The sequence below is a fragment of the Cupressus sempervirens genome, chromosome 6 (assembly GCF_028749045.1).
Source record: "Cupressus sempervirens isolate cs-2001-9-10 chromosome 6, ASM2874904v1, whole genome shotgun sequence".
Taxonomy (NCBI): domain Eukaryota; kingdom Viridiplantae; phylum Streptophyta; class Pinopsida; order Cupressales; family Cupressaceae; genus Cupressus; species Cupressus sempervirens.
In genome coordinates, this window is record NC_143123.1 from 452,559,978 (window position 1) to 452,627,957 (window position 67,980).

Here is a 67,980-nt window from a genome sequence, read left to right on the forward strand (position 1 = left end):
AATATAGTATTTGATGTTGATCTTTTATCAATTAAAAATTTGTGATCAATACAATATAAAATATGTACATGTACAAATATTTAAAATAATGAGAAGAAGAAGGAAAAAGTTTTGTTTAAAATATAAAATATTGGTCTTCACTCTCCACCTTAAGTAAAAAGAATATATGTGAAAATTTTGATTTATAAGATGTTGATTAACTTTTTAAAATTTATTAAATAATATTTAGATTTACTTCTTTAAAATGTAATGTGTTAGTTGTGTTTATTCCTAGTTTGATTTAAATGACATTTAAGAAGATCAAATTAGACATAAACAATAAAGTAGAAGTAAAAGTAAGTAGAAATTTTGATTCTATATAAAATAAAATACATTATTACCAAAACCAATTATGCCCAACTCAATCCAAAATAGGTAGCGGCATAAAAGTAGTGAATTTGGAAAGGAAACATTAGAAAGTATGAATGTGCTTATATACAATCAACTACAAATAAATTATCAACATCAATACATTTTTGTTTATTATGCTCTAATTTGTTTTAATCAACACTCTAGATTCCTCAATTTTGATGTTGTCACAACCCAACACCAATATTTGTTTCATAAAGTGAAATAAAAGATTTGTTAAGGTGCAAACAATTTCAACATTGAACTATACTTTTATGTCATGCACCATGACCAAAAGGGGATGTTCATTTTAGAACATATGGGAATACTTCACCTTGAGATATATTTTATCATACATTCATCATCAAGATTAGAAAAAATTGGGGCATGTAGTGTTTTCCCAAGAATGTACCCCTTAAGGGTTCCCTTTACTTAAAATTTTCTAGACCACCATCATGTTTGAAAATATATATATGTTGAATATTCAAGATCGAAAAAGCTACCATAGTTTAAATTATGAGAAGATCAAGGAAAAAGTTTTGTTTAAAATATAAAATATTGTTCTTCACTTTCCACCCTAAGTAAAAAGAAATATATGTGAAAATTTTAATTTATAAGATGTTGATTAACTTTTTTAAATTTATTAAATAATATTTAGATTTACTTCTTAAAAATGTAATGTGTTAGTTGTGTTTATTCCTAGTTTGATTTAGATGACATTTAAGAAGATCAAATTAGACATAAACAATAAAGTAGAAGTAAAAGTAAGTAGAAATTTTGATTCTATGAAATAAAATAAAAAACATTTTACCAAAACCAATTTGTTACTAATTATGCCCAACTCAATCCAAAATAGGTAGCAACATAAAAGTGTGAATTTGGAAAGGAAACATTAAAAAGTATGAATGTGCTTATATACAATCAACTACAAATAAATTATCAACATCAATACATATTTGTTTATTATGCTCTAATTTTTTTTAATCAAAACTCTAAATTCCTCAATTTTGATGTTGTTACAGCCCAACACCAACATTCATTTCATAAAGTGACACGAAAGATTTGTTAAGGTGCAAACAATTTCAATATTAAGCTATACTTTTATGTCATGCACCATGACCAAAATGGGATGTTCATTTTAGAACATATGGGAATACTTCACCTTGAGATATATTTTATTGTACATTCATCGTCAAGATTAGAAAAAATTGGGGTATGTAGTGTTTTCCCAAGATTGAAAAACCTATCGTATAGCTTGATTTATTAATGTGGGCTAAGAATTTCAAACTATTTGTACACATTGGAAAGATTTTGTCTTTGCAATTATGGACATGAAACTTTTCATCTATATGCCAAACAAGAAATTATAAATTTTCAAACTTGTAAATTTAAGATTTTTTTTCAAGATCTTCAATAGCATGTTTATTTCGTAGTGTGTAATGGATCCTACCTTGTGTTAAAAAAGGGTTAAACCAATTCTATTAGATGTTAAAGGGTAAAAGCATAAACCTGTGTCACCTTTTATAAAGGAGAAGTGATATCAAAATTTAAAGTCTTCAACTTTAACGAAATAAAAGTGGCATTTGTGCTTATAATTTGAAGATGATGTAAACTAATGAAATGTGTAAAATTGGATGAAGTTTGTCTATAATTTTTTTTAAAAAAATTGAGTGAAAATTTTATTTATTTTTGAATTTTTAAAGTGTATTTTTTAATTTTTTAAAAATACTAAAAATATAGAGTTTTTTTCCCGTCAAACAAATATATGCAAATGTTCATATTTTAGTTTGATTTTGGAATATGTTAGAGATAACATGTATACCTGTTGCACCGAAAAAGAAAAATTGAAATTCGACTAATATTTTTGAAGTTATAACTGGTCAAAGTCAAAGTTATCAGAAATAGACAGTTTTTTTCTCCCATCAAACTTTTTCCATCAAATCTACATATTTTTTTTTTTAAATTACATATTCTTGAAGAAGACTCTCTCCTCTAGTGCACCATAAAAAATAAAAATAAAAAAAACATGATTTACTATTTTTTTCTTATTTTTGAATAGACATCTTCCTGAATCTTAAGATACCTACTTGTAATATTTTTAAATTATAACATATTATTCATAATCAAAACTTTAAAAAAATTATACAATCATAATTGTGACTCTGAGAACTACAAAAGTATATTTTTAGTTTTAAAAAATACTTCAATTTAGTAGGTCAAATTGGCCTTCAAAGTGAGATGTTTACAAAAGTTTTGATTTTTTCTTGTTTGGCTGCCACATAGACAGTTACGGCCGAAACAGTTTCGGCCGTAATGGTTTCGGCCGGAACAGTTCCGACCGAAACCCCTAGTCGGCTTGAGAAACCGCTAGCGGTTAGTGTGACTTTTTGATATAAAAAAATATTGTTTTATCTTTTTTAAATAATTAAATATTCAGGGACAGCAAAAATTGGAAGAAGATTTGCAAAAAACAATTAATTTTGAAGCAATTTTCAACAACTATTTTGCGGATTTAATCAATATTGCAAAGGATCGAATATTTTGAAGGTGCTTTTTTTCTCTTCTAATTATTTTTATTTTTATGTATTATATATTGAACCATTAGCTGATATTTAGTGAAATCTAATTTTATTTTTTATTTTTCTATAGGTTGAATTATTCAATGGGTAGTAAAAGGAAAAGATCAAGGAAATATGATAGAAAAAGAGATGACAAAATGAAAGGCCATACAAAACATGCTCAAAACCAACCTACTGAAATTCCTGAACATGATGAGATTCATAAAGAAAATGAAAGTAATGAAGAGGAAGAAATTGGCAGTTCTATTGATAGAGACAAATTAGAAAGCATAAAAAATTTGATGGATTTGGATGAAGAACTACTTTTTAACCAAATTCCATCTAAAGATATGATAAATGATAACACTATCAAAAAGCATTGTCAGAACATGTGGGATGAATATTTCAAGGATAAAAGTATATTTGGACAGGCACAATTATTTGTCAAGTTATTTAGGAGAAGAGATATGAGACCTGTCTTAGAGTTGTTGGGTGTTGATAACAGGAAAAGCCATGCTCATAATATTAATAAAACAATAGTTGAAAATTTGCAAAATGCTTATAACAAAATTGACAACACAACTCGAGGAGGTGATTTGAGTAATGCACGTAGACAATTGATGACTACTATATCTAGTAGAAAATTGACACATAGAAAACAAGTACGTGCAATTTCTAATGTACTACATATATCTAGAAGAATTGTCCAGAGATACATCAAGAGGAGAAATATGCTAGATGATAACATTGAGAATAACTGGGTGAATATTTGTAGAGTTCCTCGAAAAGACAGGATTTCTGAAGAAGTAAAAAGACAAGTTATTGAATTTTGGACCACACATTCTCGTGTTTCTTCCAACAGGCGTGATACTATACAAATTAAAGATCAAGAAGCAGGGGCCAAAATTGAACATCCAAAACATTTCATAGATATAACTCAAAGTGAACTTTTTGAAGCATTCAAACAACAATTTTCAAATGTCAAAATATGTCAAAGAATGTTTGAGAGTTTACGTCCTTCCTTTGTACGCATAAATAAGATGCGAAAAACTTGTTGTTGTAGAAATCATGTTGAATTTGGTCTACACTTGCAATCATTTAAAAAAATTATGACAATACTTGATCCTAATTTGGTCATCCCTAGCAGTACAACACAATTTTTGAGGTCCATATTATGTGATAAATTAGAAGATTCAGATGAATTCAAAGTGCAATGCATCAAAAATCAGTGTGAAGTTTGTGTAGATTTACACAAATTTTCTCAAATTATGCAAGTTGAGAATATTAATGAATCCACACCAGTTTCATGGATGAGATATGAATATGAGACATACCAAAATAATAGAGGGGATGAATCTAGAAAAATTGTATTGAAGGAGAGTGAATTGCATTATGATGAGTTCATGGCCAAGTTCTGTCCATTGATATATCCACATATCCAACATTTTCATGGTGCACGATGGCAAGCTAAACAGTTTCGTGATTCCAAAAATTGTTTTCCACCTAGTTGTATACTTTCAATTGTAGATTTTTCTGAGAATTATACATTTGCACCTCATACAGAGCTCCAAAGCCAATATTATCATTCTGAACAAGTTGCAATATTTGTGCAAGTGACCTATAGACATGCACAATTTGAGGTGGATCAGATAGAAAGATTGGATGAAAATGAACGCATCATCATCAAAGATGTTCATTTCTATATTAGTGATGATAAAGTTCATGACAGGAGTTATGTGGCTCATTGTTTTGCAATGTTCTCTGAAGATCTCAGAAATCGTGGAATAAATGTTTCAGAGCACTGGATTTGGTCTGATGGATGTGTTGGTTAGTATACACGAAATAGTTATACATTTATTTAACTTTATTTTAACTTGTATTTATTTGGACGTGTCTATTTCTATTTAATATATGTACTTGGATAATTGTAGATACTTATCATGTTTCACGTTCACAGGACAATTCAAATCTACAAAAGCATTTAATTGGTTAGCAATGCAACATGCCCAATGTTAAGTTTTTATGGAATTTCTTTGAAAGTGGACACGGAAAAGGGGAGCATGATGGAGCAGGAGCATGTATAAAATGTGTGCTTCGACAACATGAACTTGCAGGTAAATATATGCATTTTTTAAATGTACATGTTTAATACTCTAATAGCATATATTTTAAATTTTATATACATGCATATTTTATGTACATACAGGGAATAGGATAGAGAGCGCAAATCAAATTGTTGAATGGTGCAAAGTTTATTTTGCTACTCGAGATACTGAATACAATAAGCGTTACTTTTGTTGAATGGTGCAAAGTTCATTTTGCTACTCGAGATACTGAATACAATAAGCGTTACTTTTGGGAGGTGAAAGGTGAACTAAGTTATAAATTTATTTTTAATGTCTTTTTCAAATCAAGTTGAGTTTTTAATTAAATATTTATTTTGAAATATGACAATTAGTTTTTGTATTTGTAACAGATATAGATTGATCTAATCCTTACAATTGTCAAACGATTCCTGGAATTAGAAGTTTACATCAAGTGATGACTACAGGAAACCATAAACCTCCAGTACTTAAAGTAAGAGAGAAAACATGTTTTTGTGATGACTGCATTAAGGACAATGTAGTGAGTGCATGTGAAAATATTGAGAATGGATATGTTTCACATTGGGATTTGAAGGAGATAGTTAGAAAGCCTCCTTTTGAAGATGTTGACATTGACATTGACATTCATGATCCTGTATATTCAGCTGATTATGAGCGCATTTCTGATTTAGTTGTGGCAGGTTTGTGTGCATATATACATATATAAAAATTAATATACATGTATATTTGTTTTAAAATTAATTTATATTTCTCTTTTTATATACATGCAGGAGATATTTTTGCAGTTCAAGCCTCACCAGATAATGCAGAAAATGTGGACTATTATCTTTTAAGATGCACAAAAGCAAAACACAAGTTGCTAGAAGGAACTATAGATGCTGATGAACAGTCATATCCAATTGGATTAGTTGTTATTGAAGGAACATATTATCAACAAACAAGGGTAATTGGTAGTGGTATTGAATTTATTGAATACAAGCCTGGAGAAAAGGTTTTACACTATAGTAACCATGTTATAGAAACCAAATTACAATTTGAAGCAGTACAAAGAAAAGGACGTCGTGGAAATCAAAAGTGGAAATTGCCTATTGAAGAACTGAAAAACTTCTAGAGATAATAAAAAGTAGAGAGGATCCTAACAATACATTGTTTGTGGAGCTCTAGTTTACCTATGTACTTATTGTGGAGCTCTAGTTGAGTTATGCCTGTATAGCTCTTATACTTTCATATTTAATATTGATAGGATATTTGTTTTATATAAATTTTTGTACATTGGATCATTTATCTTGCATATGCAAAATTAGACATGTATTGTTATTTTTATTTAAATTCGACATGGATATCTCATTTAAGACCAAGTCTCTTAGGACCTCCCCTTAAGACAACCTTTTTAGTATTTGTATGTATTTGTATGTACATATAATCTTTATATGTTCTTATATGATACATTCTTTATGTTTGTATATAATTGTTATGTTAAGATTACATGTATATGTTATATGAACTATGTTGCATATAATTACATGTACATTATATTTTATTAATTAAATGTTGTTAATTATAGTTAATTAAGAATGTATGTCATTAAATACAGTTAATTAGATTAAATATAGTTAGTTATAGTTAATTAGGTTAAATATAGTTAATTATAGTTAATTAAGGCATGTCATTAAATATAGTTAATACATGATCTACATTAAATATAATTAGACTAAATATAGTTAATTATACAGTTAATTAAGACATGTCATTAAATATATGTTATATTGTTATGTACATCGACCATTAAAATTATATAGTTAATTACACTTAGATTAAGGCATTAAGATGAATAACTATACATATACATGTAAACTTGAATATTGAAAATATGAATAACATATAGAAACATGTGCATAACACATACATAAGTTACATAAAAGATGAAGACATGAAAAGATCAATAAAATAGACGTCTACATTAAAAGATCAATAACATACATGTGCATATATCTGGAGAATATAATGTACCCATATTAAATGTATAAAAATAGATCATGTAGATCAAATGTCTGGAAATAACATATATAAAACATCAAAATCTCCATATAAGCATGTATCTCGAAATAACATATAAAACATCATTTAGTGTCCATGATATAAACACGTATCTAGAAATAACATATAAAACATCAAAGTGTCCATATAAACCATGTATCTGAAAATAACATATAAGACATCAAAGTGTCTGGATATAAAATGTATGCATATGGAAATAACATATAAAACATCAAACCGTCCATATAAATATGTATCTAGACATAACATGTGTGTAATAAAATAAAAGGCTACATATGATCTAATCAGCTACATCCCCCCTCCTGATCTTGGGCCTTGTCCCCAAAAGGGTCTATCAGCTGCATCTGAACCCTGTGTCAAATGATAACAAGTGAGCCATTTAATTATGTATACAAACAAATTATATCAAGATCTACATGTAGATAAATCATATATATATATATATATATATATAAATTGTAACATACCTGGGACTCACAACGTGTAGGATCTGTCGGTGTCTGCAGATCAGCAAAACGTAACATACTATCACTCAAAAGCTATAACACATATACATTAATTTAAACATATAGACATATTATTTACCATAATAAAAATAAATCTAAACATATAGAGATATTTACTGTAGCATTATGTAATGCTCTGTCAATCTGACTGATATCTGAATCATGTAATGAAAAAATAGTATCAGCATCCAAGTCAATAGTGCGGCCCTGATCTGAAAGTATGGAAGTAAATAGACCAGGCTGTATGGTGCCACTGAGATCCTGAGTAGGGGGGGGTGTTGTAGGGTCCTGAGTAGCTGGGGCTGGTGCTGTAGCCTGGGCCTATGTAGTAGCAGGAGTAGTAGAAGGTGCAGGAATGTCCTCCTGCCTCTGTGAATCCTCTGGGACTGCTGTACGTGACAAAATATGTCTAATCTGAGAGCTCATGTCACAAAGTGGAATCCCTGAGAGTGTAGATAATGCTCGATATGCATCTAAAAGATTAGATGCTAAATATGATGCCAAACAATGCAATGCATCCACCTCTAAGACTGCAGAAATGTCTACAGGAGAAGGTATGTCTACAACCCCATAATCATCATCAACAGGTGTGCTAGATGATGCAGCTGTGGGAGCGGTACCTCAAGATCATAGCATATATCGACTACATCGATCAGAAGAAATCTCGTGTAACTGTGTGGCGACGATGGCGATGCTCGAAAAAATATGTGTCCTAATTGTGTCATCAGGAACACTCTCACCTGCAGTAGCCATCTGTGGACCTCTCGGCATAACCAAAAGGTTTGGACCCACCATTGCCCATTTGTTAATGGGCGCAGGAGTGTCCGCAGGTCTAAATCTATCAGAAAGTCTCCCCTGACCCTGCCCAACATGCCCTGGATAATCTGTATAGTCAACATCATAGTGTAAATGAAATTTTACAAACAATTGTTTGCAGAAATATAGGGGGAACTCATCCTTCTGTGGCCATCTATGATGAGTAGCCAACCAACGAGGATACATCAATGGTGCGATGAGTGGATCAGTACACTTCATCGCAAAGTAGCCTCTAACTCTACGACGATCTGCATAAGATGGAAACATGGTTTTCACCATACCGGTGGAAACCTCAGTATCAATCTGTGTGTACTTCACAATGCTAGTGACACTGTGAGATAAAGAAGAATAAAATGTCTCAATGCTCATATCATCAAAAGGGTTGTATGATTCAACTATCTGAATCATACGCAATAACTCCTCTCGCATCGCTATGACCTTCTCCCTATTAGGGAGGGTGGTAGAAGAGGAAAGCGAGCTATCCAAAACCTGCATAGCACGAGATAATCTTGCCATTGTATCTCTAAATAACTGTTGTCTATCATGGGTGGAGGTCGATCTACATGTTGTACCAGACTCAGCACTCTGACCCCCACCACGAACACTGGCATCCCCTGAGGATGCAGGAGCACGATCCCCAGAACTGGATGCCATAATGTATATATGAAAATAAATATGAGAATATGAATGTGAAGCTACAATCTGAGTGATAAATATCTAGAGATCTACACATGCATATATATACAAATATAAACATACAAGTCTATTTAAATTAAAATAATTAAAAGTTAAATTTAATTTGACACACATGTACATATAAATACACAACATTAAATGTATGGTGCTAAATGAACAATCATGTAACATACATATGTATTTTAAAACAAATTATCTTAGAGACCATATCTAATGTACATTGTAACGTGCTCATGCAAATGTGAAAAATAAATATTCATACATGTACATGTATATGCAATAAAAATAAAATAAAATTTCTTGATTAAATGATAACTAAGTGCACACATGTACATACATGCAATAAAAAAATATAATTCTTGACTAAAATCTAAATTTTGATGTAAATGCTTTGATGATTATGGGGAGTGTAGATGAGAGTTAGGACATAGGGATAGAAAAATTTGTTACTAGATAAGTAAATGAGTTTAGTTAGCAAATGTTAATTTACAATTTAGAACTCATGACTTAATTTACTAGTTTGAATTAGAGTTAAGAATGTTAATAAAGTAAATGGTATATAGTTTTATTAAGGTTGATAGTAAGGTCAGTCTATTATGTGCTAGTTTAAACATATGAATACCTATTACAACCTATAACAGACGTAATGACCTAGTAGGAGTCCCTAGGTCCCCTTAACATATATATGGATAAAAATACCTAGAAATGTATCATGAGGTCATTATGTGTCATTTGATAATGTAAGAATCATCATTACCTAATAAGACCTATTATATCCAAATAATACATATTAAGAGTTATTAGAACCTAAAAAAAATAGTATGACCTATTACAACTCCTATGTCCCCTTAAGACACACATGTATGGATAACATATTGAAAAATGCAGTTGACATAAGTGATCCTAATGTGTTGTTTGGTAATGTAAGACTCATTATTACCTGACAATACCTATTATGTGCTAGTAAACATATGAATACCTATTACAACCTATAACAGACGTAATGACCTAGTAGGAGTCCCTAGGTCCCCTTAACATATATATGGATAAAAATACCTAGAAATGTATCATGAGGTCGTTATGTGTCATTTGATAATGTAAGAATCATAATTACCTAATAAGACCTATTATATCCTAATAATACATATTAAGAGTTATTAGAACCTAAAAAAATAGTATGACCTATTACGACTCCTATGTCCCCTTAAGACACACATGTATGGATAACGTATTGAAAAATGCAGTTGACATAAGTGATCTTAATGTGTTGTTTGGTAATGTAAGACTCATTATTACCTGACAATACCTATTATGTGCTAGTAAACATATGAATACCTATTACAACCTATAACAGACATAATGACCTAGTAGGAGTCCCTAGGTCCCCTTAACATATATATGGATAAAAATACCTAAAAATGTATCATGAGGTCGTTATGTGTCATTTGGTAATGTAAGAATCATCATTACCTAATAAGACCTATTATATCCTAATAATACATATTAAGATTTATTAGAACCTATAAAAAATAGTATGACCTATTACGACTCCTATGTCCCCTTAAGACACACATGTATGGATAACGTATTGAAAAACGCAGTTGACATAAGTGATCAAGTAATGTGTTGTTTGGTAATGTAAGACTCATTATTACCTGACAATACCTATTATGTGCTAGTAAACATATGAATACCTATTACAACCTATAACAAACATAATGACCTAGTAGGAGTCCCTAGGTCCCCTTAACATATATATGGATAAAAATACCTAAAAATGTATCATGAGGTCGTTATGTGTCATATGGTAATGTAAGAATCATCATTACCTAATAAGACCTATTATATCCTAATAATACATATTAAGATTTATTAGAACCTATAAAAAATAGTATGACCTATTACGACTCCTATGTCCCCTTAAGACACACATGTATGGATAACGTATTCAAAAATGCAGTTGACATAAGTGATCAAGTAATGTGTTGTTTGGTAATGTAAGACTCATTATTACCTGACAATACCTATTATGTGCTAGTAAACATATGAATACCTATTACAACCTATAACAGACGTAATGACCTAGTAGGAGTCCCTAGGTCCCCTTAACATATATATGGATAAAAATACCTAGAAATGTATCATGAGGTCATTATGTGTCATTTGGTAATGTAAGAATTATTATTACCTAACAATAACTAGTTGTTAAAATGAACATCATCAATATCTAAGTGTGGTTCATTCGGTTAGTAGAGGGCCTATGTTATGGTTAGAATGTGGTATGGGTTATGATTGTAGTTAATATAAGGTTATGTTAGAAGGTGTATTTAATGTCAAAATTAATTTCACCATAAGATATTATTGTTTCACCTCTAGATCCATCAGGTTATGTTAGAAACTGAATAATGTTCCCTAAAAGTTTGCTACATTTTTTACTAATATTTTTTTACATGTTTACCTCATAACCTAATATTTTTCTATATTTTAACCTAATGTTTTTCTAAATTTTAACCTAATTTTTTTCTATATTTTAACCTAATGTTTTTCTATATTTTAACCTAATGTTTTTCTATATTTTAACCTAATATTTTTCTACACTTTTAACTAATGTTTTTCTATATTTTACCCTAATGTTTTTCCTAATATTTTTCTACGTTTTTATCTCATGTTTAACTACATTTTTGCTAACAAATTAATTTAAATACCATTCTAAAATAATCTAAAATAATTAAAATAATTAAAATAATTTAAACATATTAAAAAATAAACAATTTAAAGCATTTCACTCACAAAATACGTAAAAAACAACTATTTTAAGTATGATTAACATCTATTAATCAAAAAATACGTTTAAAAACTATTAAAAAATAGGGAGGAAAAAACCACCAACCGGTTACGGCCGAAACCCTTAACCCGCTCTCCAAACATTCAGGAACCGCAACAGTAACAATGATAGCCACTAGAAGTTTGCGGCGAGTTTTATCTCGGCTTGGGGTTTCGGCCGGAACCCTTTCGGTCGAAATGGTACGCGCCACATAGGTGCACGAAACCGCCACGTGTGTACGGCCGGATCCGTTACGACCGAAACCGTTACGGCCGAAACAGTACAAGATATCACAAAAGGTGACACAGGTTTGTGCTTTTACCCTAAACTCACAATTTCTATGAAAAAATATAGAGAAAAAATGTTGAATTTTGAAAATTTTGTCAAAATAGTACAAGGTGAGATGTAGAAAAAATAATTGTACAATAGGAGTGAATCTAGATAAAGAGATCAAACTATAAATGGAAGCGATTAAGTATTCACTTGTTCTCAACATAAAACACTCTTCTTCTATATATATGTACCTCAAGACAAGAAGATCATCCAAGAAAGCAAAGAGAAGAGGCTCAAAAAATTTGAGGTTAACCAAAATATTTAATGATGCTTAGAGATTTAGATGAGATAACTTATTTCTCTTTTAATCACCATTATAGAGAGTAAAATAAAATTATTTTTCTTTTATTTTCAAACCAAGGGATAAACCAATTTTGAAGGGCTTATTAAGGGAGAAACCAATTTTGAAGAGCTTATTAAGGTGGCACCATTGATATGTGGTTGTTTCTTTATAGAATTTGTAGGAATGAACATGATAGAATCTTAGAACAAAGTAATAATTACAAGTGCATCAAAAGGAAATCAATAAGGAAATACATATATCACAAACTTTTATAGTTATTGTCTCCTAAATGAGTCACTCCCTTCATCATTGTTACCCCTTTGAAAGAGTTAGAATCTTTTAGATTTACTACCCTTTTGGAAATTCACGACCTTTTATTCTTTCCTATAGACTTTTATTTCTCCCCCTCCCCCCCCAACCGCCAAATGAAGTTCTATTCTCCCTTTTTTTATTTCATGTTTGAGTGAACATATGAAGAGAAAAGAGAGTGCAATTAAGAAAGTACTTTTATAGTGTCTCAAAGTCAGATGAGCTCATCAATTCTCCTATGACTCTTCCTAGCTCTCTACTCTAGGATAATGTACTAAAGGTCAAAAAAAAAGTTATTGTAGGAATGAAATGGAAATTAGATAATGGTAGGAGAATCTCCTTCTAGAAAGATAGGTGGCTCTTTGATGAACTTTTATGTAGCATTCCTTTCTCCCATTCATTAAGGTAAGTAAAGGAACTTTTGGAGTTCTCATGGAGGATTACTAACATGACTAAAAGTTGGGTCAACTTAGTTGAGTTGAATGATGCTTTATGGCCTATTCAAATTTCTCTTAATCCTTGGTTATCTCTTTTAAGATATGATGCCAAAAAAATCTTCTAAGCCCAAGAAACCTGCATGCAAAAACCTATCATAGAGAATAAGAAAGGAGAAAAGTACAAGGAATTTTCTCTGACAATATCCAAGATTACATTATCAGCCAAAATAATGAATGAAAATATATAATTAATTAATCCTTATAGAAGGAGATTCTAGAACCTAAAAGGTAAATGATATTTAATAATTAATATTTTATTATTAAATGGGAATGCATGTGCATAAAGGGAAATCTTAAGAAGGGAGTAAAGGTAATTAAATTAATTCATTACTCTAACACCCCCATTAAGATGAGGAATAATGTAGCTACAAAAAATGCATGAAAAAGAAAGGAAAATACCATGTTAAGAGCATAAATGGGTCTCGACAACATGGCCTAATGAGGTACCTAGCACAACCAAATCTTTGAAAAATGAAGAAATTGGGAAAACCATGCAGGAAAACCATGTAAGAAAAACCCTACTCCAAAAAGAGATAGAAAAATGCTATAAAAAAAAGGAGGAAGGACTCATCACTAATAACCCCCAAGGACAACTTCCTTCACCCTAAGCATAGAACACAACTGAAGATACCGCAAGGATGCAAAAGGTCTAGTGAAGATTTTTGCAACCTACTCAGCACTAGGGATATACTCCAAGCTCAGAGAGTCATCCTAAATCAAATGCCTAATGAAGTGCATATGAAGTTCAATGTGTTTGGCCTATTGATGCTCAACTAGGTTGTAGTAAATGTGTATAGCACTATGATTTTCACACCAAGGAAAGGTGGAACTATCAAGGGGAAATCTAAACTCTAGCATCAACTATCAAAGCCATAAAACCTCCTGACTTGCTAGCATAGATGCCATGTATTATGTTGTTGTAGATGATAATGCATGAGTATCTTGCTTCTTGCAAGACCACGTGGTAGGACTAGAACCAAGACAGAAAACAAAGCCAAAAGTAGACTTCTGATCATTAATATCACTAGCCCAATCTGAGTCTGTATAACCAACAATATGAGGATCCCCTATTGTATAGTGAATGTCATATCATGTAGTACCCTGAACATACCTCAAAAAATGTTTGGTATCTTGCTAATGACTCTCATTAGGATCATGTGAGAATCAAGAGACAAGGCCAATCATAACAGAAAGATTAGGACATGTGTACGTCAAGTACAACAAACTACCCACAAGTTATCTATATAAAGTGGAATCCATTGTAGGAGTAGAGAAAGTGGTAGATAAAACAATGCTCAATTGAAAAGGTGTGGGAGCGGGCTTCCAATCAAGCATGTTGAATCTTTGGAATATATCAAGAGCATACTTCTACTGGAGTATGGCTATCCCATTTGAAGACTAAAAAACCTATAGGCCCTAAAAATAATGAAGAAGTCCAAGGCTTTTCATCTCAAACTACTCTCTCAAAGCACGTTGAACACTCAGAATCATAGAGGATGAGCTACCTGTAATAATGAGATCATCAACATATAGCAAAAGTATCAATAGTTCAGCCCCATGACATTGAATGTACACTGTAGGATTAGAATGACAACATGTGAAGTGTGATGCAAGCAAGAAGGAATCCATCTTCTCATACCAAGCCCAAAGGGCTTGTTTGAGACCATACAAGGACCTCTAAAGTCTGCACATCATCTAAGAGTCCTACACAAAACAATAAGGTTGCTCCATATAGATCTCCTCATGTAGGTCTCCATGTAAAAAAGATAATCTTCACATCCATCTAATATATTGTCCATCCCTAAGAAGCCGCAAGAGAGAGTACAAGGTGAATAAAATTCATCTTGACAACAGGAACAAGGTTCTCGGGGTAATCAATACCCTCCACCTATGAAAAGCCCTTGGCAACAAGAAATGCCTTGTACCTATCAATAGAACCATCTACAGCATACTTCCTATGGTCCACCCACTTGCACCAAACCAACTTTCTTCCTTTCAAAAGAGGAAAAGGAACCCAACTGTGGTTCTTTATCAAAGAAGAGTCCTCCTTGTCCATAGCCTTGTCCCAATCTGAGTGTCCTATCACCTAGGAAAAACTCTATGGATCGTCTGAAATGACATGACTGAAAAGTCCTATACCAGATGTCTAAGCATGGTTATGATGGAAATCTCAAGGATCTCCTACCATAGGTCCAGCTCCATCAGCAATATCACAAACCCACTTGGGTACTTTTAGAACATCAGGGGGAGGAGGGAAAGGTGTATCATCATCAAAATATTCCTCAAAGGATAAAGAATCCTATAGAGAAGAAGAGGAAGTACTAGGTAGTAAGGGAGAAGTTAGTGATGGAGGCTCCATTAAAGGATACCACTCATCAAACTGGACATCTCACCAAAATAAGACCTCTCTGGAATCAGGATCAAACAACCTGTTCACCTTTACATCCTCACAATAGCCAAAAAATATGAGTGATCATCCCTTCCTCTCTATGGCTTTCCATTGTGCAACTGGAATAAATGCCCAAGCCTCATTACAAAATATACAGAATATAAAAACATCAGGCTTGAGATGAGTCCAAGCCTCCTTGAGAGAGAGGCATCTGATTCTGAATATAGTCAACACAATTGATAGCCTCATCCCAAAAGGAAGGACTCATATCTCAAGACTGCATCATACAATTGGCCATCTCCCCTAATGTTTATTTTCTTTCTCTCAGCAACCCCATTCTGCTAAGGGGTGTGGGGAACTATGAACTGATGATGTAAGCCATGCTCAATGACAAAATATGTGAAAGACTAATTCGCATACTCCCTTTCATTGTCAATGCATATACACCTGACATAAAGACCAGAATTTTTCTCTACGAATGTCTTAAAGATTCAAAATAAATCAAAGACATTAGACTTGTACTTCAAAAAATACACCCATGTGCATCTAGAGAAGTCATCTATGAAGGTAAGCACATATCAAGCACCTAAAAAAGATGGAGTGGAAAATGACATAAGATCCAATTCCAATGGTGCCTTAGCATGTGTGGATCTACCTATCAAAAAAGGATATGTGATGTTTTCCAAGTGCACAACCTCGACAAACATCATCAGTACAAGAGATATGAGGTAGCCTAGTCACTAGCTCATGTGTACTCATCTGTTGTAGTTGTTTGTAGTTAACATGGCGAAAATGCTCATGCCAAAGTTTTTTCACTATGTCTGCATGAGAAACGATAGAAAAACCTATAGAATCAGAGCTCTTGAAGCTATTAAACTGATATAAGTGAGTGTGTAAATCAACACTCCCAATAGCAACAACCAAATCAAGATTGTGGAGGTCGCAAATAACCACTTCATGTGGTGAGAACTCAACTGTCTTACCAAAGCCAGAATGACAAATCTAATAGATAGACAAGAGATTCATAGAAATGGTTAGAACCAATAGAACATCTTGTATGGAACTAACCTCCAAAGAGATAGTGCAAGAACCTGAAACTGAAAGTTGTGCAAAGTCACCAACTACAATCTGTGTAGTAACGCATTGAGCAAGTGAGGTAACCAAATCAGGTGAGTGTTTCATCTGGTGGGAAGCACCTAAATCAATGATCCAAGAAGTAGAAGAAGACAAAGCTTGTGCAAAAAGATCATGTCCTTTCCCTGAAGGAGGAGGTGGTGGCTTTGGAGGACAAAAATTGTATTGTTGCATGGCCTCCTCTAAAGCCTCAAGATGTTTCCAACTCTTGGAAATTGGATGTCCTTTTGTACCAAAAACTGCAAGTATCACCTATAAACTTCTTAGTCTTGGAGGAAAACTCACCAGACTTAGAAGGTTTACCTTTCAGAGTGGATTTTTAAGAATTTGATCTAGGAGATGGCTTGGAGGAACTGTCAATGCCAGCTGAATCTATTTTGGGCTTCAATTTCTACTTTGGCTTCCCTGTAGATGTTTGAGCAACCAATGCCTGGTTCTTTGATCATGTTAGAGAATCCAATTGTGTAAGCTTGTCTGATCTCTAGTTAACCAATCATAGAATACCTCAAATGTGGGCATGGTAAATCTGGGACACAAAGCATCCATAGTGGAATGGAAGGTAGAAGAGAAAATTTGAAAGTTTCCTTGAAGCTTTGACACAATCAAATAAATGCACTCCTTATCTGTCTTTACTTTCCCACCACCGTGTAGCAAAGATCTTTTTTGTTTAAACTTCATCTAGAAGTCCTCAATGGAGGGAAAAGCATCAAGTACAACTAATGTAAGCTCTACCTCAATCTGAAGTACCTTGAACTCATTGATTGTACCAAATAAGACCTCCAACTTAGTCTACATATCTCGAGGAGTAGTGCACCCATCAAGATGAAACTGCAAACTGTTAGATACCTAAAAAGAAATCAACTCCATGGCCTCATCCATCTTGTTCGTATATTGCATGACCTTAAAGGCCCTCTGTAAAACTAGTTTTACATCATCTAAACAAGACCACAATCCTTTTGAATGGAGAAGTTGTGCCATCAAGGTTTTCTGTGTGATAGTTATGTGGGGTTAGAAGTGCTAGACAAGAAGGCATCTTAGTCATTGTTTTAGAAGATGTTTGTTTTGATATAACTATGGTTTACTGATATAAATTACAGAAGAATAAATAATAGCCCCCACAATGCAAAAATTTAAACCCTAGTTTCTAGAAGGAAAGCTTATACAATGAGAAGAAAAAAAGCTTCAAATGAGTATCATGTGAACTTTTGAAAAAAAATGATAAAAATAACAAAGAACCTTGAAAGAACTTGAAGAGACCTTTCCAATACTTCTTATGGATTGAAAAATGGATAAAAATTGAGCAAGTTATGCCCTCTAGAATGCAAGAACAATCACTTGGCTTTGATTGCAAAAATAGGTACCATAATGGAAAAAATCATTAGTAAAACATGCACCAACGTGTCTATCTCAGAATTATCTTTCTGATGATATCTCATTTGCCAAAACTGCCTCTAGCTCAAGATATTGCTAAAAAACCATAGGTAGGTTTAGAAGGAAAAATAAAATAAATAAACCCCCTTAGGAGCAAAAAATTTAGCCCATTGGACTACCTGTTGGAAAAAAAGGGGCCAAAGGTCCATGATCGATATAGTGGCGACAGCCACTGGCTATGGCAGAGCGGAAGCAGAGGATTGGTGGCCATTTGGTTGAGGGAAGGTGATGCACAGGCAGGCGAGTGGTTGGTGGTGCACCGACAGCTCTCCAGTGGTGCAGTGTCGAGCACATCTCCTAGCAACGGTGCATTTTATAAAGCACACTGCATTTTTATAAAAATGCTTTTTTAAAAAATTAAACATTGCATCAAAATGTGTGCGAAGGGTCATACAACCCTAGTATGCAAAAAAAATTGCGTCCCCTGTCAGCTGTGCACAAAACCAAAGTGTTTTATATAAAAATAAGGGTTTTGGCATCCTTTGGATTAAAGCATGAGGTTGGTTTGGACTCAAAGTGCTTCATATGAAAATAAGGGTTTTAACATCTTTTTAAATCCAACTGTGAGGTCTATTTGGACTCAAAGTGCTTTGAATTTCAAAGACCCTCCTATTTTCACAATAGATGCCCTAAAAATACTAGATCTGATCCAACAAGCCCTTAATCTTTGTCGCTTCAAAAATTTTGAACAAGTTGCAACAAACCCAGCTCTAATACAATGTAATGACCCCCTTTTTTTTTTGCTTTAACCTGTCATTCAAAATTTAATAATTTTAGGACGTCATTCCAGTTATTAGCCTTAGATCCTTATTACTATTCAAAATAGAGAGATTGAGAAATGATTAATTAATTTAATTGATTTATAAAGTTTCACTAAATAGCACCAGGTAAGCTATTCTCTCAGGGTTATGACTATCTGGAGACGGTAGATTGACAATGCAAAGGGCGCGTGAAACAAGCTACAAGCGGCTCCCGAGAGGACACCGTCAAGTGCTCGAATTTACTCTGCCTCTCCCTCCACCCACTCCCTATCTGAAGATGCCATAACTCAGAAGAGAACAAGCTTCCTGAACTATAATTGGAAAAATATATATATCTTTATTGGTAATCTTTAAGATCATATAATGTAATGAGATTTTAATGTAGTTATACCCACTTTACAAATTGAAATGTTAATCATTAGAATTATTAACCATTGGATATATATATATATATATATATATATATATATATATATATATATATATATATAACTTTATAATATAAATTATTTGATTATAATTCTATGCGTACCCATGAATTATATTTACTAATTCTAAGTGGGTGAATGACACAACCATTTGATTAAGCTCAAGTAATGCGCAAGATATCAATCCGCATAATGGATTCGGTATTATCGATTCTTATCTTTATTATAACATAATTGAAATATGAATAACATTAAGGACATTGCGGATTTATAATTATGATGGTAGAGGTAATCGAAATGTTTAATGTAATAATACACTGTCATTGCAAATTTGTAATTACACTACTGCCAACGAGTCTAGATTATCATACCGGTATTATCGATGGTTCAAAGGTTGGCAAGGTGGTAAAATAGTATGTTTGCTTACAACTCAGTATGTCTTGTGTACTGGTACAGGTGCCGAGGTAATTGGTTAGCGATTTGCAAGTTCTTCTTCTTTATAAAATCTTTTATCCGCTCATGCCTTGTATGTTTCTTCCAGCGTATTAATTGTTTTGTATCTTCAAACGTATTAATTGTTTGTATCTTTCATGTCTTTTCCCTAACCCTAATCATGATATATATATACATATCATGCATAGTGCGAATGAAAAGTCGTGACTATTGAGTTTAGTTTAGTTTTTCATAAATCAATGCTGATTTAATATTATATCGATGTAGCAATTGTTATGATGTCATTGTATTCTAGTAATTTTAGGGTTTACAATTTAAAAGAACGTTTGTAGTAATGAAATTTAGGTAAAACATTTTGGAATAGTAAAATGAATACTTTGAAAGTTGACAATATTAATATATTTAATAATAGCAATAATATTTTTAATGTTTGTATGGAACTTCTCTATAATAATAATAATATTTATGACAACTTATGAGTCATTTGATTAAAACAATTTTATATATATATATATATATATTTAAATAAAATTTATTATGTCAATAATTATTCGAGCTTAATACATAACATTCTTGATAGAGTAAAACACATCAATTCGGGCTCATTACAGTCCCCCCTTCCAATTTCTGCTTGTCCTCAAGCAGTGTTGTATGAGAAAGGGCTTCTTCCCCAACCCAGGTAGCATCTTCCTTGGGAAGATTTTTCCATCTTACTAAGTACTCTAGAATAATCCTATTCCTTAATCTCTTCTCTCGTTTTTCAAGAATAGTCTCAGGCTCTAGAACAAGTTTTCCTTCATTGTCTAATGGTGGCAGATCAACACAGGGGCTTATATTCTTACCGATGACCCTTTTCAGTCTGGATACATGGAATATGTTGTGGATTTTACTATTCTCAGGTAACTCTATCTCATATGCCACTTCTCCTATCCTTCTTAGTACCCGATATGGTCTGTAGAAATAGAGCTTTAATTTCTCTACTCCACTGATCTTGAGTGAGGTTTGTTTGTAGGGTTGCAGTGTTAGGAATACTAGGTCTCTGACTTGGAATGATCTTTCTACTCATTTCTGATCAGCATAAATCTTCTGTTGGTTTTGAGCATGGCGAAGATTATCTTTGAGAGCTTCCATAAGATCAGCACTTTGTTGAATGAAGTCCTTGGCTCCTGGTATCTTACTTTCTTGGCTGATTAAATCTCCAAATGTAGTGACTTCATATCCATACAATGCCTTAAACGAACTCATCCCGATTGACATATGATGGGTATTATTATAACAATATTCTCCCAAGTACAACCATTTGACCCATGTATTTTGTTGTCCTGTCACATAATTTCTGAGATAACCTTCTATCCACTTATTGAAAATTTCGGTCTGCCCATCTGTTTGGGGATGATAGCTAGTGTTGGGGGTTAATTCAGTTCCTACCAATCTAAAGAGTTCCTTCCAGAATAGGCTAAGGAATTTGCTATCCCTATCACTTATGATATTTCTTGGTAATCCATGAAGCCTGAAGATATCTTTAAAGAATAATTCTGCTATCTGTGGTGCTTTATAATGTATGGATATGGGAAGGAAATGTGCAAATTTTGTTAGCCTATCCACCACTACCATGATGGAATCTTTTTCTTGTACTTTAGGTAAACCTGTGATGAAATCCATAGAAATGGTCTCCCACTTTTGATTGGGAATGGGTAATGGTTGTAATAAACCAACCGGGTAATGCTATTCAGATTTATTTTTCTGACATATTATACATTCTTGGACATGCTTTATGATGTCCTTCTTCATACCTTTCCAGGAGTACCTTTCTCTAACCTTTCTGTAAGTTTTGTAAAATCCAGTGTGACCCGATAGGGGGTTATCATGATACTCCTTCATGATCTTTCTTTTAACTTTGGAATTTGTTGCTAGCAATAGTCTTCCTCTGTATAGTATGAGCTCCTCCACAATTTTGATTTCTTCATTGGCTATATTTCCTTCCATGATTTCATTGGTTCTGGGATCTTTAGCATAATCTGCAATAATTTCATTTTTCCAATTATCTGTGATACTAGTAAGAGTATTCAATTGTCCTTGCCTGGATAAAGCATCGGCTACCACGTTATGAGTGTCTTTGACATACTCAATATCAAAGTTATATGCTTGGATTTTACTTATCCATTTCTATTGCTGATCATTAAGATCCTTTTGACTCATGAAGAATCTTAGGCTATTGTGATCTGTTTTAATATTGAACCTTCCACACACTAGGTATTGCCTGAATTTTTCCACTGCGTGCATGATAGCTAACATATCCTTATCATAAATTGAGAAGTGTCTTTCTGTCTTAGAAAGTTTTCAACTTTCAAAGGCAATAGGGTGTTTGCTTTGCATAAGCACAGCCCCAATTCCTTCACCAGAAGCATCGCATTGTAATTCAAAAGGTTGTGTAAAATTTGGGACAGCTAAGACTGGGCACGAACTCATTCTTTCTTTTAATGCTTCAAAAGCCTCATGCGCCGCTTCATTCCATCTGAAATTTCCTTTCTTGGTCAGATCTATTAAAGGAGATGCTAATTTTGAAAAATTCTTCACAAATCGTCTATAGTAGCTGCAAAGGCCTAGGAACCCTCTGAGCTGAGTAAGAGTTTTGGGTTTCGGCCACTCTCTTATTGCTTTAATCTTTTCCTCATCCACACTTACACCTTTGGCACTGATTTTATGACCGAGATATAAAATTTCTTCTAATCCAAATTCACACTTTGATGCTTTCGAAAATAGGGATTCAGATTCCAATATACTCAGGACTTCATCAATGTGCTGGAGATGTTCTGCCCATGTTTTGCTATAGATAAGGAGGTCATCAAAGAAAATAAGAAGGAATTTCCTGAGTTGTTTTCAGAATATATGATTCATACAGGATTGGAAGGTGGCTGGGGCATTAGTTAGGCCAAAGGGTAGAACCAAAAACTCAAAATGCCCATAATGACATCTAAATGTCGTCTTGGGAACATCTTCTTTCCTCATCCTGATCTGATGGTATCCTGAACGTAAATCAATTTCAGAGAAATATACTGCTCCATGAAGTTCATCTATGAGTTCATCCACCCTAGGAATGGGATAGCGATTTTTTATAGTCTTCTTATTTAGGGCTCGATAATCTATACACATCCTCATTGTCCCATCTTTCTTTTTCACAAGTACTACTAGTGATGCAAAAGGACTGGAGCTGGGTTGAATGTGTCCCATTGCTAAGAGTTCTTGAATGGCCTTTTCAATTTCATCCTTATACTTTTGAGGATGTCGGTAAGGGGTGGTGATCACTGGTTTAACATCTTTTTCCAATTCTATAATGTGTTAAAATCCTCTCTTGGGAGGCAATCTTGGGGGAATCTCTTCAAATACTCTTTGATGTTTTTTAATGATAGGTTCAATGTCAATATGGATGACAGATTCTTGTGGAGTTGGTTTATTTAGTATTAAACATTGTGCAATCATGTCGTAGTATTCTTTCTATTCTTTTGCAAGAAACCAATTTCGCAGAATCATCAAGTATTCCTTCCAATGTTATTTCTTCCCCATTGTGCTCAAAATGGATTTTTAGGTTTGGAAGGTTCATGTCGTAGTATTCTTTCTATTCTTTTGCAAGAAACCAATTTCGCAGAATCATCAAGTATTCCTTCCAATGTTATTTCTTCCCCATTGTGCTCAAAATGGATTTTTAGGTTTGGAAGGTTGAACCTAAAACATCCCAGAGAAAATATCCATGGACTGCCCAAAATTATATCTAAGTCAAGTGGAACCACATGTAGGTCTTCTCTGATGGTGTGCTTTCTTCCTAACGTGATTTCTTGTTGTGGGATTACCTTTGTGCAACGTACCAATGATCCTGTGGCTTGAACAGCAGTAAAGCCTTTAAACTTCTCTGTTTTTAATTTCATTCTATTAACCAGTATTTCACTAATGTAGTTATGGGATGCTCCACTATCCACCAGTGCAATGACTTTATGTCCATTAAGGGTGCATCTAATCCTTAAGACCCTATTTTTGGAGGGTTGTGTCATAGTGGCTATTAGTCCATATTCTTCCCCTTTTGCTTCTTCTTCATTGCTTTTGACACATTTTGCCTTTTTGCTCACCATTTTTTCCTCATCATCTTCTTCTATTCTTTGGATGCAGCCTTTTTTTCCACATCTGTGTCCAGGCACCCAGTCGATTCCACAATTTCTACAAGTGTTCTTTTTGCAGCTATGGCCTGGCTCCCATGGTTCTTGGCATTTAAAGCATAAATTCCTTTTCTTTAATTCCTCTCGTTCTTTGGTTGGAATGAACTTTTTGTAGGATTTATCTTTTTTTTGATTTTTAATAGTGGGCTTATTCCATGATTTGTTGCTTGTGTTTGAGACTTCTAACCTTAAGGTCGTTTCAAAAGCATCATCTAAGGATGAAGGCTTTAAGGTACTTACTAGACCCTTTAGTGAATCTTTTAACCCTTCTATGAACAAGTAGGTAAGGCATTCATCATCCACTCCTGTGACTTGGACAGAGATCCTTTGAAATTCTTTAATATATCCTTCTATTGTTCCTTGTTTCCTTAATTGAGTTAATTTCTTAAAGTTTTCTTGAGGATGCTTCCTATCAAATCTCTTAATGAGTTTTTGAGAAAATTCCTCATAGCAAGTAATATTTGGTGTCCTTGGGTGACAAAGCCATGATGCCACCAATCATGAGCTATGCTTTCTAAGTGAAGGATTGCGAATTGAAGCACATCTTCCTCTGTCATTGGACTTAGGGTGAGATAGGTGTTCAATTTTTGTAGCCATGCACGTGCCGTAAGTTTCTCTGATCCATCAAAATTTGGAAGTGTCACTTTATTTACTTTACTTCTAAAATCTTGATTCTGATGTCTTTTTTCTTTCCTATGACTTTCTTGCCTGTTGGCTTCACAGAATTCCGTGAATGTTATTAACTCCCTGATTTCTGGTTCAAGATTGGCATAAGCTCTAGCATTTTCAATAGCAATATTGGGTGTTTGACCTTCTTCTTCCATTGAGGGGACTTCCCTGGGTAAGAAAGGAGGTTTGGGTACTTGAGATGGCGTAGCTCCATTATTTTCTGAATGATTTGAACTTATGTCCCTTCCATTAGAATTATTATTTTTAAGATTGTTTATGGAATTACCCATGTTTTGCAGTGCTTGAATAAGTGCTTGATTTGATCTTTCTATTTGCTCTACTAAGGTTTGGTTTGTCTGTTCCATAACATTCCTAATTTCATTGGATAATTGCTCACTCATTTTTGCTCCTTTTGTCATTTACTATATTTTCAGGATGGCAGGATCAGGCTCTGATACCAATTGTAATGACCCCTTTTTTTTTTTGCTTTAACCTGTCATTCAAAATTTAATAATTTTAGGACGTCATTCTAGTTACTAGCCTTAGATCCTTATTACTATTCAAAATAGAGAGATTGAGCAATGATTAATTAATTTAATTGATTTATAAAGTTTCACTAAATAGCACCAGGTAAGCTATTCTCTCAGGGTTATGACTATCTGGAGACGGTAGATTGATGGTGCAAAGGGCGCGTGAAACAAGCTACAAGCAGCTCCTTGGAGGACACTGTCAAGTGCTCGAATTTACTCCGCCTCTCCCTCCACCCACTCCCTATCTGAAGATGCCATAACTCAAAAGAGAACAAGCTTCCTGAACTATAATTGGAAAAATATATATATCTTTATTAGTAATCTTTAAGATCATATAATGTAATGAGATTTTAATGTAGTTATACCCACTTTACAAATTGAAATGTTAATCATTAGAAATATTAACCATTAGAAATATATTAATCATTGAAATGCCAATCATTAGAAATATATATATATATATATAAAACTTTATAATATAAATTATTTGATTATAATTCTATGCGTACCCATGAATTATATTTACTAATTCTAAGTGGGTGAATGACACAGCCATTTGATTAAGCTCAAGTAATGCGCAAGATATCAATCCGCATAATGGATTCGGTATTATCGATTCTTATCTTTATTATAACATAATTGAAATATAAATAACATGAAGGACATTGCGGATTTATAATTATGATGGTAGAGGTAATCGAAATGTTTAATGTAATAATACAATGTCATTGCAAATTTGTAATTACACTACTGCCAACGAGTCCAGATTATCATACCGGTATTATCGATGGTTCAGAGGTTGGCAAGGCGGTAAAACAGTATGTTTGCTTACAACTCGGTATGTCTTGTGTACTGGTACAGGTGCCGAGGTAATTGGTCAACGATTTGCAAGTTCTTCTTCTTTATAAAATATTTTATCTGCTCACGCCTTGTACGTTTCTTCCAACGTATTAATTGTTTTGTATCTTCAAACGTATTAATTTTTTGTATCTTTCGTGTCTTTTCCCTAACCCTAATCATGATATATATACATATCATGCATAGTGCGAATGAAAAGTCGTGACTGTTGAGTTTAGTTTAGTTTTTCATAAATCAATGCTTATTTAATATTATATCGATGTAGCAATTGTTATGATGTCATCGTATTCTAGTAATTTTAGGGTTTACAATTTAAAAGAACGTTTGTAGTAATGAAATTTAGGTAAAACATTTTGGAATAGTAAAATGAATACTTTGAAAGTTGACAATATTAATATATTTAATAATAGCAATAATATTTTTAATGTTTGTATGGAACTTCTCTGTAATAATAATAATATTTATGACAACTTATGAGTCATTTGATTAAAACAATTTTATATATATATATATATATATATATATATATATATATATATATATATATATATATATATATATATATATATATATATATAAATAAAATTTATTATGTCAATAATTATTCGAGCTTAATACATAACATTCTTGATAGGGTAAAACACATCAATTCGGGCTCATTACATAGAATGTAAGATTTGATACAAAATAAATCTTCCAAGCCCAAGAAACCTGCATGCAAAAAACTTGTCACAAAGAAGGAGAGAGGAGAAAAGTAAAAGGATTTTTCTCTAACAATATCCAAGACTAAATTATCAACCAAGAGAATAAATGAAAATATACAATTTATCAATCCTTATAGAAGGAGATCCTAAAACCTAAAAGGGAAACCCTAAGTGTAATTACTAAATGGGAATGCATATGCATAAGGGAAATATTAAGAAGGGAGTAAAGGTAATTTAAATAAATTAAATTTTAAAATCCTTTACTCTAACATCTCTTTATTGAATCTTTCCTCTTCCACCCCTCCTTTTGATTGAGAGCCTAGGTGAAAGATCATCTTCCAAAGTCAATATAACTTTCTGCCTCTTTCTTCGAAATAAAATTCTTATAATAGATAACCTCAATCGAAGAGGATTTATGATTTCTAATAGATGATATATGTGCATGAAGGTGGAGGAATTTATCTCTCATGTTTTGCTCCATTGCAACTTTACATAGGAGATATGGTTCAAAATTCTATAGGAATTAGAACCTTTGTTGGGTGTTCCCTAAGGCAATCCAAGACTTTTTAATCCAATAGAGCAGTCTTTCCTCCAATCAAGTTATCGAGATCCTTTGGTCCTTTATTCTTCCACATCTAATTTTGGGTATCTAGAAAGAGAGAACTAATAGAATCTTTAGTGAAACCACCCTTCATCTTGATGTGATTTCAAAGAAAATATTTAGAGCTAGGATAACTAAGACCCTGTCCAGGACTCTTTTTTCCTTAGAGGAGGAAGGAGAAGATAGTGATAGCTCTAATTAAGAGGGTTGGGACACAAATTATGAGGAGGAAAATTGGGACAAAATATGAGTCTTCTGGCACTAGGAAGGGTAAAGGCCCTCCTTTGGGTAGGGGAGAAAAGACTAAGAAGGATGACAAGGGGAAGGGAAAGTCTCGGCCCTTATTAATTGTGATTGTCCCCAAGACCATGGTCTTCCCATACCCTTCTCTAGTTTTGACAATCATGATCCCTTCAATATAAAATAAGGGGATTCTCATTCTTCTTCAATGGAATTAAGCCTTTAAGACTTTCAGCCTAAGAAGGAGATTGCATTTAGTGTTTTGCAGATGGTGAGGTATAGCTCTATGTACTTTTTCAAACTTATTGTGGATCTTTCATGACATCAAAAGCCTCAATCTCAAGCAATGTTCCCTTTCTTCAAAGTTTGAGGAGATGTATTCTAAGAAGAGGGAGAAGGATAAAGTGTAGGTTGGTCATGTGGCTCCCACTTTTGCAAGTATTAAGGAGATATTTTATAGCACCACATTATGTGCCCTCTTGGTGAAAGATGAGAATAAAGTGATGGCAAATTATTTATCCAAGAATGAGGAGGCCATTGAAAAGATGAGGGAGATTTATAACAAGATCGAGGACATGTACCAAAGGGTCAACAAGTGTGATTCTACCCTGTGCAATATCATGGATCATAGTCATAATATGGTCAAGTCTTCTACTAAAAATATGAAGGCTCTAGTTGCAAAACTAGAGAAATTCCACTATAATAGGTATTTTGTGGATCTAGAGTAGGATAAAGAGGTCAAAAAATGGAAATGTCACATCCAACTAAGATGACTAGGGAAAGCGCAAAAAAGACCTCTAATATGCCTTAGGATATCCTCAAGTTGAAGAACATGGCTCATAAGATGAATTGACTAGAAGAAGAAAAAAATGAGACTTTGAAGAATTTGGGCTAGTTCTATTTTGTTTCTTTATGATGTAAGGTGTCTCTTGTTAGTTTCATGTTGGTTTTCTGCAAGGGTTGGGTTGATGTTTGTTCTATATCTTTTGTTCTCTGTCAATCCTGTAGCTTTTCGAATTCCATTTCATTTTTTAAAACTTCAAATAAATCTTTAATCTTTTTGTAGAGAGTTTTAGGCCCCTTCAAAATATATTTTTTCCTTAATCAAAAACTTTTCCTTTCATGTCTTTTGACCCTTTATTAACTTAGCTAAGTTTAATTGTGTCATTCTAATTATATTATTTTATGTTTTTATTTTATTATTCTATCAATTATATATAACACTATTTAGGCAAGAGCCTACAACACAACAGTAAAGTTGTGAGCCTCTCATTTGGGAGGTCTTAGGTTCGAATCTACTTGCACTTAATAAATAATCATAATTAATTACAACACATAATAATAATAAATCTTGGCTTCGGCCTCTTACCAATAAAAAAACATTATTATATCAATAATATACCACATTAATCTTTTTTTAAAAAAATTATAGGTAATCCTCTAAAGCCTAGATTATGTATTATTTATTTTTTATTATTATTATGTATTAATCTTAAGTAAATTCTAACCCAAGATTAATGAAAGGCTCACAATTTACCATTGCATTATAGGCTCTTGCCTATAATATACGACATTATTATATTAATAATAAATTAGATAATAATTATATTATTTTTATTTATTTACTTTAATTTATTATTATTTATATCATAATTATATCATATTAAATTACGTATCTATTCATTTATTTATGTTCAATATTATCTTCTATTTATTAAATCATCTTTTGAGTTGGGGACATCACAAGAAGTTAGAATGAGAGTGTTCATTTTTAAGGTGTGGATATGAAAGATGCAATGAAATAGGGGTCAAACAATAATCTTATTGAGCAAGCCATGATATGCGTAAACTTTGATATTTCTTTCACGTGTTTTAACAATTTCCTTAACAACTTGGGGGCAAGGAATTAGCTAAGTCTATTTAGAAGTATTATGTTTGGGATAAAGTTTGAACTAGGATTATTGATTTTGTGAATATTTCCCTCTTCCCTATGCTAGCTTTATATTCAAGGGACTGGTATAATTAGGCACTACTAAGGGAACCAAAACAAGACTATAGGGTTTAATTAAAGAGGTAATTGCTATTAAGGGTTTTCTTAAAGTGGTATTTCTATTGTCCTATATATTCCAATAAGGAGTCCTTGAGCTATGTAGTATCAAGTTTAAGTCATTCATCTATTTGTCAAGGTAAATAATAGGCACAAACGTATCACTGATTATAGGAAAAATAAATATTGACAATGGCCTTATGAAGGGTAGTAATAATTCATCCATCAAACTTTCTCAATTTAAGATCCTTAGTATCCCACTATCTTCTCCTATTGCATCTTTAAAGTAGGTGTCTCATATCTCAATCAAAACTATACTTTGGCTTGGTAAGAGTTAAAATCCTTTCTATACTATGGACTTGCAGCTCCTTATAGATGTTCAAGAGAGTGATATCTCCTCTTCCCTAAATAGTGCAATCTATAATGCATTTTTTTCGTATAGCCAAAATGTAAGGATGAAACGATTTATCCCAATGAGAAGAAAAACAAAATTAATCTATAATGGATTTTTTTCGTATGGCCAAAATGTAAGGATGAAACGATTTATCCTATAGACCAAGCACTAACTTAATTTGGTCAAATGCTACCCTCTTTGATAGGGTAATCGCATAATTTTGTGACTAAATTGACAATGCTAAGAATCCAACCTTGCAACACTAATCTAATCCACATCATTTGATATAATCTCACCACATATACCCAAATTCATCAACTTACCACTATTTTGAACTCCAGATTCTTGGATTTTTTGATGTTACATCTCTATTTGAGGAGATTTTTAAAATTTTGTGATGAGTTTATTACTCATGAATGCCGTGAATCTGAAACTTTCAAGCACATTTATTAAACAAGGTAGATACTTCCGTTAGCTAATATACAATGCGTATGACCCAACATAACATGAATTCTTTATGAGCTTTGTTCACACTCATAGAGTCAACAATGAAGGGCTTTACATAAAGATCCAGAGCATGAAGAGCTTTACAACAACATCCAAATTTCATAACATGCACCGTCACAAACTATATACACTGGACTCAGTGGGGAAAATAACTTTAATAATAATAATATTAGATAGAAATTGCGTTTGAACAAAATCAAGACAAGAAATCATTCAAATGACATTGTCACTCTGTCCAATCAAATTAGGGGCTGAAGAGGCATGCATTTAAGTCTAAAAGTTTACACTTAATTTTATGAAATACAAGAAAATCCATTAAGAGGGTATCTTTTTCTTTTTAGAAGCTCACTTGTGTACAGTTTCTAGCAACTGCAAAATTAGGAACCACATTTCCCTACTCAAATAAGTCATGTCGCTCCATCTTCTTGTAGTGCAACAAACCCAATGCAACAGAAATCCATATAACCGTCACAGCGAACTAAATCCTAACCCTAATGTGTTCACTTGGGGAATCTGAATATGAAAAAAAATCATTCATTTAGACTTTGGACCAGTACACTTGGAAGAAACTGCATATGATTGGTGGCACTGTCAATATGTCAATGTCAAGATGGTCTTAAACTGGTTATGACTTTACCTAACTATTCTTTGATATGTTTGACAATAAAATCAGTGGTGATTAATACATAAAGATGAGAAATTTGCAGCAACTTACACAACAATTTGTTGATAGTTTTATACGTAGAAAAGACCCTATATGATGAAATAAATATAAAATCATATGTCGAAGCATGAAACTCAACAATTGTCCATTTGGTTGTTGGGAATAGAAAAATAGAGTGGGGGAATCGGAATAGAAAATGGCAATTTCAGTTCTATTTGATTCAGGAATTCGATTGGGAATATGTTAATTCATTTGGTTGTACAAAACTGAAATTGGAATAAGGTTAAGTTTGTATTTTTTCAAATACTTCACTTAATTTTATTTGTTTTCATTTATTAGTTTTTGGTTAATTTTTTCAATAATGCTAAAGAAAAATTATTTTCATTTTCATTTTATTTATTGATGTTAATAAGAAATGTAATTTTATGATTTTTTTTAAACAAATAGATATAAAAAAAGTGTTATACACAATAAATACTCATTAAACTAGTAAAATATGTTCATTTATATACAAAAATATTAGGGCGGGGGCCCTAGTTCGGTTGGCTAAATCTTCCCTGTTGCAGGGGGTTGGTCACGGGTTCTACTCTCCCCCATCCCCGTGGTACCGGTGGGCGTGTCGCGCCAGCGCTACCGGTCATGTTAAAAAGTTTACCCAGCGCACTGCAGTTTATAGGGGGGGCCGTGCTGCACCCGATTCTTACAGTCTAATAAAAAAAAATATACAAAAATATTTAAAAAATTAGTCTTTAGGATAATATTGTCATGCCCAAAATACGTGGGCAAAATACACGTAATTTTTTTTTTTTAAATTAACTGAAAAATATGAAAATCCCACAAGCAATGATATTACTTAATCACTATTTTATTGACAACCTGATTCAAAGGCTCAGCCGAGAAAGAACCAAGAAGAAAATCCGACATCGTTGCCATTACAACAAAGGTTTTAATTACAATTTACACAAGATTTCAATCTCAAAATTTCAACAATCAAATAAAATCTTCTTTATGGCCCTTAACAAGGGACCCATTTCATTTTCTGTAATGCATTGCTGAGGTCGTGGAGGGAACAAAAACTGATCAGGTGTCAAACAAACATAACAAGAACTAAATCATATATTCACATCCATACTAGGTTTTCACAACAAGATTCAACATTAAATCAAAACTAGAGAAAGGTGGATTTTTCCAACAGGAGATGTCAGACACAACACCAAACTAGGTGCCCAATCGGAGCTATAATCAAAAACTTCCGTTCTTATATTCTTACATGCCAAAACTCATACGTGGTTTGTGCTGACAAGTAGGAGCCCATAACACCCTACCCTCTCTCCCTGATCTCATCCTGAGAAGAGACTCTACACTGTTGGAGTCCAACTGAATACATTTCCCAAAATTGGCCACTTCTGCCCTATCCAAGGGTGAGTGATGCCAAAACACCCATACAAGAAAACTTCGAAATTCAAAGAAAAACATGAAAGAAAAGCATTCAAGAAAACATGGTTTCAATCCTTCCCAAGCATACCCAACATACATACAAGCATACCAATAAACAACACAATAGCATAGCATGAACCAAGCATAAAACAACATGAACAAAAGAGATGAAGAACTCCTACCTTCACAAAGAGGTTATGGTAAAATGAACAATTTGAGAAGAGTTTTTCCTTCCTTGCCTTCAATCTTCCAAGACTTCTTTCTAAAAGTAGAGATTGGTTAACAATCAAAACTACTCCAAAAAAGGCTTCTAAAAAACATCCAAACTCAACTACCAAAAAGAACAATAACTTTCCCCACTCACCTAAAAATCTAAAAGTTTCTAACTCAACCAAACCTAAGGTTAACCTCTAAGTGGAGTTGAGGTTATTCAACTCATGGTAACAACTTTCAATTTTCGCACTAAGGCAAAAACAGACTTTTTGAGTGACCTCAAAAGTCAACAAAAGGGGCTTAGGGGTTGGAAAATGCCCCCAACCCATACCCATACCCCTTGAGTATAAAGATTTCATGTTTTAAGGCCTTAGGAATTGATTTTGGGACCAAACAAATGCTAGGAATATTTAGGACCATCTAACAACTCCAAAATGCAAATTAAGCACTAATCCGGATTAGGGGTGACTAAACTCGATTAAAAACAAATTAGCGAAAAGGTCACTAACTTAGTCTAACTCAGGTCCAAAGGTTACACCGATAACCCTAACTAGCATGTTCGAATGCATACGCAATTCACGAGTGTCAAGTGACACTATAAGAACACAGTTACGAAACATTAACATTTACCGATCACGGAAAGATACATTCATACATCTCACAATACAATTAAGTTACGAACAAGAAGGTTTCCACAAATGGCACATAAGGATCAGTTCCGTTCCTCCGTCGGGTTTCTCGACTAAAATATTTCTGCACACTCATTGCACACATCAGTAGCCCTATAAAATCACATGCACATATGTATATACATATCAAGGAATCACATAAATTAAAACATACGTCTTTCAATCAATCAGAGTTTCTCTCGTCCTACTCATTCTTAATCATTACAATTTCATAATCAAAGTGTTAATCTTGCATTTACTTACTTCATCAACATACATGTTCATAAAGCATTAAATGACGAACTCAAATATCTGAAAGTAAACATCACACAACATGAAATAATATAATATGTTCAAAGCATCTAATAGTGTCTCGACATCTCAAGTCGTGAGTATCAAAATAATAAGGTATCAACTATGCTACGAAGGGTTGGGGCGAGGCCTCACAAATATTTAAGATTAAAACAACAAAATGGTTGTCATTACTAAAATTTGTACACCACTATACAAAGTCATAAAATTTACATCTCCAATATTTGTCTTTTAACCACATTTTCGCATTTGGTCCCAAATCACCATAACCAGTAAGTGTGATTATAACAATGAAAACACAATTAACACACTGTTGAAACATGATATTATTTTTCGCTATGGGAGCAATCTCCTTGGCAGGAGTCTCTCAAGTCTCTCGAACCTTGCACAACTTGCAATCATTATGTTCATCTTCTCTAGATTTGCATGCAATTGATGCAGCCATCATTGGCCCACCGAAAGAAACTGCAGCCCTTCATTCCAAAACTACATTAAGTGATTGACAAAACAATTTATTACATAAAAAATTAACATAATAAAAAATTAGTAAGAACCTTTTGTCTATTTGGACAACAGAAAAATTTACGCCAAGGATTACTCTCTGTGTGTGATGTCTTCATTAATAGGGGGCCAACACCACTGTCACACATTGGCAAAGTTCCCAAAGCCATTGATCCTATATAAATAATGAACAAATATAATGAATACTGTCACATTAAAAAATAAAATATCAAAACCAATAGCATGCAATACATTTTTAAGACTTTAGTACAGGGTCGAATAATGGTTCAAGAAAGTTAGAAACACTGTTGAAGCAATTTAGCACACTACTTTCAAATCAGCACATACTACTTTGAAGCATTTAAAATATTGCGCTACGAAAATGTGATAGAAAAGCAGCAAAGAAGAAACAAGAACCGTAACAAATATACAATACAGTAGAAGTCAAGGAAGTTGTGCAACAGTATTATATTTGTTATCAAATGACAAGGAAAATATTAGAATCTAGATGCATGTCTAGAAAACTAACCAATGAATGAAGATCCCTTGCAGTTTAGTTGTGTTCTTGTTGTGGAACAAACTTCAGTCAATGATAAATCCCCTTTGGCTCCATCAGACATGTTGATCATTCTCCAAATATTTGGGGCTCTCCAAGGAATTCTATTTAGTGTTGATCATTGATGCTCTTCCTATTTTCGAATCAATCCATTTTTATAAGTTCAATGCATGTACAATTGGAGCGCAGTTTTGGCATTTACATTTTTGGAATGTTTTTGCATTCCAAATTTATCCAATGCACGCATTCCATGTATGAAAGACTCAAATTTATTTATTTAATTGAACTGATTTTTCTCGGAAAGATTTTAGAGGTTGGAGACAGTATATTACCAGCGTCATATATGTCTTTGCAATGTGAGAGACAATGAATTCAAAATTATGTCTTTGCAATATATGTCATGCACAAAAGACAAACAAGATTATTTTAGTAGCATTCTCTTCTCTACTGTATGTCTCGTTTTATGCAAGCCACAACAAGACATACTACAAGTTTTTTTTAGTGTTTTGATTGGGCACTTCTGTGAGAAGTCAGAAAAGAATGTATAACTAAAAAAGTATAAATAGTTATAGTGTCTTCATTTGAATACTGCATTATTTCTTTCAGGTAAGGTGTAGATACATTTTAGATAGTTTGGAGTGCATTGACACCGTCCCGAGCTTCGACTATATTTTCCACAGCCCTGTGCATCAGTTATTTGAGTCTGCTTCCACTGGTAATTGTAAGTCAATTTAAGTACAAACCTAATGTCTTTGGGAGGAAGATTCATAGTTTATCTTCTTTCTTGTCCAGCTGACTAGCATATTAAATAGACGTGAGATCATGCATACAAATAGTATTTCTGAAATGAAATAACATATATAACTAGGGCCGCTGGAAACAGCAATACAAACCAAATCTTGTATCTTTCATGCCCAAGAATGAATCGTTTGGAATAGAAATCGATGACAAACATGGGAATGGGAACAAAGGAGAGCATAATCCAAACGAATATTGTTAACCATCTAGATGATTGGATGATCAGGTGTATGGTTGTTCCAAATTCTACCAGTACTGAATGATTGAAAACTGAGTATGCACAGGGATCTTCTAGTTAAATAATCACAACAGTTTGTTATGTAGAATGACATTTCTACATACAACATACAACCAAGACTAAAATGGTTTTTGAGGTGAACTACAGAACTGTGGCAGCTTATAAATATTAAAAGACAATTCATTACATTCTATCCACAATGATAGAGGTTACCTTTCAGCTTCACCATGGAAATGAGGTGATAGTAACATATAACAAGACTGTCGCAATGTACTCCAAGATAAGAGAAAACCATAAACATTGTACAATCATAATGAAAGGAACATCAATTAAAAATATCTATTCATAATTGTTAAAGCTTCTACAATATAGTCTGATAAAGTAATAATAACGAAAGGAACCAAGAAGCAACACGAGTCCTATAAAATATGTATCATTTACATTTCTTCAAAAAGATTGTAAGTTCATAGTCTCAAAATATAAGAGCTCCCGTATCAAATATGAACCACTGCATAGATATGATTGTTCTTACAATAAACAGAACCTTCTTAAAGTGAAGTGTTGGGATATCACTGAAATCCTCCAAACTTATATCTAACATACTTTTCCTTCTCCTCTGCACTCATCTTTAAGAAACCCCATGTGTTTGTAGGTTCAGAAGTAAAAGTGTCATATGCCACATTCGAGGCTATCGACTAAGTCAGGGCACGGCTTTGAGGGCTCCAAATGCAGCTGCTATATCTTGCTTAGTTTCCCCTTTATCAACTTTGATAAGGTGAGCCTCCCGCATGCCCGTACATATGTCTTGGATACTTTCACATATGACATCCAAAGAAGTAGCCATGCTTGCCTTCCTCATCATTGGCCTCCTTGATGATGATGATGGTGTGGAAGGATTTTGTCCAATAGATGTACTAGAATCATTCAGATGAAAGAACTCTTTATCAAATTCAGGAGTGTTATCCATAGGCGTATTGAAGACCCCAACATCCTCAAGATCAACCGACTCATCAAAAAGGTGCCCATCTTCGGTCTCTTGGGTTGTTCTAGCTGCAGGTCCGTTAGCCATGTCATTCCCAACAATGACTGCTAAGTCACTGAAATAGAGGAATGGTTTCCTCTTGTACACTCTAGCATTTTTTAAATCATTTCTCTACATGAAGGCAAAAATAAGGAATTAGATATTTGTCTATCCTTACAATTGATTAAGAGATATTTTACTTACAAAATAACATTTTTTAGAGTACATTACCTTCGACAACCCCTCTCATACACTATTGTTAGTGTCAATGAATTGAGTATCCTCATTCCATGCAAAACCGCTCATATTTCCCAAGCCTTTCATCATTCGATAACCTTGCTTCCATATTTTTAACTTATTCTTGAAGTTATCTCTTACAAGATTCATCTTCATTTCCTCAATAAACCTCCTTTCGATGATGGTCCAAGGTTTTTTCTGAAACCCTCCTTCACCTTTTCTTCCTAACACAACTTGCTCAAGAAGTATATCTAATAGTTTATGCTCCATCTCTCATGTCCAAACAACTTTGGCTTGTCCAGGCGATGCAATAGCAATAGTCACACAAACCTCATCATCAATGCACGTCAAGAGATTGGTGAATGACATTTTCAGAAATCAAGTGGTAGATGCAAAACTTCCAAGCAACTATAAAAAATATCACCTTCACCTTCACAGTATATTAATTTGAGCGTGATGACAATAAATTACTTGTTTACACATAGATAAATAGTTTCGTAGGACTATGAAAGGGTACACCTATAATACGTGACATAATTTGATAATTGGAAAAACAAAACTAACTTTATCAGTTGCTTTGCCAGAGAAGCTATTATCAGGGGAACAAATAGATCATGATGGCAGTAAATGACAACATTTTTTGCAACATTTTTTGCAACATTTTCTGCAATCAATATTCTGCAACAAATAGTGCTACAGTCATTAATCCTAACTACACACAGGTTGTTCATAACTTCTTCAACAGGGGATACTGAAAATTTATGATTCCAACAATTATATTTTACCATTCTAAAACAGAGTTCTAGAACAGAGAAAGGTTAAAGTCAATGCTGGATCCATCATCAAGTAAAAGGTTAAAGCCAATGCTTAATAATAAGCTATAGTCAATGTGCACAAGCCTATTCAAAATAGGCAAAAGAATGGAATGCCCTAGGAACTGGAAGAACATTGGTTTTTAGTTAAATAATGATAAAACAAATAGAAAAAGTGACTCTGTGCCGGCAAGATAGGAACAGGGCCATATAAAACTATGTCTAAGGGAGGTAAGAGCTCAGATTTAAGAGTGTCTCGCAGATTTTGGTAGCGAATTCTTGTGAGAGTTCATGATAGATATTTACGAATGGACAATTGCTAAAGTTTGAGAATACATACCTATTAAGAACTATAACTAAAATATGAGTGCTTAGCTAAATGATATATATATTAACACAAAAGAAGGATCAGCATCAGAATGCTATGTTAATAATTCAGACTTATAGCAGATGGAATCCTCAATTTTAAACTTTTGATTACAGATGCCCACATTCTTCTTCAACATAGTTTGCATCCTTTGCATAGTTACCTGTGATGTGAAATGTTTGATAAAGGTTTGGTTACATTTCTATGCCTATTTGAAGAGCTACTCATTCATATCAAACAATGCATCATTCTTAAGCTTAGAAAATCTGGAAATTGATAATGATCTAAACAGTAGTAAACTCAAAACTTAACAACCAAAATTTTATTCTAAATTCAGAGGTTATTGGTAGCTATGTCTTCTGCTGGTATATACTCAGTAGTGAACTACCAATAATTCAGCTGATACATATTTATGTATATATTCATGTGGTACATATAGAGTTTCCTGATAAAGTTTGCACATTCAGTGCATTTATTACACCATAGATTGCACATTTATAGCACTTCTTGACATGTTTGGGGATCTTACAGATGGGGAGGTCCAGTTGAAGACCCAGAGGGAGGCACAAGATCCACTCAGCCAAGGGTATGGTTAGGGGGTAAACAGATCTGTAATGGAGAAGAGAAAGTTCAGGCTCGCGATGGGAGGATGACATGAATTGGACTGAGGTGTAGCCCTCCTAAGTAAGCAGATATTTAGCAATAAGGTTTGGAACTAAACCAGCCAAAGCCAACAAAGAGGCCGGCAATAGTACAAAGGAGCATTATCAACTCAACAAAAGACTATCAATAGACCAACTCTTTACTGGATTCATATAGACCTCACTAATGGATTGTTCCTAAATCTATTACAAAACAATACAAATCAGTACACAAAAATCCTTGATATTCAGCCAAAGTGCTGAGAGCGATAGAACTATTAAAAAAATAGGACTATTACAAGTAATAGTACCACAACGAAAACTCATAAATGTTTAATACAAAGTGAAAATTAATGTTCATGTTTTGTGGTACGACTATGTGCGAGAACTGTAGTCTTCCCACATCCTCCTCCAAGCTATTTAATCTCGATAATTCCCCCAATCATCTCTATCTCGCTGATTCATCCCATAAATTTCAAGAAATGGCTCATTTATCGGAGCACAATCATCATCCTCTTCAATTTCCACTTCAAATGGAACACCATCGTCCATTGTAATGAAATTGTGTAGTATGGCACATGCTAAAACAATCTTTGTTTGGATCATGTCATTATAGGATGTTGCACGCTTCAGGATAGGAAACTGTTGCTTCGAAATAGCAAATGTACCCTCTATCACATCTGAAGAGAGGAGTGTCGGTGGTTAAATAACTCTTGGAGAGTGTTAATTGGGTTTGCTCTACAAAACTCTTTAAGGTGGTAACACTTACAACAATTAGGAGAAAGAAAACCTGGTACATTTGGGTATTCGGCATCAACTAAATAGAATTTTCCTACACAAAATAGAGATTAAGTTATAGTCAAAAAATAACATAGAAGTATTGATTTAATATAAACACAATATAATCATATAAAATATGTGATAATATACCAAGGGGAACCACAAGTGGATTTTCTCTAGAGAGAGCTGAAGCAAGCACCTAACCATCTACAGCAGAACCTTCCCAACTAGCAAGAACGTACTAAAAGTTGTAGTAAAACAAACAACACCAAAAACATTCTATGACAAGCTACCTTTTCTATCACGATATTTTGCTCGGATGTCCACATCAACAAGAACTAACATATGGGTTCCATCAACTACACCAATACAATCATCTAATAAGAAATATTATTATCAAATACATATTAATATAATTGAATCTCTACCAACGAAAGACACATGATAATAGGATATTTACCTTGAAGAAAGGAACAAAACGGTCGTTCCCAGCAATTTCTAGAGTCGTCATTGGAGCAAGGGGTAAAAGATAATCTTTATGAAGCACTAAGATAGCCTTAAAGACCTTGTGGAAGTGTCGACTCACTGTCTCTCCCGAGTGACCAAAGTTATGGCCAATCTTATGATTCCTTAGATTGTGGTCAATGGTATGCAGGAACATTACAAGTTGTTCTTGTAATGTTATGTTTACCATATCTTGAGTGCTCCCCTTTTGCCTTAGAATTTCAGCCAAGCAAAAAAAGGCTGCTCTACTCATGCGTATTTGGTCATAGCAATCTGTGTTACCAGATTGGATAATACGCTTATAAAAAGGTGATGCAACCCTTCTTCACTTATGCATATGTAGTCTAACTTCTTGGGAGGATGCTATAATGATTACTACAATGTTGGCAAGAAAAACAAGAAGCATGCCCATGACCTTGATCTTCCTAACAATGGCTCCTTGAACTTGTATATCATCAATTTGATCCATCAAATGACCTACAACCATACTATGGAGTTAATGTACTAGCAAACATTTCTTAGCACAATACAAACTGGACAGAGCCAGCACCAATGAAAGCATAGGCTCAAAGTTGGTGACAATGTGTGGATGTATTTAAATAAGGAGAGGCTTCAAGGGAAAGCTAATAATTACATATCCAATGTACACATCAATATAATTTTTAGGAAATAATTGATTCACTGGATATTGGACAGTTAATCATTGAGAAATAAGGCGAACCTGAATGACTCTACAATAGCTCAAACTCATATCAGTAGGCAAGACAGAGTCTTATCATAGATCAATACAATATCAACCAAGATAACATTTATGTCAGACTCCTATGCATTTCACTATCATAATCATAAAAGACTTGGTTCATCGATTTCAGATTAAAAATTACATCAGAATTCTTGCTTGGAAATTTAATCCCAGCAATTTAAGCAAGTAATCCCAGCAATTTAAGCAAACATTATCCGTGTTAATATAAAGATATTTGGCAATTGCATTGCTTGATTTCTTTGTCCTCTTACAAGCCATTGACATATCAGAAGTTTGAACATATCTATATAAGAAGAATAGGTCTACTGATCACTAGAAATAAAGCAAACCCTAAGTCATTCAACCTATTCTCTAGGTGATCTATCATGCACACTAATCTCCTAGCAGCAAAGCATTCTTGAAGACACAGATTTAATTATAATAGTTACATTTCTCAATCTTCAATATTAGGGGTATCTACTTTTCCAAATGCACCCAAGATGTGTTGTCTTTCTGGCTTGTATTGTCACTATTGCAGCAGTTTTAAACACTCGTAGCTTGCAAAGAATGGCTTAAACCAAATAATCATCACTGTAATCACACTTCTTTCCCATTGGTTGCACGACAGAAAACAACAGGGCCTAATTATCACCTTACTATTTAGTTTTTGATAAATTTAATAAATAAATTTGATAATTTAATTATAGCCTTACCATTTAGTTTTTGATAAATTTAATAATGAGCTTTGGAAAAGAAGCCACGAACTCAAAAAGTTGAAAAGCCAGAAATGATCTCCCATGCACTCAGCAAGTAGAAGAAACCTCGTTGCAGAAATCAGCAGAAACCTTGTTGCAAACTGTTGAACAACGAAAAACATCAGTTCCAATATGATTAAACCCTATGCGCATAACCACCACGGACCGGATAGATTATATAATTTGGAAAATTAAGATAGGGAATAGAAATGGATAACTGATTTTTTTGGCACAGACATATGCTCAATTTGGGGGGAAAATTGGAATGTCTCCCAATTCTCAATTCTGCTTTGGCATACCAAACGGAGAATATAAAACATATTCTATTTTTGTCTTCGTATTCACATTGTATTGCTTCAACCAAACGGGCCTCAAGGGCACGTTTGGTTGCTGGCATATAAATTAAAAATTAGAATAGAAAAAACAAATGGGAATGAGAATAGAAAATGACAATTCCAGTCCTGTTTAGTTCACCTGGAATTCGACTGGGAATATGTTTAATCCATTGTATGGTTATACAAAATTCGAATTGAAATGAGGTTATGTTTGTATTTTTAAAAATATTTCCCTTAATTTTATTTATTTTAATTTATTGTCTTTTAGTTAGATTTTTCAATAATGGTAAAGAAGTTAATTTATTTTCATTTTTATTTTACTCATTGAAGTTTGTGAGATATATATATATATATAACAAATAAATATAATGAAAAAAATGTTATACATAGTAAATACTCATTAAACTAGTAAAATATGTTCATTTATATCCAAAAACATAACAAAAATTAGTCTCTACGATAATATTTAAGATCAAAACAACAAAATGGTTGTCATTACTAAAATTTGTCCACCACTATACAAAGTCATAAAATTTACATCTCCAATATTTGTCTTTTAACCACATTTTCACATTTGATCCCAAATCACCATAACCAATAGTGCGATTATAACAATTAAAACACGATTAACACATCATTGAAACATGATATCGTTTTTCGCCATGGAAGCAATCACCCTGGCAGTTGTCTCTCAAACCTTGCACAACTTGCAATTGTTTTTTCATCTTTTGTAGATTTAGATGCGGTTGATGTAGGTGGGCCATCATCAACCCGCCGAAAGAATCTGCAGCCCTGCATTCCAAAACTATATTAAGTGATTGACGCAATAATATATATATAAACTAAAAAATTAGTAAGAACCTTTTTGTCTATTTGGACAACAAAAACATTTATGCCCAAGATTACTCTTTGTGCGTGACGTCTTATTAATATGCGGCCAGCACCACAGTCACACATTGGAAAAGTTACCAAAGTTGTCGATCCTATATAAATAATGAAAAAATATAATGAATATTGTCACATTAAAAAATAAAATATCAAAACCAATAGCATGCAATACATTTCAAAGTAAAGACTTTAGTCTACTCCAAGGTGGAAACACCAGTTGCGGAACTTTTATAACAGTTCAAGGAAGTCTGAAACAGTGTTGAGGCATTTAGCACACACTACTTTCAAATCAGCCAACACTACTTTGAAGCATTTAAAATATTACAGTAGGAAAATGTGATAGCAAAGCAGCAAAGAAGAAACAAGAACAATAACAAATATATAAAACAGTGGAAGACAAGGAATTTGTGCAATAGTATTATATTTGTTATCAAATGACAAGGAAAATGTTAGAATCTAGATGCATGTCTAGAAAACTAAGCAGTGAATGAAGATCCCTATGCAGTTTGGTTGTATTCTTGTTGCGGAACAAACTTCAGTCAATGATAAATCTCATTTTGCTCCATCGGACATGTTGATCATTCTCCAATTATTTGGGCCTCTCCAAGGAATTCTATTTAGTGTCGATCATTGATGCTCTACCTATTTTCAAATCAATATATTTTATAAGCTCAGTGCATGTACAATTGGAGCACAGTTTTGGCATTTTCATTTTTGGAATGTTTTTGCATTCCAGATTCATCCAATGCATGTATTCTACGTATGAAAGACTCAGATTTATTTATTTAATTGAACTTATTTTTCTTGGAAAGAATTTAGAAGTTGAAGACAGTATATTACCAACGTCATATCTGTATTTGCAATGTGAGAGACAATCAATTCAGAATTCTATTCAATTTTGACAAGATTATTTTAGTAGCATTCTCCTCTATTGTATGTCTCGTTTTATGTTAGCCACAACAAGACATTCTACAAGATCCTTTTAGTGTTTTGATTGGGCACTTCTATGAGAAGTCAAAAAAGAATGTATAACTAAAAATAAGTATAAATAGTTTTAGTGTCTCCATTTAAATACTGCATTATTTCTTTCAGGTAAGGTGTAGATACATTTCAGATGGTTTGGAGTGCATCGACACCATCCCGATCTTGAATTGTATTTTCCAGAGGCCCCATGCATCATTTATTTGAGTCTGCCTCCACTAGAAATTGTAAGTCAATTTAAGTACAAGTCTAATGTCTTTGGGAAGAAGATTCACAGCTTATCTTCTTTCTTGTCCAGCCAACTAGCGTATTAAATAGGCGGTAGTACATGAATACATACAATATTTCTGAAATGAAATAACATATAGCCATAACTAGGGCCGCTGGAAACAGCAGTATAAAACAAATCTTGTATCTTTCAGGCCCAAATTTGAATTGTTTGAATGGAAACTGACAACAAACATGGTAATGGGAACAAAGGAGAGCATAATCCAAATGAAGATTGATAACCATCCAGACGATTGGATGACCAGGTGTAGGGCTGTTCCCAATGCTACCAGTACTGAATGATTGAAAACTGAGTATGCACAGGGATCTTCTAGTTCAATAATCGAAACAGTTTGTTATGTAGAATGACATTTCTACATACACCATACAACCAAGACTACATTGGTTTTAAGGTGAACTACAGAACTGTGGAGGCTTATAAATATTAAAAGACAATTCATTACATTCTGTCCACAATTACAGAGGTTGCCTTTCAGCTTCACCATGGTAATGAGCTAATAGTAACATTTGATGAGACTGTCGCAATGTACTGAAAGACAAGAGAAAACCATAAACATTGTACAATCATAATGAAAGAAACATCAGTTAAAGGTATCTATTCATAACTATTAATGCTTCTACAATATAATGTGATAAAGTGAAAATAACAAAAGGAACCAAGAAGCAACACGAGTGCTATAAAATATGATTCATTTACATTGCTTCAAAAAGATTGTAAGTTTGTCGTCTCAAAAAAAAGGAGCTCCCATATCAAATATGAACCACTGCATAGATGTGATTGTTCTTACAATAAACAGAACCTTCTTAAAGTGAAGTGTTGGGATATCACTGAAATCCTCCAAACTTATATCTAACACTCCTCCTCCTCTGCCCTCATCTCTAAGAACCCCATGCTTTTGTAGGTTCAGAAGTAAAAGTGTCATATGCCATAACTAGTGTCAGCTGACTAAGCTGGCTTTGTGGGCTGCAAATGCAGCTGCTATATCTTGCTTAGTTTCCCCTTTATCAACTTTGACAAGGTGAGCCTCCCACATGGCCGTATGTATGTCTTGGATACTTTCACATATGACATCCAAAGAAGTAGCCATGCTTGCCTTCCTCTTCTTTCGCCTCCTTGATGATCGTGTGAAAGGATATTGACTAACGGATGCACTAGAATCATTTGGATGAAGAAAGTCTTCATCAAATTCAGGAGTGCCATCCATAGATGTAATGAAGACCCCAACATCCTCAAGATCAACCAACTCATCAAAAAGGTGCCCATCTTTGGTCTCTTGGCTTGTTCCAGCTGCAGATCGATCTTCCAATTCTCAATTTGGGGGAAAATTTGGAATATGTCTTCCAATTCTCAAGTTTGTGGTTGCATGCCAAACACAGAATATAAAACATATTCTATTTTCTGTCTTCCTACTCCCGTTGTATTCCATCAACCAAACGGGCCCTAACAGTCTGGCCAACTTGCCAACCAGCGGGAGCCACGCTGAAGGAAATGAACCTTGAAAGAGAGGCTCTAGTCGTCCAAGAAAGTGGTGCTCTACCAGTTTTGGCCCTAGTTGTGCAACATTGTCTGCCACCCAATCTTTAAACCCTTCACTAAGATGCATGCACATCCCCTAATCCACCAACATCAGTGATAAGAACTAGATTGAAGTAGGAGAGACCATTAATTGTGAATTGAATTCTTCCCTTGCACTGGCAGGGCACCCTGCATCAAACAAACATTAAATCAGAGAATGTTAAGTCCTAATTCAGTCTATGAAAAATAGAAAAAGAAATGGTTTGAAGCAACACTTTCCCCTGTACATAACAGGCACAATCCCAACTCTGTACTTGCAATGTTTTGGAAAACGGGCTAAAAAAGGTCAAAATGTTGAACCTGAGGACTGTACGCCATTGTTGTTAGGGAGTGCATTGTTAGGAAGGCAGAAGTTGGTGGCATTAATAATGCTTTCCACATTGATGCCATCTGTCTTCTGGAGTTGTCGCCCAACTAGAGGCATATGCTGATGCATGAATTTCATATTGCCAATATGTTCCAGGTTGCCATGTCTCCCAGCTTTACACAACACTCCGCCTGCTATCTCCTTAATTTATCAGAGAAAAAATAAATACTGTTGGAGAAAATGGAAACAACCAATTAAAAATTAGAAATAGAAATAGAAATTTCATTTTAATATAAAAATGTACACAAATCATAGGATAGGCAACATCTAAACAGCAAACTACAAAGGCATATCTTACCAAGGGGGGAACCTTTTTTTTTCAAATGTCTTTATATATTTTACATTTTAGTTAGCAATCATCTTTTTAATTTTAGTTGGTTTTTAGCCACTACTATTGGATAAGTGTGATTATCTGGCATTTGTCCAGTTTGCAAGAAAAAGATTAATATACCAAAGTCACTAAAAAACATTAGTCCCAGCCATTAAGAGGCAGGGTCTAACAATTTACTCCAAATTTTTAATTGAAGTTACTCAACTTGGAACAAATTTGCTAGCACTTAATGGATTATTTTAAGTTCCAAAAGGTTATCAATTTCCTTCATTAGGTGAAAATGTTTTCCTCGGTAGAAAGGAGGAGAGAATATTTGATCTCATGAAACTGGAAAAAAAACATATAAAGCAAGAGAGAACAAGACATCACCATAATTCTTGCGAATGAAAGATTAGCACAGGATGACATCTGTCACAACGATGACAATTGTTTTTGCATATAAATAATAAATACAAGTAATTTTCAAATAAATTTGTGCCCTCTCAAAAAAGCAGAAATGCCAAATTTATTTAATTTTTATTTTTAATACTACATTCATTCAAAAAGATTGTTATAATCAATATATCATTTTCATTTGTTTTCACACGTTTTCTCACCAGGGCCAATAGATTGGTTACCTTCTAAGGATTCAGCAAGGAGTAAAGCTGGATCAATTACCATTTGAATCTTGATCCACTAAATAACAGTTATGTTGTGCTTGTTTAGTTTCACATCTCCCTGATGGTCTAGCGTCCAAGTGGTTTCTGCAAGAGGAGGAACTTTGATGAAGGAAAGTGATGATCTTTAATGAGAAATGTAATAAAAATGTATATGTTTTCATATCTGGAACTTGCTTATGGCCTTTCTGAATAATGAGCCACAGTTTGCAACACTTATTCCTCCAGCCAACTTAGCTTTGATAAAATGTTGCAAAGCAAGGGCCAACCACGATACAAACCCAAAACCTCTGAGAGCCGTGTTAGGTAGCCTACCACAATTGTTGGCACCCATTGCAACGTTATCTTGGAGATACAATTTAATTTCAATATGCTCATTTCGACACAATCTGGAGTTTCTTGATTTTAGAAGTCACCGGACGTTTACCTTTTATCAAAAGCCACAATTGGTGACTCCTGCGATAAGAAACATGCTTGTTTTTCTACTAATCCCCATCACTCGGAACAAAGTTTTCAAGGAGCACATAATTTGTTTCCTTCATCAACTCAGCTAATCTCACATGGTAAACATGCTCCTTTTTCTACTAATCCCCATCATTCAAAAAAAGGTTTTTAATGGGTACATAACCTGCTTCCTTCATCTGCTCAGCTAATCTCTCAAGCATTGCATAGATCTTTTCAGTTTGTGGATGTGACTTGTCTCCTACAACAAATGCGTGTATCTTGTTTTCGATCTCAACCCAGCTGCATCCCGGTTCCTTCTTTAACCCCTGTTGCTTCATCATTACTCTCAAATTCGTTGCATCATTCCATCTGCCAGCTGCAACATACATGTTAAACAACAGCACATGTATTCCTGCATTATGTGGTTCTAATTCAAAAATCTTCTCTGCTGCTCGCTGTCCTAGCTCTATGTTTCCATGAATTCTGCTAGCACCCAGCAATGCACCCCATACTTTTGCATTGGGTTCAATTGGCATATTGTTTACGAAATCCTCTGCCTCAACTAGGTGCCCGGCACGGCCAAGAAGGTCAACCATGCAGGCATAGTGTTCAACTGTTGGTGCAATGCCATGATCTTTAGTCATGGAGTGGAAGTAATGCTCACCTTTGTTCACTAAGCCAGCATGGCTGCATGCAGACAGGACAGCAATTAGAGTAATACGGTTTGGCTTAATTCCCATGTGTTGCATTTGTTCAAAGAATTGAAGTGCCTCTTTGCCGTAGCCATGTTGAGCATATCCTGCAATGATTGCATTCCATGAAACCACGTCTCTTTTAGGCATCATTTCAAATAGACAATGTGCCTCATCTATGCTTCCACACTTGCAGTACATTGTAACAATGGCATTCCCCACAAATACACCTGGTTCAAATCCTGTTTGTATGGAAATGCCATGGAGTTGCTTGCCTTGTTCCAGAGCTGCTAGACTTGCACATGCACTAAGTACACAAGTAAAGGTGGATTCAACAGGTTTGAAACCTGATTGCCTCATTCGAGAGAACATTTTCAGGGCCTCCTCACCATGATCATTTTGAGCATAACCTGCTATCATAACAGTCCAAGAGAGGCTATCGCGGGTACCCATTTCATCAAAAAGTCTTCTAGAATATTCTATCTTCCCGTTCTGCGCAAATCCTGCAATCATTGCATTCCATGACGAAATATTTCGGTTTGGCATTGAACTAAACAGATGGGATGCATCCTCCATTCTGCCATTTTGGGCATACCCAGCAATCATTGCATTCCATGAGATTATGTTCCTTTCAGGCATCTTATCAAACAACTGGCGTGCACCACTTATATTCCCATTCTGAGCGTACCCTGTAACCATGGCAGTCCATGTTACAACATCTCGCACAGGCATCTTATCAAAGAGGTCTTTTGCATCCGACATCTGCCCCTTCTGAGCATACCCTGTAATCATCAAATTCCAAGAAACTGTGTTTTTCCCCGGCATTGTATCAAACAACCGGCGCGCCTCCAACATTCTTCCACCCTGTGCATAACCTGTAATCATCATATTCCATGACGCCGAATCTCGTTCAGGCACTTCGTCGAACAGACGACGTGCGTCTTCTATTCTCCCAATCTGTGCATAACCCACAAGCATTGCTTTCCATGTAATCACATTCTTTTCAGGCATACTGTTAAACAGTTGGCATGCGTCTTCCATTCTCCCACCCCGAGCATATCCCGAAACCATGCAATCCCAAGAAACCACATCTCGTTCAGGCATTCTGTCAAACAGTTGCCGTGCCTTATCCAAACTCTCATTCCGAACATAACCTGAAACCATAGAATTCCACGAAACCACATCCCGTTCAGGCATTACCTCAAACAGCTGTCGCGCGTCATTTATCTTACCATTACACGCATATCCAGTGACCATGGCGTTCCATGAAATAACGCTTCGTTTAGTCATTTTCTCAAACACTTGGCGTGCTTCCTCAATTTTGCCATCTTTTGCATAGCTTGTGATTTTCATATTTTCCGAAACCACATCAATGTCGAAATCGCACGTGGTCTTGCGAACTCCAGATTTATTCCTTCGCTTGAAAGCAATATTTTCTGTGCTGGAATCTAAAGCAGTTTGGTTGTTTAGAAGGAATGTAAAAAAGTGTATCTGTCTGTTGTTCCAGCATCGTGCAACTGCCGGAGTGGCAATGGAGATGGGATGGTTCACCTCCATCCTGTTTGCTCTTGGTTATAAAAGGTCATTCCCATTATTGGTTTCTGTTATATCACCCAATGGAATATTGTTCCTAGTAATAAACGAATATTGGATTTAACACAAATTGTCTGTATATGACGGTATTGGATAAATTATAAACTAAAACCTCAAACACTTGGAAGAAGTTCGAAAAAAAAAAAGTGCATAGAAGAAGTTAGGAAAAAAAAATGTCTTCCTTTGTAAGAGGTGACGTTTTAGTTTAGCATTTAGACGCAGGTCCAGGTCCGTACGTCCTATGTTCATATTTTAGGTTGCCACTATTTAATACTAGTTTGGTACATATAAGTTGCACTATAGCCACTACCAAATTTTAGGGTGGGCATGTGGGTGGGAAGCTTATTTTAGTTGTTCAACATTTACACTATCAAATTTTAGGGTGGGTATGTGGGTGGAAAGCTTATTTTAGTTGTTCAACATTTCTAACATCAATTTATTGAGTGGCCCTATGATTATTGAATATGTAAAATAGAAATCTTATTAATAAATTTTGTAGATAAATGTTTTGAGAAAAATAGGAAAAAATAAAAGAGACGGAAAAAAATAAATTGTGAAGTCATATGTCATTTTTCACAATCAGCAACATTTTAAGTGATTAAATTTAAGCACAAATTTTAGTATGAGAGATGAGGTTATTTTTTATTTATATGCAATGGTTACCCCACGAAATTAGAGATAGATTCATTCCAAATATTCTTTTTTTTTATCAGCAAAAGATATAGTGTTTATCAAATGGATGGAAAGTTCAAAAATTCCATCAGAATTAATGGAAAGTAACATCATAAAGAAAATTGGTTAATCAATAGGATCTTTGATAGGTTTTGAAGATAATACAGATAAAAGAAACATAATAAGAATATTGGTAAAATTAGATCTAAGCAACACAGTCAGCAGAAAAATCATCACTAATAGATCAATTTACAGTTTATCATTTAAAGAATATTCAGGAATCATAGATAAAATTAAGAATCCAAACTTAACTAAATCTCATATTAAAAATAACATTAAAGACAACATGAATACAAGAAAGAACAAGGGGAAAAGAAAACGCAGGAAGAAGAGATAAATGGAGTATCGAAGAATAACAGAGAGGGCCAGAGAGGAGAAGAAGAGATCAAAAGCAATGGAGATGGAACTCTTGAAAATGGTAAAGTAGAAAAACAAGAGGAAATGGATTTAGAGGGTTCGATGGGGAAAGACAGGATGGACAATATAAGCTACCAACATTCTCTAAATAAATTCAATAAATGTAGGGATTGTCAATCAGAAAAAGAAACAATAGAAGAAATGGAACTCAATATCAAAAAGCTAAATAAGCTATCCTATAAAATTTTATTGATTCAAAATGATCTAATTGATCAAAGCTTATTGGCGGAAGAAGTTCATAAGGAACATAAAGGGAAAAGAATAGTAATTACAGAAACAGGGGAACCATCAGATAAAGGAAATCAGCAGAAAGAGGATCTAAGAAAAGATCAGGCTAGAAAGAAAGAAGAAAACACAGAACCAAGAACAATTAAAGGAAAGGAGCAGATAACTAAAAGTTTACAAGGAAAATAGTATCAAAGAGAAAACATAGAACGGGAGGCTATTATCCCACCGTCAGATTCAGCACATTGGAGCAACATAACCATTAGGGAAAAAGAAAAAAAGAAAAGTTACAAATTTTGGCAAACTCCTAATGATGGAAAGGATATGTTTGCACTAAATAAAGAGGGATTGGAACTAGAATCAGAAAGAAGAGAAGCACCCTCTGAATTGACAAATATATTAACTAAAGAGCAAATTATGTGGAATGAATCAAAGGACAACCCTATTGAGGAGAAGAATATTACAGAGGACAGAGATATGGAAAAAGATCAAGACCTGGTAAGTAAGGAATGCCATATTAATAAACTAATTATCAAAGAAATTGTTACAGAAGATAAACAAGAAAGAGAGGATTCAGAGATAGCAGAAAAAGTAATAAATGACCAAAACTTGGAAAGAATAGGTATCTCAGTGAATCGGGAAGGAATGAAGACTCTGAATTGTGGAAAAATAAAATAGAAGCGAGGAAGTAAATCACTAAAAGAACTCAGAGAGGCAGCAGGGCAGGTAAAGGAACAAACTAAGATTCTCAATTTTCTACAAAATGGGAAGGGGAAGAGCCTTCCTAAGGAACAATGAGAATCACAACCTGGAATGCTAGGGGCATAAATGTCCCTAGCAAGAAGTGCTTACTAAAGCACAATCTCACCTTGTTTGATTATGATATAATGCTAATATGAGAAACAAAATTAAATAAAGAAGAAGGAATAAAAATGAGACAGAAATTGGGGAAATGGAAGTCAAAATTCTATCAGTCTCAGGGTGCATCAGGAGGGCTTGGGGTTATTTGGAATCCACAGTAAACCAATATTGAAATAATAACCACTAAAACTAACTAGATGGGATGCAAAGCTGTCAGTAATAATACAAGCTTGCAGCCAATCCTAATAAATGTTTATGGACCTGTCCAGTCAGTAGACAAAGTAGCGGTTTGGAATGACATCAACACTTTTATTAACTTTAAACCCCAAGAGATATTCATCCTAGGAGAAGATTTTAGCATAGTATTAAAAAAGGAGGAAAATTTGGAGGATGTACTACAGTATCCAAAGCCATGGGAGATTTTAAAAATTGGATCCAAAAGGACTCCCTCATGGATATCCCCACCAAAAATGGAGTATATACTTGGAACAACAGAAGGAAAGGATTTTGTTTTATAGCAAAACGTTTGGATAGATTTCTTATGAAAGGTGAGCTCAATTCAATGGACAGTACAATAAGTGTAGAAATCCTTCCAATGGCAGGTTCAGACCATTTCCCATAAAATTGGAAATCAAAGAGCAGCAAAAACCAAGCAGGAACCCCTTCAAATGTGAGAAAATGTGGTTCATGGATGAATCTTTTATGGAGCAGATAAAAGGATGGTGGCAAGACGAACTGTTTGAGGGATCCAAAATGTATTGCTTTGTATCTAAATTAAAAAGTGTGAAAGAAAAAATCTTAAAATGGAACAAAACTCATTTTAAAAATATTTTTAAAGAAAAACTAGACATTGAAGAAAAAATTAGTAACCTTAACAAAGAAATCATTATGAAAGGTATGAATAATGAAGCTTATCAACTAGAAAAAGAATACTTATTAAAACAAGAAGAGATATTAGCTAAAGAAGAAATCTTCTCGAGACAAAAATCCAGGGAAAAATGGTTACAAGAAGGAGATCGTAATACAAAATTCTTTCATAGCAGTACTATTTTAAACAGAAACCATATTAATATACCAAAGATTAAGAATCCAGAGGGGTAGCAAATTGAAAACCCAAAAAAGATAGCAGATATCTTTGTAATAATCTTTGTCCAATATTACAAGGAGACCCTTAAAAATTATGACTCATCAAATAAAATTGTTCAAGAAGATATGTTAAAGTATATTCCTAAGCTGATAACAGAAGAGGATAATAAAATCTTAAACAAACCTTTCACTCTCCAAGAAGTTAAAGTTGTGCTCTTTAATACTAATCCAACTAAATCACTAGGACATGATGGCTTCCAAGCTTTCTTCTTCCAACAATGTTGGGACATAATAGGAGAAGAATCATGGAAAGCTCTGGAAGCTACTCAGAATGGCGGATCAATACTAACAGAAAATCAATCATACATTTTTAACACTTATTCCCAAAAAAAATGAAAGTGTAGCACCTGAGGATTTCAGACCAATTGCCCTATGCAACACTATTTATAAAATTTTCTCAAAAATTTTGGCAAATTGCCTCAAAAGATTTTTTCCAAAGCTCATATCGGAAAAACAAACAGGCTTTGTCCCAGGAAGATCTATAATAGACAGAATATCTATAATCCAAGAAACTATCTTCATGTCCCCTTTTTTTTTGGAGGTAATTTGATTTAATTAATTTAATTGATTAAGTTGTCTAAAATAATGAATATTTTATGAGAATGACTAATTAATTATTTTAATTAAGTAAATAAGTGGTATTAAGTTAATTATTTATAAAGTTATCAAATAAACAAATATTAAAAGGTAACTTTATATTTAATTAATTTAATAAAGTGACTTGAATTATAAAATATTTTATAAAGTCACTTAATAAATAAAATAATGTTTTAGAAGTTTCTGGAGAAAGTGGAGAAAAAAGAATAAATAGGCATCTTGGGCTTAATTCTCAGCAGGCAGATTTGTTGTTGTTGATGTTGATGTTTGATGGTTGTGGAGCCTAGGGTTTCTGTAGTAGTCACAATTGGCCATTGAGAACGAAAACTCTCAATTGATAGGCAATTTTGAGGGTGTGAAATATCACTTGAATTATTGCAGCTGGGAAGAAAGTTACTTTAGACTTTCATTTGTGCTTCATTGGTTAAAACTTTGGGGCCCTTGGCCAAGTTTTGTATGATATTGATTGGTGTTTGCTTTGGACACTTTTTGGAGTTCATAGTCTTCAACGAATTTGCATTGAGGAGGTGATTTGCAACATCTACAATTTATTTAGAAGTCTGATATATTGGTGTTGGCGCATCATTGGAAACATATTTTTGTTCATATCTTCACTTAGAGGTATACGATGGTTCTAGGTATTGTTGCATTCAATTGCTATCGTCGAGACAATCATTTCAAGGACAAATTCAAGGAACTTAAAGGCTACATTTATTTTTCTAAAGTATTGTCAGGAAAGAACAGGGGCGGCTGGGTGAAAGCATCAATTGGGCCTAAGAGAAGTTCATTTTGCTTGAAACTTTATTCTTTCATCAGCTCTTTTCTAAGGCATCATCATTTCTCCAAGTTCCTTTGTTTATCATTCATGTTAGCATTGCATTTTAGGTGTTATAAGTTTCAGTTGTAGGTGTGCATTATACCAACATTATCATATTTTGTAATCCATGTAAATGCCAAGAGTCTCAACCATATTTCATGAGCATTGTATTAGAAATTTCATTGCAATTAAGGAGATAATAGTTGAGCAATTCAATATCATTTATTATTAGCTAGTTAATTTGCATAGCAACTGTTTGTAAAAATGCCAGTTGGTTGTAGGTGTTCATTTTTCATGCTTAGATCATATATATGCATTGAATATTGCCAAAATTAGTTGCACATTCATGTTAGGTCATTGTTTAGACAATCTAGAGTCTTCTTGCAAGCATTCTTATTTATGCAAATTGAAGAAAATAGTCATTTTAGCAAACTGAAAAGTTATATCAGTCATATGACCCTTGTATGCAAAGTGTTTGACAAAATTTCTTGAGCCTTCAATTAGAAGTTTTCAATCAGATTTGAGCAGGGTCATTATAGTGGTATCAAAGCTATTGACCTGCCATCCTGTTGGGTAGATTGGACATTGAATTAGTTAGTTAATCATGTTTACTTCAAGTACCTAGAAGCAGTGGGACAAGGATATGAAGAAGCTTAAACAAATTTTGAAAAGGTTGGATGAAAGTTAGAAAAGGATGAATGAATTGATGGTTTCTATGTTTAAGAGGACTACATCACAGAACAAAGAGAAAGAGGAACAAGAGGTATCTACAAGTGAGGTATCTAGAAACCTCTACAAGGAGTTTGCAGCAATTGGTGACCATAATATAGCCAAATCTAGGGAGGACAAAAATCAAACCAGCTTGGAGGACGATGTTGGGCACACAATACTTTAGGAGGACTTCAAGGATGAAGCTAGAGATACTCTACATGGTTTACACAGTTTGAGGAACTAGCTAAAGATGAATGAAGATGAGGTAGAGTCTGAGTGGCAGGAGTTTGTTTCAGCTAGGGCTACCTTGTCAATTGAGGGAGTTACTTTGTTAGTAATCCCTGATGATATTTGTCAGGATCTGGACTCTCAGTTAGTTGCAGAGGACAAGGGAGCTGGAGATTGTGATGATGAGATAGTTTTAGTAGTAGCTTCTTCGAAGTTAGATGAGGATGAGTCTAATGCTTGTGTTCAGAGTGTGAAGGTGTACTCAGATGTAAGTACACTGAGCGTTGGTGATCTTGAGGGGAGTTTCTCTGATTCAACTTTCTCTCATAGTGTGGACAGTGTATTCGAGATGGTTAATAGGAGGCCCATAGTGCAAAGTCACCATGTGACTGGCCAATTGAGAGTTAGCAAGAGAGATATCACTACTGCTCTTGAGAATTTTGATACCGCTCGTCAGTTATTGGTTGTTATTGGTTGGGGTGCTTCTATGACAGATAAGTCCAGCGGTGGTTACCTTTCTTTGGCAGAGGTTCATGCCTTGCGTGAATTTGTCAAGATTTTGAGACAAGATTACTTATAGTTGGTAGTCGACCATGATCACCTGGTTGAGTGGGGGAGTATAGCCTATGAGGCACTCTTGGATCATGAGGAGGAGGTGAGTGAGCTTAGCGGGGAGCTCACAATGACTACTAAGGCTTTGGAGGTCACACAACAAGATCTACAGGAGTCGTTGTTCCAATTAGAGGAGGTGACTGTGGAGTTGGAGCATTTGCGGTCTACACTAACCCCAGACCCAATTCATTTGTATATTGAGGTGGTTGGTGGTGAGTATGCTCCTGCAGTTGTTACTAAGGAACATGTAGGGGTTGACACACATGTTTAGGATTTGGGAGTACCTAGTCCTGATGAATTTGGGATACCAGTGGAGACGAGTCTCCAGATTGATTCTTCTCACACAGATGACAGTGTGGTACAATTGGTCATGCCACCTTTACAGAGGGATCAGTTGTGATGTGCAGGGGAGTATGTTGATGCTTCCTCGTATAATTTTTACTACACTAAACCGTTCATGGAGTATTTGTTGGATAGTACAGGTGTTCATCTAGACTCACATAAAGTATCAAAAGGTCTTCTCATCTAAGGTACTAGTGCGATTCATAGATTGGTTGGGGAGATTATAGTGATCCTTTCTACTATGCTACCTCACAGGGATTTTGAGGTGGGATTTGTTGAGCAGATTGCATAGGGTCCTATCCAGCCTATAGCCACTTGAAGTTAGAGATTGGAGCCATCTGTTGATTCCCAATTTAGTGATGGTGAGCTAGTAGCGGAGTTTGGGGGTTCTTACCAGCATTATACAGTGGGGCACACTCATCATTTTTCTTTTGACCTAGAGATAGAAGATTTGATTTCACATAGGTGTAGATCAGTTCCAATTTCTTACCATCCCTTATGGGATGGATTGGCACCATCTTTTGTTGATGGAATTGGCAATTGCAAGTTACACAGCTTGTAGTATTGACACAACCAGGACAATTTATCAGAGATTGGATTTGGTGGCAGTGACTTAGGTACCTATGGTTGTTGTCATATCCACAGTGCAGTTGGGTGCGAGTGTCAGTTAGATAGGGACTTGAGTTTTGACAGAGTCAATGTTTTAGTTGGCTTGAGTTCCATAGGGTGGTTTCTTTTATTGGCATCTACAGTTGGTCTTTAGATGATTTTGTTAGTGATGTCAGTTGTTTGGGTGTTGATTGTAGTTTCTTAGTTGTTGATTTTTGTAATGTTGATGATTTCTTCATAGGAGTATGGTGAGGATTGGGACATTACACATGTTTTCACTTGGGATCCAGGTGGAGGAGAATGGTACTTGTTGCTGAGATTGCTTGGGGACAAGCAATTTCAGGGGGGGCGGACTGTCATGTCCCCTTTTTTTTGGAGGTGATTTGATTTAATTAATTTAATTAGTTAAGTTGTCCAAAATAATGAATATTTTATGAGGATGAATAATTAATTATTTTAATTAAATAAATAAGTGGTATTAAGTTAACTATTTATAAAGTTATCAAATAAACAAATATTAAAAGGTAACTTTATATTTAATTAATTTAATAAAGTGACTTGAATTATAAAATATTTTATAAAGTCACTTAATAAATAAAATAATGTTCTAGAAGTTTTTGGAGAAAGTGGAGGAAAAAGAATAAATAGGCATCTTGGGCTTAATTCTCAGCAGGCAGATTTGTTGTTGTTGATGTTGATGTTTGATGGTTGTGGAGCCTAGGGTTTCTGTAGTAGTCACAATTGGCCATTGAGAACGAAAACTCTTAATTGGTAGGCAATTTTGAGGGTGTGAAATATCACTTGAATTATTGCAACTGGGGATAAAGTTACTTTAGAATTTCATTTGTGCTTCATTGGTTAAAACTTTGGGGCCTTTGGCCAAGTTTTGTATGATATTGATTGGTGTTTGCTTTGGACACTTTTTGGAGTTCATAGTCTTCAATGAATTTGCATTGAGGAGGTGATTTGCAGCATCTAGAATTTATTTAGAAGTCTGATATACTGTTGTCAGGGCATCATTGGAAACATATTTTTGTTCATATCTTCACTTAGAGGCATTCGATTTGTTCTAGGTATTGTTGCATTCAATTGCTATCGTTGAGACAATCATTTCAAGGACAAATTCGAGGAGCTTAGAGGCTACATTTATTTTTCTAAAGTATTGGTAGGCAAGAATAGGGGCAGCTGGGTGAAAGCATCGATTGGGCCTAAGAGAAGTTCGTTTTGCTTGAAACTTGATTCTTTCATCAGCTCTTTTCTAAGGCATCGTCATTTCTCTAGGTTCCTTTGTTTATCATTCATGTTAGCATTGCATTTTAGGTGTTATAAGTTTCAGCTGTAGGCGTGCATTATACCAACATGATCATATTTTGTAATCCATGTAAATGCCAAGAGTCTTGGCCATATTTCATGAGCATTGTATTAGAAATTTCATTGTAATTAAGTAGATAATAGTTGTTGGTGTCATTTGAGCAATTCAATATCATTTATTATTAGCTAGTTAGTTTGCATACCAACTGTTTGTAAAAATTCTAGTTGGTTGTACGTGTTCATTTCTCATGCTTAAATCATATATATGCACTGAATATTGCCAAAATTAGTTGTACATTCATGTTAGGTCATTGTTTAGACAATCTGGAGTCTTCTTGCAAGCATTCTTATTGATGCAAATTGAAGAAAAGAGTCATTTTAGCAAACTGAAAAGTTATATCAGTCATATGACCCTTGTATGCAAAGTGTTTGACAAAATTTATTGAGCCTTCAATCAGAAGTTTTCAATTAGATTTGAGCAGGATCATTACAGTAGTATCAGAGCTATTGACCTACCATCCTATTGGGTAGATTGGACATTGAATCAGTTAATTAATCATGTTTACTTCAAGTACCCAAAAGCAGTGGGACAAGGATATGAAGAAGCTTAAACAAAATTTGAAAAGGTTGCATGAAAGTCAGAAAAGGATGAATGAATTGATGGTTTCCATGTTTAAGAGGACTACATCACAAAACAAAGAGAAAGAGGAACAAGAGGTCTCTACAAGTGAGGTATCTAGAAACCTCTACAAGGAGTTTGCAGCAGTTGGTGACCAACATATAGCCAAATCTAGGGAGGACAAAAATCAGACCAGCTTGGAGGAAGATGTTGGGCACACAATACTTTAGGAAGACTTCAAGGATGAAGCTAGAGATACTCTACATGGTTTACACAGTTTGAGGAACTAGCTAAAGATGAATGAGGATGATGTAGAGTCTGAGTGGCAGGAGTTTGTTTCAGCTAGGGCTACCTTGTCAGTTGAGTAAGTTACTTTGTCAATGACCTTTGATGATATTTGTCAGGATCTAGACTCTCAGTTAGTTGTAGAGGATGAGGGAGCTGGAGATTCTGATGATGAGATAGTTTTAGCAGAAGCTTCTTTGAAGTTAGATGAGGATGATTCTGATGCTTGCGTTCAAAGTGTGGAGGTGTACTCAGATGTATGTACATTGAGCATTGGTGATCTTGAGGGGATTTCATTTGATTCAATTTTCTCTCATAGTGTGGACAACATATTCAAGACTGTTAATAGGAGGCCTGTAGTGCGGAGTCACCATGTGACCAGCCAGTTGAGAGTTGGCGAGAGAGATATCACTACTGCTCTTGAGAATTTTGATACCACTCATTAGTTGTTGGCCATTATTGGTTGGGGTGCTTCTATGACAGATGAGTATAGTGGTGGTTACCTTCCTTTGGCAGAGGTTCATGCCTTGCGTGAAGCTGTCAAGATTTTGAGACAAGATTACTTATAGTTGGTAGCTGACCGTGATCACCTGGTTGAGTGGGGGAGTACAGCCTATGAGGCACTCTTAGATTGTGAGGAGGAGGTCAGTGAGCTTACCCAGGAGCTCACAATGACTATTGAGGCTTTGGAGGTCACACAGTGAGATCTATAGGAGTCACAATTCCAGTTAGAGGAGGTGACTTTGGAGTTGGAGCATTTGTGGTCTACACCAACCCTAGACCCATTTCATTTGTATATTGAGGTGGTTGGTGGTGATTACGCTCCTGTAGTTGTTACTGAGGAACATGTTGGGGTTGACACACATGTTCAGGATTTGGGAGTACTTGGTCCTAATGAGTTTGGGATACCAATGGAGTCAAGTCTCCAGATTGATTCTTCTCACATAGATGAAAGTGTGGTACAGTTGGTCATGCCACCTTTATAGAGGGATCAGTTGTGGTGTGCAGGGGAGTATGTTGATGCTTCCTCGTATAATTTTTACTGCACTGAACCATTCATGGAGTATTTGTTGGATAGTGCAGGTGTTTGTTTAGACTCGCATAAAGTGTCAGAAGGTGTTCTCATCTGAGGTACTAGTGCTATTCATAGATTGGTTGGGGAGATTATAGTGATCCTTTCTACTATGCTACCTCACATGGATTTTGAGGTGGGGTTTGTTGAGGAGATTGCACAGGGTCCTATCCAGCCTACAGCCACTCAGAGTTAGAGATTGGAGCCATCTGTTGATTCCCAGTTCAGTGATGGTGAGCCAGTAGCGAAGTTTTAGGGTTCTTACCGGCATTATACGGTGGGGTACGCTCATCATTTTTCTTTTGACCTAGAGGTAGAAGATTTGATTTCACATAGGTGTAGATCAGCTCCAGTTTCTTACCATCCATTATGGTATGGATTGGCACCATCTTTTGCTGATGGAATTGGTAGTTGCAAGTGACACAGCCTGTAGTATCAACACACCCAAGATAGTTTATCAAAGATTGGATTTGGTGGCAGTGATTCAGGTACCTATGGTTGTTATCATATCCATAGTGCAATTGGGTGCGAGTGTCAATTAGGTAGGAACTTGAGTTTTGATAGAGTCGATGTTTCAGTTGGCTTGAGTTTCGCATAGTGGTTTCTTCTATTGGCATCTATAGTTGGTCTTTAGATGATTTTGTTAGTGCTATCAGTTGTTTGGGTGTTGATTGTAGTTTCTCAGTTGCTGATTTTTTTACTGTTGATGCTGATGATTTCTTCACAGGAGTATGGTGAGGATTGGGACATTACACAGGTTTTCATTTGTGATCTAGGTGGAGGAGAATGGTACTTGTTGATGAGATTGCTTGGGGACAAGCAATTTCAGGGGGGGCGGACTATCATGTCCCCTTTTTTTGGAGATAATTTGATTTAATTAATTTAATTAATTAAGTTGTCCAAAATAATGATTATTTTATGAGGATGACTAATTAATTATTTTAAATAAATGAATAAGTGGTATTAAGTTAATTATTTATAAAGTTATCAAATAAACAAATATTAAAAGGTAACTTTATATTTAATTAATTTAATAAAGTGACTTGAATTATAAAATATTTTATGAAGTCACTTAATAAATAAAATAAAATTCTAGAAGTTTATGGAGAAAGTGGAGAAAAAAGAATAAATAGGCATCTTGGGCTTCATTCTCAGTAGGTAGATTTGTTTTTGTTGATGTTGATGTTTGATGGTTGTGGAGCCTAGGGTTTCTGCAATAGTCACAATTGGCCATTGAGAACAAAAACTCTCAATTGGTAGGCAATTTTGAGGGTATGAAATATCACTTGAATTATTGCAACTAGGGAGAAAGTTACTCCAGACTTTCTTTTGTGCTTCATTGGTTAAAATTTTGGGGCCTTTGGCCAAGTTTTGTATGATATTGATTGATGTTTTCTTTAGAGACTTTTTGGAGTTCATAGTCTTCAATGAATTTTCATTGAGGAGGTGATTTGTAGCATCTACAATTTATTTAGAAGTCTAATATACTGTTGTTGGGGCATCATTGGAAACATATTTGTGTTCATATCTTCACTTAGAGGTATCTGATGGTTCTGGGTATTGTTGCATTCAATTGTTATCGTCAAGACAATCATTTCAAGGACAAATTCAAGGAGCTTAGAGGTTACATTTATTTTTCTAAAGTATTGCCAGGCAAGAATAAAGGTGGCTGGGTGAAAGCATCGATTGGGCCTAAGAGAAGTTCATTTTGCTTGAAACTTGATTCTTTCATTAGCTCTTTTCTAAGGCATCATCATTTCTCCAGGTTCCTTTGTCTATCATTCATGTTAGCATTGCATTTTAGGTGTTATAAGTTTCAGCTGTAGGTGTGCATTATACCAACATTATCATATTTTGTAATCCATGTAAATGCCAAGAGTCTTGGCCATATTTCATGAGCATTGTATTAGAAATTTCATTGCAATTAAGGAGATAATAGTTGTTAGTGTCATTTGAGCAATTCAATATCATTTATTATCAGCTAGTTAGTTTGCATACCAACTGTTTGTAAAATTGCCAATTGGCTGTAGATGTTCATTTCTCATGCTTAGATCATACACAAGTATTGAATATTGCCAAAATTAGTTGTACATTCATGTTAGGTCATTGTTTAGACAATCTGGAGTCTTCTTGTAAGCATTCTTATTGATGCAAATTGAAGAAAAGAGTTATTTTAGCAAACTGAAAATTTATATTAGTCATGTGACCCTTGTATGTAAAGTGTTTGACAAAATTTCTTGAGCCTTCGATCAAAATTTTTCAATCAGATTTGAGTAGGGTCATTACAACTATACACTTTGCAATTAAAAATAACGAAGCCTACATGTTTCTTAAACTAGATATTCAAAAAGCATATGATAAAGTAGACTGGAGATTTTTATGTAAAATCTTGGAAGCTTTTGGCTTCTCAAAACAATGGATAAATATCATCTTTCAATGTATATCTACCCCTAAATTTTCACTTCTTATCAATGGTAACTTGGAAGGGTTCTTCAATACCTCTAGAGGCATCAGACAAGGTGACCCAATCTCACCATTCCTATTCATCATTATGGTAGAAACATTTGGAAGGGCAATCAAAGTAGCACAAGCATAAAACAAAATCAAGGGAGTCAAAGTAACTAAAGATGTAGAAAATATAACTCATCAAGAAGTTGATGATTACATGATGCTAGCATAAACATGTACTTTGGATGAGGTAGATCAAATGAAACACATCTTAGAAACATATACCAAAGCTTTGGGGCAAGTCATTAACACTGAGAAATCAAAAATCTTTTTCTTAAACACTTCCAAAGAACTAGAGGATCAAATCTGCAATAAGTTTGGGTTCAAAAAAGGGACCCTACCATTTAAGTATCTAGGAATATACCTAGATAAAGGTAATAAAACTTATCTCAAATGGGAACAAACTCTTAGGAAAATAGATAATCAAACAGAATCATGGAAAAGAAGATGGCTAACCAAGGCCAAGAAAACTACAAAAATCAAGGCAGTTTTATCAGCAAATCCAGCCTATCAACTCTCCTATTCAAAATTACCCAAGAATATCAACTTCAAAATGGAAAAGAAACTTCATGATTTTTTCTAGAATGGACTAGAGGATAATAAAAAATAAACCTTAATCAGTTGGAGTAATATTTTCAAACCTAAAGAAAATGGGGGTCTAGGAATCAAGAATCTAGAATGGTAGAACGAAGCACTAGGAGCCAAACAAGTTTGGAGATTGTATCATGAAAGGGATAGGAAATGGGCTAGAATCATATTTAATAAATATCTCAACCCCTCAGATAGCACATCATTATTCAGAATAAAAGAACCTCCCAAAGGTTATGGGGGTTGGAACTTCCTAATACAAAGCCAGAATTTGATCTCAAAATATCTTACATGGGACATAGGGAAAGGTGATAAAGCTTTATTTTGGTAAGACTCTTGGAATGGATATCCCCCACTTATCAATTCTGACATAAACCCTGAAGCAATTTCTCTCCTCAAGTACACATGGGGAACCAAAGTGGAAAACTACATAGAGGAATTTGAATATGAATTAGGCAAGATATCGAAATGGAAAACTATTGCTAATTGTGGGCTAAATCAGATAGATAAAGAAAATTTGGAAAACATCTTAAAAAGTCGACCAATTTCAGTCAAAAATAGGGAAGACAAACTAATTTGGGTAGCCTCTAGAGACATAATTTACAAATTCAAAGAAGGCTACAGAATGATTACAAATTCCCAGAGATGGGAAGTCTAACTCACTTCCGCTAAACCTATGTTGGGACCCAGTAGGACTCCCCAAAGCTGGGATCTTCCTATGGGATGCCACGCAAAAGAGAATTCTAACTATAGATAGAATTAAGAAAATGGGAGTAGAAGGACCGACAAGATGCATATTATGCAAAGATGACGAAGAAAATGCAGAGCATCTACTATATGAATGTAAATTTTCTTAGGAATGTTGGAGGTGGATCTAATGCAAACTGAAATGGCTGGCAAATGCTTAGACCACCTCTTGGGTTGGCCTAAAGATACATCAATTAATGTATATGGAAGATTGCAAAATATTTCCCCAGCAATTCTAGCATGGGAAATATGGAAAGAAAGAAATTGTCGTATCTTTCAAAACCAAAGTCTAGATGAGCAAGATTTCTTTGCAAAATTAGAAGTAGCCATCTTGGAAGTTATGAATAGTGACCTAAGAAAGATAGACAGAGAAGAAGGAACATTTTTAGAATGGGATGCAGAGATCAAAAAATCATGGCCATTGCTAATTAATCCACTCTATATTATAAAAAGCAAAACAATCTAGCTAGGCAAACCTGTAAGTGGGAACCCCCACTGACTGAATGGAAGAAATTGAATTTTGATGGGGCTTCAAGAGGAAATCCTGGCAAGGCAAGAATAGGATGTATTATAAGGGATGAATCTGGAAACTAGGTAGCAAAGAGATCAAAATCATTGGGAATAACAACTAACAATGCAATAGAACTTGAAGTAGTAGAAGAAGGAATTAATCTATGGACTAGCCTCAACATCAAAAGGATCATGATTGAAGGGGACTCTCAAATTATAATTAACACCTTTAGAAAAGGAGAAAATCCAAACTAGATACTAAATAATAAACTTGAAACAATCATCAACCTATTAAAGTTTTTTGAAGAAGTAAGATTCTCGCACATATACAAAGAAGGCAACAAGAATGCATATAAACTAGCAAATAAAGGAATAGATGGGGAAATTTCATTAATATATAATCAAAGTATATGTATCCCATAGTTGTAGACTTCTAATTATTATTGTATCTCTCTCGTTAGTAATCATTAAACATCAATTGGGCTCTACACCATATTAAGGCATATCATTCACTCGTGTTACTTATCTTCACCATTATGATTTTGAGAGGAAAATATGCACACATTTAGGCATCGTTGTCATTATTCAGGAATCTAGATCTTTCCTATTCATGTCTATTTATATCTGCTTAGGTAATTTCTCCTCATCTTAGTCTTCAATTAGAGATCTGTTATATCGGCTCCATGGACACCAACATATGTCTCTTTCATGCTTTTGAAAGTCGATCTATGGCTTTTTGTGGTTCGATAAAGCAAGAAAAGTGGAACCGGCTGTTTAGGCCTATTGATGACATGAACCATGTTGTCGTCAGTCGAGCATTGGGAGAAGGGGCATTTAACTATGACTACTCATGGAGGACCAACAGTGATGTCATAGGGCTCTGGGTAGGATGTTTGGTAAGGGTAGGGGTGGAAAAATGAGATATTATTAGGTTAACCCATAATGTCTTTGATCTCAGCTGGCTAGTAGGGTTGGAAATTGCAATAGCCAACATAGATGCTAGGCTTCAAATTTCTCTCCCGGAGGCTTACATGGAGCTCGAGTTGGATAGTCCAGAACTTGCAAGAAGCCCAAGACAACCATGTTTGGTGATAAGGGACAACATATAGTTTTTCGACAAGTGGCCTAAAATGGAAGTGAGTATAAACTTCATACTTAGGTGGAGAGGAATTATTGAAGACCAAGGTACAAATTGGCTCTTAAATTACCTTAGGGCCTTTAGCACATATATCCATCCAGATGCAGACCTCACCAATTTGGAAAATGTGGAGTTCTACTTACCTAATTATGACCGGTCAAGCAGAGGAAGGACAACCTATGAATTTTCGCCTGGTGCAAATACCACTAATCTGTAGGAGGAGATAATCATGGTCTTTAAGAAAAATGTTTGACAAATGTAGTAGCTGGGCTATTTTGATAGTAAAAAATGAATCATATAGTAAAGAAAATAATATCTATAATAAGTATAGGAACCATATTTTGGTTATCAGTCAGTTAAATAGGTTTATATCTTGAATAACTGATAACAAGGGCACATTTTCAAAGATGCCTTTATCTCAAATCGAATAGTAGCTTGTATATTTTGTAATGTATATACTTAAATCAACGTATATGAAGATAATATGAATATATAGTTTAGTTGCTCTATCTAGTTTTGAGTCTCTGTATTTTGATGTGAAAGTCATTGTGTCATTAATCTTGGGTTCTCGTTGTTTACATGATTGGTCTTTTTTCGGTCTCTCCATAACTCGTGAAATCAGCATAGTCTTTTGTTCAATCATATTAAAAAGTGGGAAATCTATGAAATCAATCAATTAATTTATACCCGCGTACCTTTTAATGATTTCCCGATTTTTACCGTCATTTACAATACACTGAAATATCACATGTACCTGGCTTTTGTTGGAATTTGCTCCCTCCAATTTTTTTAAAAAAGATTAAGATTAAACACTTTATTTCATTAACCCCTAACACTTCTTGTTGTTTTATTATGTGGTGTTTCATTAACAGGTTCTTAGCCGTAAGAAACCCAATCGATTAATAGAGATGTTTGAAGTATTATTGATGTAAAAATTGGGAGAAGATATAAGATTTATTGAAACTGGGGTATGCCCCTTTTATAAATGTATAATCTAGGACTACTGTCCCGGGCAAGACTGGAGGTTTTCTTTCTTGGTTCTTTCCTACCAATGCCCGTCAGAACAAAGGAACTCTTGTAATACATTTTGTTCATTAATAAAATATAACAAGGCTTAGGTTGTTTATCGATAAAAAATAAATAAATAAATTTAAAAATTTATTAGGTAATATTTGCTATTAATTAAACTTAATTGAATTACATTTAAATTAATTAATTAATAGTTATTAAAATAAACTATATTAATTCATTTAATTACTACTAAATTAAACTTTAATTAAAAACATTTAATAAATTATAAAACTTTAATAATAATAATAAATATTAATAATTATATTTTAATTAAATTAAATTTTAAACATAACAACATTTAAAAACTTTAATTAAATTTTTAAAAACATCATACATTTTTTAAGGCCCATCGGCATGCTGTGCATGCGGCCATCGCAACAATTCTATTGCTGTCGTAGCAGAGTACTATTGTGTTAGCAGTAGTACTTGTTATTGCCACAATAAAGTATGTTGTGTATACCAACAGCAATAGGGGTTAAAGGAAGGAGGGGGAGGTGGGTTGTGGCGGCCCGCCTCCCTCTCACCCCTAAATTCACTTTTTTTGTATTTTTTTTTTAAATAAAACAAAACAGTTCCCCCCATAATTCATTTTTTTAATATTTTATATATATTTTTAATAGAAGTTCTTACAATACTTTGATAGGGAAAATATGACAAACTAGTCAAATTTTCAATCTAAAATTTTGATTTCATTTCAAACCCTTTCCCAGT

At 34.2% G+C, this 67,980-nt stretch overlaps 2 protein-coding genes across 3 annotated transcripts; both read right to left on the reverse strand.

Annotated features, from left to right (window-relative positions):
• Positions 1-39,611: 39,611 nt before the first annotated feature.
• On the reverse strand, positions 39,612-40,482 carry LOC149553029 (uncharacterized). The gene is made up of 4 exons (XM_089790278.1): positions 40,432-40,482; positions 40,176-40,212; positions 39,961-40,023; positions 39,612-39,871 (listed from the first exon to the last, which is right to left on the reverse strand). Exons 1-4 carry the CDS (start codon positions 40,480-40,482, stop codon positions 39,612-39,614), a joined length of 411 nt encoding a protein of 136 aa, XP_089646404.1.
• Positions 40,483-45,137: 4,655 nt separating this feature from the next.
• LOC149553030 (uncharacterized) lies at positions 45,138-50,228 on the reverse strand. Of its 2 annotated transcripts, none has more exons than XM_089788541.1 (3): positions 47,396-50,228; positions 46,341-46,575; positions 45,138-46,169 (listed from the first exon to the last, which is right to left on the reverse strand). In XM_089788541.1, the coding sequence occupies exon 1, from the start codon at positions 50,085-50,087 to the stop codon at positions 47,979-47,981; it is 2,109 nt and encodes a 702-aa protein (XP_089644667.1). In that variant the 5' UTR covers positions 50,088-50,228; the 3' UTR covers positions 45,138-46,169; positions 46,341-46,575; positions 47,396-47,978. The 2 variants fall into 2 exon arrangements, with proteins under 2 accessions (XP_089644667.1, XP_089644666.1); XM_089788540.1 differs by having other exon boundaries at positions 47,356-50,228.
• Between the last annotated feature and the right edge of the window lie 17,752 nt (positions 50,229-67,980).

Bases quoted from the DNA above. Each gene is read 5' to 3' on its own strand.
- LOC149553030 (XM_089788541.1), bottom strand. From the start codon at position 50,087: ATGGAGGTGAACCATCCCATCTCCATTGCCACTCCGGCAGTTGCACGA.
- LOC149553029 (XM_089790278.1), bottom strand. From the start codon at position 40,482: ATGACGACTCTAGAAATTGCTGGGAACGACCGTTTTGTTCCTTTCTTC. The intron at 40,024-40,175 runs GTTAGGTGCTTG...TATTTTGTGTAG, and splicing joins GGAAGGTTCTGCTGTAGATG to GAAAATTCTATTTAGTTGAT. The intron at 39,872-39,960 runs GTAAGTGTTACC...TCCTCTCTTCAG, and splicing joins TTTTCTTTCTCCTAATTGTT to ATGTGATAGAGGGTACATTT.